We start from the raw sequence: 68,861 nt of genomic DNA on the forward strand, positions 1-68,861 counted from the left end.
ATGAAGAAGCCAATATATATGACTTATGTCAGGGATTCTGAACCTTTCAATTATTAAATTCATTACAGTCTCCCAACAGAAAGGTTCAATCTTTATTGTACATGAAAATCTTGTAGGAAACATATTTAAAATACTATTTTCTATACCTTATACTCAGATATTTTTATCTGTGATTTGGTGTGGAGAACCAGAAATCTGCATTTTATTTAAAATATATTAGTTTTCTTGATTAGATACATGAACATAATGAAAAATATCTATCTAGAATAATCTCATGATTACTTCTGTCCCATCAGCCTAGTTTACTCTGCCACTCTTTCAAATTATTATTATTATGAATTTCTTAACTCTATCCAGAAAGTTTGTCCTAAGGTAACAATTCATTTTAAACACAACCCTTTTTTCCTACTATTATATGTATTGGATGTTTTGAATTGTACCATATTGATTGCCTTCCTTTTCCTATATGGATATATTGTCATTTCCTTTTCCTGTGTTTTCCATGGGGTTAAAATGCTGGAGAGCTCTCCTTATGGGGTGCACTCCTTGTGCATGGGGCTCCCCTATGTGGGGGACACCCCTTTGTGGCACAGCACTCCTTGCACACATCAGCACTGCATGTGGGCCAGCTCCACATGGGTCACGGAGGCCCGGTGTTTGAACCATGGACCTCCCATGTGGTAGGTGGAAGCCCTATCCATTGGGCCAAGTCCACTTCCCTGATTGAGTTATGATTAGGGCATTGAGTCCCCACACTTTGGTGGTTGAGGACTCACAGATAAAAGGTGTGGCAAAGAACAGAGTTGAGAATTTCTGATGTTGGAGTTTAATGCTGAAGACTTAAGCTGAAGTCCCAGGAAGTTAGCATGCAGAGAAAAGAGAAGTCAGCACCAGGAAGAAAGGAACCTTGAGCCCAGAGAAAAGCCCCAGGAATGTAGGAACCCAGGAAGCCTGAACCCTCACAGACATCAGCAGCCATCTTGCTCCAATTAGACTTTGGTGAGGGAAGTAATTTATGCTTTATATCCTGGTATCTGTAAGCTTCTACCCAAAATAAATACCCTATAAAAACCAACCAATTTCTGGTATTTTGCATCAGCACCCCTTTGGCTGGCTAATACATTTTCCAAGGGCAGAAAAAACACTTAGAATGAGCCTGCCAGCCTGTGGGTACAGGAGTCCTCTATTTGTGTGACTCCCACCATTGTGCCCTGACATGCTCAGTGCAGGGCATGGATGAGGTCAGGGCACTGCTTGATCCTCTGGGCTTGCTGTAGGCCCAGGTGGGGCACAGTGAGGCCAGAGCACAGGGGCTGGTCTCCTTTGCCTGACATCAGCCAAAGGACTGATTAACGCACAGGACAATTAGCACTTTCTGTTTATACAAAGAGCAAAGCTCGAGAGCCTTGTTGTATAGATAGAGCCTTGCTGGTCTCCCCCATGACGCCCAATAACAGTCTTCCCTGTTGACATCTGGACAGTGTCAGGACAGCTTCCTTGAAGACCCCAACACAGCCTCCTCTGCTGTCCTTTCAGAGATAAACCCCTTAGAAACAGTCCCATGCAGTCCCTCTCCAGACCTATTCATTTCTATTTCAGCCCTCTGTGTTTTTCAACTTGCTGAACCCAGCCAACCACTCCAGTGGAACAACTCTCCTATGGGTATTCCAATTACATTCAAATTCTCACATGAAAGGCCACTTTCTTTATCATTCTTGAACTTTCCTTCCTGATTTTCTGTAGTGTTAACAGATTTGATTATGTTCTTCCCCTTCTGCTATCTTGGCTTCACCATATTTACCTCTTGGGGCTCCCTGCTAATTTTCTTTCATACATCTCAGTGTCCTCTTCCTCTGTTAACCATTTACATGTTGATCTTCCACAAGGTTCAGTCTTCTCACTTTCCTTCTCAATTCACCATAGTCTATTTCAGTGACCACATCCAAACCTATTGTTTCAAGCACGATGCCAAGGGCTCTTAACTTTTCATATCTAGCCCAGATCTCTCTCCCGAGTCCCAGATGTGAGCTTCTCACTTGTTTTTCATAGATCCCTCAAACTAAGGCTGTTACCCCACAGTTCTACACCCTTTTCTTTTTCAGTATGAATGTCACCACCCCTCCCTAATTCTCTAAGCCAGAAACTGGAAAATTTCCTATATATCTCCCACTCTATCATTCTGAAATACAATTACTCTGAAGATGTGTCAATACTACTTCCTAAATATATCTTCTCAATTCCACCCTGCCTCCCCATTTCTCATTGTAGACTTAGTCCAGTATTTCATCACTGATAGCCTGGATTATTGTCACAAGCTTCCAAATAATTTCTCCACTTCTGGTCCAGCCTCCCTCAACTTTATCTTCTACATTGTGGCTAGCACATGTGTAAAAATGCAAAAATATTTCTTATCTAAAACCATTCAATTATTTATATAGTTTGCATAATAAAATTCAAGTTCATCCAGCATTTTAGAATGGAAACCTCCAAACTGGCCACCACCCACCTCTACGACTCATCTGCAAACCACCCAACAGAATTATCTTACACTAAAGGTCAGCATATTCTAAACAGTGTTCCAAGGAGCACTTCTTTCAGATATTAATAAAATTCTGGTCTAATAAGTTTGTGAACATGGGGAAATGGACTTAAACACCGTGATGGGCAGGGAGTTAAACTACAATGTAAACTATAATACACTCTTAGTGGCAATGCTCCAAAATATGTTCATCAATTGTAACAAACATCTATGAATTGTAACAAATATACCAATTGTAACAAATATATGGAGGATGTTGCTAATGTGGGAAAATGTTGAGATTGGGGCATATGGGAATCCCCTCTATATTTTTTGTAACATGTAGTCTAAGTATCTTTTTTAAAAAATTTAAAAGTATATTTAAAAAATAGACACTAAAATGGGCATTGGGCATATTCAAATAAGGAACAGAGAAGATAAAGTTTGAGTACTGAACTCCTGTTTTTCATTGAATAGCTATTAACATCTCAATGCATTCAGTTTGGGGTATGTTACTGAAGGCATTTGGGAAAACCTAAAGTTTCAACAATATGCTCTACTCTCTTACATCTTCACCTCTGCCTGGTGAGCCATCCATTCAGGCATTCATTTGCTCATACATTCCAAGACAATCATTGGAAATCAATTAGTATATGCTGTACTTTCAGGGGGAGAACATGTTCTTGGTGAGCCAAACTTTATAAATATATGATTAAAACAATCAGGATGAGTGCTCTGAATTTTGGAGCATAGTGCAAGGACCTGAATTTGGGAGATCAGTAGACATCAAGCTTTCCCCCTCCTCCTTGACAGGGGTATCCCTCAGATAGGTGTCAATTTTTTTTGCTCTAGGTATTAAATGGAATCTTAGGTGTTAAATGAGCATATATTTACTGGTGTCATATCTTTCCCTTATGTTGATCCTTTCATTGTTACAAAATCTCCCTGTCTGTAGAGGTATAGGTAAAGTATATGTACATGTCATGAAAGTTAAGTTCGTATCAAATGAAATAGGATTTTATATATTTAGGATGTTAAATTTTGACCCCATGGAAAACAGAGGAAAAAGAAATGACAATATATCCATATAGGAAAACGAAGGCAATCAATGTGGTACAATTCAAAACATCCAATACATATAATAGTAGGATAAAAGGCTTGTTTAAAATGAATTGTTGTTTCCTTAGGAAAAACTTTCTGGATAGAGTTAAGAAATTCATAATAATAATAATTTGAAAGAGTGGCAGAGTAAACTAGGCTGAAGGGACAGAAGTCATCATGAGATTATTCTAGACAGATACTTTTTATTATGTTCATGTACCTAATCAAGAAAACTAATGTATTTTAATTAAATGCAGATTTCTGGTCCTCCACCCCAAACCACGGATAAAAATATCCAGGTATAAGTTACAGAAAATAGTATTTTAAATATGTTCCCTACAAGATTTTCATGCACAATAAAGATTAACCCTTTCTGTCGGGAGACTGTAATGAAATCAATAATTGAAAGGTTCAGAATCCCTCATATAAGTCATATATATTGGCTTCTTCAAGTTTCCACTGACCACCAAAATATTACATACGTGGACCAAAGCTTAACCTCCTGGGGCCCTGCTATTGTTTGCCAGGGAGCCAGCAGGGGACTAAAGAGATCCAGGACTGAGGAGATCTGACAATCTCACTCTCTTCCTCTACTGACCAGGACTGGTTGTTGAGGACAGAGAAGGGAATGGAATTACTGCCTACCTGGGATGAGGGAGAGGACTACCAGCACAGCCTGAGGAACTGCCTTTGAGAAAGTTTAGGATTCTCTATCACAGTGATCTGGTCTGATGGATGCAAACACACTCTGAGCAGACATCAAACTGAAGGCCTGACAATGAGTGCCATCTGCTGGTGGACCAAAGAAAAGCATGTGGGAACACAGACATAAATAAGCAAGCTACTTTACTGGAAGTGTAGTTGGTGCTGGGGTTTAAGATATATCTAGGGGATTTGAATCTCTGGACTGACAATATGATAGCCAGGCCCTGAGCCTCAACAGACTTCAACTCCTACACTCTGATTTATTGGACTTACCCCACTCAGCTAACATGGAGTTGAAGAATGTCAACCACCACACCATGGAGCCTAGAGTGCCTACAACTGAAAGCAGGAGGATTGCATCCAGTATCCATGTGGAATCTGAGCCTCCTCTTGACATAGAGGTGCAATGGACACAACCAATCCAAGGTCCACAGAGAAAAGGCGGCATTGGTGTGGGGAAAGTGGCCATGGTGGCTGATGGGTATGGGGAATGGGAGGAAGAGATGAGATGTGGAGGCATTTTTGGGACTTGGAGTTGTCCTGGGTGGTGCTTCAGGGACAATTACCAGACATTGTAAATCCTCCCAGGGCCCACTGGATGGAACGTGGGAGAGTATGGGCTATGTTGTGGACCATTGACCATGAGGTGCAGAGATGCCCAGAGATGTACTTACCAAATGCAATGGATGTGTCATGATGATGGGAATGAGTGTTGCTGGGGGGGGGAGTGATGGGGTGGGGGTGGTGGGGTTGAGTGGGACCTCATATTTTTTAATGTAATATTTTTACAAAATGAATAACATTAAAAAAATAAATAAATAAAATAAAATAAAAAGAAGGGAAAAAAAAAAAAAAAGAGAGAGGCATTTTCTGGTCTTTACAGTCTCCCTCCCCAAGGCCCTGGGAAGCAGGTCTGCAACACATTACTCTGCTCAGGGCCCAGATCTGAACAACTAACAGGGACAATCCTAAAGACCCAGAACAAGTTGAATCAAGAATCAAGAACACCAGTAAGAGCCTTCTGCCACTAAATCCCTATGAAAGGAAAGTGAGCATCTGAGTAAACTCATCATCCAAATCAGATGCCTAGACATCAGCAAAAGTTACAAGTCATTCTAAGAAAATAGAAGAAATGACCAAGAAAAGGAATATACCAAAGTCCCCAGAAGAGACACAGGATTTCAGACAACTAACCAAGGAGATGCACACAAATTCCCAAAATCAAATTAATGAATTGAAAGATGATATGGATAAAAAGATAAAAGATATTAAGAAGACACCAAGTGAGCACAAAAAAGAATTTGGAAGCCTGAATAGAAAAGTAAAGAACTCATTGGAATGAAAGACACAATAGTGAGATAAAAAAAACTAATTAGAGGGGAGCAGTTGTAGCTCAAGTGGTTGAGGATGTACTTCCCATGTATAAGGTCTCAGGTTTGATCCCTGGCACCTTCTAAAAGCAAACAAATGAAAAAATGAACTCTCACTGCAGAGCAGATGTAGCTCAGTGGTTGGGCATCTGCTTACAATGCACAAGGTCCTGGGTTCAATTGCCAGTACCTCCTAAAGAGGAAACAAACAAACAAACAAAAACAACAAAAAACATTAGAGGCATACAACAGCAAGTTTGAAATGATAGAAGAAACAAGAAGTGATCCAGAAGATAGAATGGCAGAAATGGAAGTGAGAAAAGAACAGAAAGAGAAAGAATGTAAAAAATGGAGCAAGGGTTCATTGAGTTGAGTGGTAACAGAAAACACAACAACATGCATATCATGGGAGTTCCAGAAGGAGAAGAGAAGTGAAAAGGGACAGAAAGAGTATCTGAGGAAATAAAAGCTGAAAATTTCCCAACCCTCATGAAAGAAATGACCTTGCATGTCCAGGAAGCACAGTGTACCCCAATCAGAATAAATGTGAATAGACCTACTCCCATAAGTCTATTCACATTCATAGTAGGTCTAATAGGACTACTCCAAATGTCAAACATCAAAGACAAAGAAAATTCTGAGAGCAGCAATGGAGAAGCAAACTATCACATACAATGGATGCCCAGAAAGATTTAGTATGGATTTCTCCTCAGAACTTGGAGGAGAGAAGACAGTGGTATGATATAATTAGGATATTAAAAGAGAAAAACTGCTAGCTGAGAATTCTTTATCAAGCAAATTGGTCTTCAAATATGAAGGTGAGTTTAAAATACAAACAAAACAGAAATTAAGAGAATTCATAAAAGTGATTCCATTTTATAGGAAATATTAAAGGAAGCCTTACAACTGACAGAAAAAGACAGGAGACAGGGGCTTGAAAGAGATTATAGAAGAAAGAATAGCAGAACAGATAACCAAAAGAGAGAAAATACAGACAGAAATAAGACATGACATATGAAAACCAAAGAGTAAAGTGATAGAAGTAAATAATGCATTTACCGTAATATCATTGAATGTGAATGGATACAGGCTGACAGAATGGATGAAAAAACATGAGCCATCCATGTGCTGCCTACAAGAGACTCACCTTAGATCCAGGATAAAAACTGCCCAAAAGTGAAATCTTTGAAAAAGATACTCCATGCTAACAGTAACCAAAAATGATCATGTCCTCTACACAAGTAATAGAAAAAACTTGCAAACTTTGAGGAGTGATTCTGCAGGTCTTTGGGATTTGAGGTTCTATGACAATAGAAAAGAAACCACTGCCTCTTGTGGTTTAGAAAAGCCTGAGAGAAGAGAGAGAAGAGGCAGGAGGAGGAGGGGGAGGAGGAGGAACTGGAGGGAAGAGGGGGGTAATGGGACATAAAGAATGGCAGGGAAGGTTCTTGTGGTCAGAGTGATGTGGGCTATGAGTGGGAGGCTCTTTGTCTCTTCAGAGATAACCTAAACTATCTGTGACTTGTGGGTGTGGGATGATAAAAGGCTGCAGTCCCATTGCAAGGACTCCAGTCCCAGGAAACAGTTTAAAAATGCAAGGTCTATAAACTTTAAGTATTCAGGGGAAATGCAAACAAAATATGCTAAAAGCTTACCTAGAATACCTAAGGTCCATGCTAAAATCTTACCTAAGATGTGGAAGATATATATGCTAATTCAAGCCTATTGAGAACTGAAACAAAAGGACCATTTGGCCTTTCCTCTCTGTATAAAAAGTACTCAAAAATCTCATTCTGGGCTTGGGATTGAAACAGAAAGCTCCGGATCAAACCTCTCTCAAATTCTACAACAAGAGAGGACCCTGCAAAGGCACTAATAGAAGAGGGGAAGCTTAAGTGAGCTAGGAGAAAAACCCTCTGACCAGGTTCTGTACTAGAACAGAAAAGAAAAATGCTTTAATTGGTTCTAGTAATGAAGACTAGCGAGAGACTTGCTCAATTGCAAAATTCCTTTTTCTTCCTAATTCACTCTTGAGTATGTGATGTGGGCTATGGATGGGAGGCTCTTTGTCTCTTCAGAGATAACCTAACCTGTCTGCAGTCCTGCCCTTGGTGACCACTGGTCACCTTGGTCATGGCAATGACTCCAGTCCCAGGAAATAGTTTAACAATGCAAGGTCTATAAACTTTAAGTATTCAGGGGAAATGCAAACCAAATATGCTAAAAGCTTATCTAGAATGTCTGAAGTCCATGCTAAAAGCTTACCTAAACTGTGGAAGATATATATGCTAATTCAAGCCTATTGAGAACTGAAACAAAAGGACCATTTAACCTTTCCTCTCTGTATAAAAGAAACTTGAAAGTTTTCTGGGCCTGGGTTTGCAACAGGAAGTTACCAAGTCCAGCCGGCCTTCAATAAACCATTTTTCCTTCTCAAAATCCTTCCTGAGTGCTGGCCTCTCTATACACAAATAATCAAACCTCTCTCAAATTCTACTGATATAGCCTGTGCATTAAATCAAAATTATTTCCAAGAGTACCTAGTCTCCAAGATGGCCAGATAAGTAATATAGGCCCTACAGTCTTTGAATGTTCAGAAGGGATGTGAGACTGAGTGTGTATTCAGGGCTGCCTCCAGACAATGTGGAGCTATGCTAATCCAAACTGGCTTGGATGTGGAGAATATGTAACTCACCTAGAGGAAATAACCTATCTGATACTAAGATCAAACACTGAAGAACCTAACCAAAGGTCTGTTTACCATCACTGTTAGTCTTCCTAATCCTATATTCTCTGTATAAAAGGGTCTGGAAAAGGCTGTTCGGGGCTCGGTTTTTATTAGGACAAGAGTCCCCCGAGCCCGGCCAGTCGAAATAAACCAACTTCCTTCTCAGTATTCTCATGTCCTGGCCTTCAAAACCATGCATACCCGAATTTCTCCACTACATTTCAACATATGTCTGTGTTGATGATACTTTTTTAACTTAATACCCTAGCTTTTAGCCATTTTTAGAACTAGAGAATCTATTCCTTGAACAGGAACCAGTCAGGATTTTTGTGGCTCTTTTGCAATGTAGGCACACCTTGTCCTTTTGGATGGCATGGAACTCTACCATCAGCAGGTGACAACTCAGAACTGTGCAGGTAAGAGATATAGTAGAAAGAAAGTGTTCCTTTCAAGCACCAAAGAACATTATAATTATGACCATTTCTTTTTCCTCCACTTCACATCTGTATTTTTTTTGTTAGGTGAAATTAACATAACATAAAATTAACAATTTTAACAGTACATTCTGTGGCATTTAGTATATTCACTATGTTGTGCATTGAATTTATCTAGTTTCAGAACATTTTTATCCACTCCAAAGGAACCCTCATAGATCCAAAGGGAGTTACTCCACCTTCCCCACTCCCCTCAACCCCTCCCAGCCATTAATCATCTTTCTGTCTCTCTGTATTTGCATATTATGGTGGGGGTGGAGTATGGGAACCTCATATTTTTTAATGTAACTTTTTTGTGATCAATGTAGCTTTAAAAAAAGGGCAATTAAATAAAATTTTTAAAAAATGTTTCCATTTACTTGATAGTTTTTTGACATTACAGGAATAATCTGTTTGGAGTTATTACACAAGTCCTAAAAGATGAATTACTGACAGTTTGCCCCGAGTATTGCTCTAAAATATTCCAAGTGTTGATTCACTTATAACCATAGCATTTCATAGGTCTTAATTTCCCTTGAAGATTTTCCACTTTAAAAATCCTGTGTATCTTGAGAAACTACAATTCTGCCCATTTTAACTATTTTTATCATCTTGGGTTCTAGAATCATGACCTGTTAGTTGAAAAGGAGCCAGTCACCTTCTGTTTACAATGAGACTCCCGGGTCCCCCCCACCCAGCGCACCTCCTGCTGCCCTTGATTGCGCTGCACCCAGAGCTTCAGTCTTTTGTGATGTAGAAGAATGTTTATCTCACAACAGGGGGGCCGGCAGCTCTTCCTGGGAGGCGGGCCCCATTCCTGGCCAGGGGGATCCAAGGGGCTGCCAGGCCTCAGCCAGGTCTCGGGGGTGGGGAGATGCTTGGCCCAGGAGAACACAGGTAGGGGCCCCGAAGGCGGGTGGTACAGGAGAGCCGAGGGGCGCGAGGGCGCGCGGGCCCGCCTGGCAGGGGCGTGACCGGGCACTCAGCCCCGCCCCCTCGGGCCCCACCCCCTCAGGTCCCACCCCCTCAGGCCCCACCCGGCGTGCGGCGCGGCGGCGGCCCTTTGAAGCTCCGGGTGTTCGGAGTCGTCGGACGCGCTGACCTGGTGCTCCAGCAGGGCCGAGGCCCCGCGCGCGCGGGGCTCTGCCTGTGCGGGGCTCCGCGTGTGCGGGGCGTGTCTGGCCCGCTAGCAGGCGAGCAGTGAGCGCTGGCCCGGAACCCTCAGGCGGAGTGCGCGGCCCCTCCTCAGACGCCCGCCTGCGCCCGGCTCGGAGCCCGGTACTGGCGGCGGCGGGGCGGGTGGGTGGGGAGAACCCGCGGGCCTGTGGGCGCGGCAGGGCGCGGGGCTGCGGGGGACTCCGGCAGCGCAGAAAAGCGGCCGAGCGGCTATCCCCGCGCTGCGCTGTGGGAGCGCCCAGCCGTGCGGCTGCCGAAGCTCCTGCTCGCTTGACGGTTGTGCGCGGCACCCCCGCCGGTCCTGCCCTCTCTGTGCGGTTTGGGACCGGGAGGTTGGGGGCTGCCTTCGCCGGGCCCTGGGCAGCAGGGGGCTTGGGGCCTGCTTCAGTCTTTGGCATTTTTCCAGACGCGGATAACTTGTTTATTCGGTGAAAGTTATTTGAATGAAATTACCTAGTTAGAGCTGCAGAGCTATTTACGATGTACCACCTTCTCTTATCCAAGCCCCGTTTGATAGGCATTTGTATTTTTTTCCCCAGTTTTGGCGGCCATGAACTTGCTGTGGGAATCATGGTACAGCAATTTGTCTTGGATAGATATCTCGGAGTGGAACTAGCAACAATGATGTAAGTTTATATTTTTAAGAAACTGACAAAATGTTTCCCAAAGTGGCAGCACCATTTGGCATTCTCACTAGAAATATATAAGGACTCTAGGTTTTCCATATCTTCTTTAACAGTTGGTATTATCTTTCTTGATTTTAGCCATTTTACTATGTCTTTATGATAAGTCATAGCAGGTTTTAATTTGTATTTCCCTAGTGATGAAAAGAATTGAATGTTTCTTCTCTGGTGAAAGTGTTATTTACATATTTTCCCATTTTTAAGTGCTATTTGTCAATTTTTTAAAAAAAATCATTTTATTGGTACGTATCAAGGAAGCATACAGTTCATCCAAAGTGCGCAATCATTGGTATTCGGCAGCATCACATAGTTGTGCATTCATCACCTCTATCATTATTAGAGCATTTTCATAATTTCAATAATAATAAATAAGAAAATCCATCACTTCTCCATCTGTGCCTCCCCTACTCTTCACAACTCCCATTTTTGAATATTCTTGCACAAATACTTTTTCCCCTTTATAAATTGATTTATATTTACATTTTATATAAATGAAATCATACAGTGTGTTATACAGTATATTTAATTCATAGTAATGCTGTATTTACTGTATTTGTCCTTTGTGTCTGGCTTCACTCAACATAATGTCCTCCAGGTTCATCCACATTGTCAAATGTTTTATGACTCCCTTTCTTCTTACAGCTGCATTATATTCCATCATGGGAATATACCACTGTTTGTTTATCCATTCCTCAGTTGATGAACAACTGGGTTCTTTCCAGCTTTTGACAGTTGTGAGTAGCACTGCCATGAACATAGGTGTCCAGATGTCTGTTTGTATCTTTCAGTTCTGGGTGTAGACCCAATAGTGATATTGCTGGGTCACTGGCAAATCTGTATTCACCTTCTTTAGGAACTGCCCAGCAGTCCTCCACAGTGGCTGTACCATTCTGCATTCCCACCAATAGGGAATAAGTGTTCCTATCTCTCCACATCCTCTCCAACATTTGTAGTTCTCTGACTTTAATAGTGGCCATTCTGATAGATGTGAAATGATATTTCTTAGTTGTGATTGGCATTTCACTAATTTTTACTCATGTTGGACATTTTTTCATGTGTTTTCTTGCCATTTGTATTTCTTCCTTGGACAAATGTCTACTCATGTCTTTTGCCCATTTTTTAATTGAGTCTTTTTTTATTATTGAGTGGTAACATTTCTTTATATATTATAGCTATTAAACCCTTATTGGACATATGATTTCCAAGCATTTCCTTATGCCGAGGCAGCTGCCTTTTTACCCTTTTGACAAAGCCCTGTGAGGTGCACACGTGTTTAATTTTGAGGAGGTCCCATTTATCCATTTTTTCTTTTGTTTCATGTGCTTTGTCCAAGAAACCACCATGTAGCACAAGGTCCTTAAGATGTTTCCCTATATTTTTTTCAGGTAGTTTTATGATCCTTCCTTTTATATTTAGGTCTCTGATCCATTTTGAGTTGATTCTTGTATAGGATGTAAGATAGGGGTCCTATTCCATTCTTTTGGTTATAGATATCCAGGTCTCCCAGCACCATTTTTTGAAGAGACTTTTTTCCCATTAACATGGACTTGGTAGATGTGTCAAACGCTAGTTGACCATCGAGGTGAGGGTTTATTTCTGGATTCTAAATTCTATTTCACTGATCAATGAGTTTTTCTATATGCCAGCACCATGCTGTTTTTACCTCTGTAGCTTTGTAATATGTTTTAAGATCTGGCAGTGAAATTCCCACCATGTTGCCCTTTCTTAGGATGCTTTTGGTTATTTAGGTGCACTTTCCCTTCCAAATGAATTTGGTAATTGCCTTTTCTTTCTTTTCTTTCTTTTTTTTTTTACAGATTTATTTATTTATTTAATTCTCCCCCTCCCCCGGTTGTCTGTTCTCTGTGTCTATTTGCTGCATCTTGTTTCTTTGTCTGCTTCTGTTGTCGTCAGCTGCAGGAAAAGTGTGGGCGGCGCCATTCCTGGGCAGGCTGCACTGTCTTTCATGCTGGGCGGCTTCTCCTTAGGGGCGCACTCCTTGTGCGTGGGGCTCCCCTATGTGGGGGACACCCCTGTGTGGCAGGGCACTTCTTGTGTGCATGAGCACTGCGCATGGACCAGCTCCACATGGGTCAAGGAGGCCCGGGATTTGAACCATGGACCCCCCATGTGGTAGACGAATGCCCTAACCACTGGGCCAAGTCCTTTTCCCTGCCTTTTCTATTTCTGTAGAGTAGGCTGTTGAAATTTTGATTGGTATTATATTGAGCCTATAAATCAGTTTAGGTTGGATTGACATCTTCATGATATTTAATCTTTCAGTACGTGAACACGGAATGTCATTCCATTTGTTTAGGTCATTTTAAATTTCTTTTACCACTGTTTTGTAGTTTTCTGCATATAGGTCCTGTACTTCTTTGATTAAGTTGACCCCTACATATTTGAGTCTTTTTCTTGCTTATTGTAAATGGAATTTTTCCCTGATTTCTCCTCAGATTGTGCAGTACTAGTGTACAAAAAACACTGATTTCTGCATGTGGCTCTTGTATTCTGCCACTTTGCTGAACTCATTTATTAGCTCAGGTAGCTTCATTGTAGTCATTTCAGAATTTTCTAAATATAGGATGATGTCATCTGCTAATAGTGCAAGTTTTACTTCCTCTTTTCTTATTTGTATGCCTTTAATTTTTTTTCTTCTCTAAAGTAATTAGAGTAATTAGCTAGAGTAGCTAGAACTTGTAGTACAATGTTGAATAACAGTGGTGATAGTGCACATCCTTGTCTTCTTCCTGATCTTCGATGGAAAGCTTTCAGCATTTCCCCACCAAGTACAATGTTGGCTGTGGGTTTTTTACATATCCTTTTACCATATTGTGACATTTTCCTTCCAATCATATCTTTTGAAGTGTTTTTTTTATCAAGAAAGAATGCTGGATTTTGTCAAATGCCTTTTCTGTGATGATCATGTGTTTTTTTCCCCTTCAATTTGTTAATGTGGTGTACTATGTTGACTGATTTTCTTATGTTGAGCTAGCCTTGCCTAGCAGGAATAAATCCCACTTGGTCGCGATGTGTAAGTCTTTGATAATGTTGCTGGATTCAATTTGTCAACATTTTGTTGAGAATTTTTGTATCTCTATTTCATTAGAAAGATTGGTCTGTACTTTTCTTTCCTTATACTGTCTTTATCTGGCTTTGGTATTAGGGTGATGTTGGCTTCATAAAAAGAGTTGGGTAATTTTCCCTCCTCTTCATCATTTTGGAAGAATTTAAACTGAATTGGTGTTAATTCTTTTTGAAATACTTGGTAAAATTAATCTCTGAAGTCATCTGGTCCTGAGCTTTTCTTTGTTGTGAGGTGTTTGATGATGGATTCAGTCTCTTTAAATGTGATTTGTTTGTTAAGTTCTTGAATTTCTTATAGTGTCAGTGTAGGTTGTTGGTGCATTTCTAGGAATTTGCCCATTTCTAGGTTGTCTAGATTGTTGGCATACAATTTCTCAGAATATCTTCTTTTGATTCTTTTTATTTTTGTGGGGTCAGTCATTACTTCCCTCCTTTCATTTCTGATTTTTTTTTTTTGCCTCCTTTTTCTCCTTTGTTAATCTTGCTAGCAATTTGTCAATTTTACTGATCTTCTCAAAGAACCAGCTTTTGGTTTTGATTTTCTCTTTGTTGTTGTTTTTCTCAATTTCATTTATTTCTGCTCTAATCTTTATTACTTCTTTCCTTCTGCTTGCTTTGAGGATTGGTTTGCTGTTCTTTTTCTGATTTCTGTAGGTATTCAGTTAAGTGTGAGTTTAGCTCTTCTTTTTTAATATAGGTGTTTAGCACCATAAATTTCCCTCTCAAGACTGGCTTTGCTGTATCCCATAAGCTTTGGTAATTTGTGTTCTCATTTTCATTTTTCTCAATATATTTCCTGATTTCACTTGGAATTTCTTTTTTGATCCACTGATCATTTAAGAGTATGTTGTTTAGAGTCCACACAGTTGTGAAGTTGCCTTTTTCTTGTCTATTATTGATTTCCAGTTTTATTCCATTATGATCTAGGAAGGTGCTTTGTATAATTTCAGTCTTTTCACATTTATTGAGACATGCATTGTGTCCTGCATGTGGTGTATCCTGGTGAAGGATGCATTGGCATGTGTGAAGAATGTATAACCTGCTGCATTTGGATGCAGCATTCTGTGTGTCTTTTAGGTCTAACTCATTTATTATTCTTTAAGGTCTCTGTTTCCTTGTTGATCTTCTGTCCAGTTGTTCTGTCTCATGATGTGAGTGGTGTATTAGAGTCTCCAGTGATTATTGTAGAGATGCCTGTTTCTCCCTTTGGTTTGGTCAGAGTTTGTCCTACATATTTTGGGGCACCCTGGTTAGGTGCATAAATATATCTTCCTGGAGGGTTGCTCTTTTTATTAATATATAATGGCCTTCTCTGTCTCATAACTTCTTTTCACTTAAAGTTTGTTTTGTCCAATAATAGTATAGCGATCCCTGCTCTTTTTTGGTTTCTATTTACATGGAGTATCTTTTTTCAACCTTTTACTTTCAGCTGGTTTGTATCCATGAGTCTAAGGTGGGTCTCTTGTAAGCAGTGTGTGGATGGCTCTTGTGTTTATTATCCATTCTGTCAATCTATATCTTTTGTTTGGTGCATTTACTTCATTCACAATCAATGATACTACTGTAAATGCATTATTTCCAACATTTTATTCTTTGGTATTCATGTTGATATCATATTTTGGTCTTATCTTTTTACTCTTGGTTATCCTTTCTGCTATTCTTTTGTCTCTACTCTGCTCCAGGCCTCTCTCTTCTGTTTTTTTCTTTCAGGCTCTATGGCTTCCTTATTATTTCCTGCAATTTTGATTCTTTTTTACAAACTCTCTTAGTTTCTGTTTGTGGATATTTTATACTCACCTACATATTTGGAGGACAGTTTTGCTGGGTGCAGAATTTTTGGCTGGCAGTTTTTCTCTTTCAATCTCCTAATTGCATCATACCACTGTCTTCTCGCCACCATGGTTTCTGATGAGAAATCCACACTATTACTGGGCATCCCTTGTATGTGATGATTTGCTTCCCTTAATGCTCTCAGAATTTTCTCTTTATCTTTGACATTTGACATTCTGAATAATATATGCTTTGGAGTATATCTATTGGGGTTTATTCAGATTAGGATAAGGTGGGCTTCTTGGACATGCAGGGTCATTTCTTTTGTAAGCATTGGGAAATTTTAACTATTCCCTTAAATACTCTTTCTAGTCCTTTTCCCTTCTATTCTCCTTCTGGAACTCCCATGACATGTATGTTGTTGTGTTTTTTCTTGTCATTCATCTCCCTGAGGCTCTGCTCAATTTTTTTTCCATTTTTTCCCTCCCTCTATTCTTTTCTCTCTTCAATTTCAGCTGTTTTCTGTCTTTGGTATCACTTATTCTTTCTTTTATCCTTTCAAGTCTGCTTGAAATTGTTGTAAACCTTTAATGTTGTTTTTGATTTCACCTATTGCATCTTTCATTCCCATGAGCTCTGTTGCTTTCTCTTCCACATTTCAAGTTCTCTTTGTGCTTGCTGAACATCTTCTTGAATGACATTCATCTCTTCAACCATATTGTCTTTTAACTCATGAATTTAATTTTGGAAATTGGTACACATCTCGTTAATTAGTTCTCTCAAATCCTGCATCTCTTCTGGGACTTTGATATATTCCTTTTCCTGGGCTATGCCTTCCATTTTCTTATTCTGGCTCATAAATTTTTGCTGATGTCTAGGCACCTGATTAGTATGTAGTTTACTCAGATGCTCAATTTCTTTGTCTTTTATTGGGATTTAGTGTCAGGAGGCTGTGTGTTACTGTTGCTCTTTGATTCTTGATTCAACCTGGATCATTAGGCTTGTCCTTGTTAGTTGCTCAAAAGTGTGCTCTGCACCCAGTAATGTTTTGCAGACCTACTTCCTAGGGCCTTGGGAGGCAAGCTATAAAGGTCAGAAAATGCCTCATTTATTTTTAGTTTTCTCATATGTACTACCAAGTTCTGCCAGCAGATGACATTCTTTGGCAGCCCTCAGTTCGATGCCTGTTTAATGTGTTTTTACTGTAACACAGCCTGGATCAATGTGAGAAGATCCTGCCTGGAGGCTAAAATCCTTGTAATTTGGACTTTCTTATAAAAAAGTCTCTAGCCTTCTCTGGCATCACCCTCCCATTTCCTGGGTAAGAAATAATTCTACTCCCTTCTGCATCTTCAACAATCAGTCCCTGTTCATTGAGGAGATTGAGAGGGTCAGATTTCTTTACTCCCTTGCAGCATCCTAAGGCAAACAATGGCAAGGCCTCTCTGACCTGGAAGGGCCCATGGGACACAACAGACCAAATTTGTGGGTCCAAAGATGAGTCAGCCTTAGATTGTGTCCCTCTCTCTCCTGTTTCCTGGGAAGGTACATCCTCAACAATCAACCCCGGCTATAAGAGAGGGAGATTGAGAATGTTGGATTTCTCCACCTCTGTTTAGTAGCCCAAGGTAGACAACAGTGTAATCCCAGTCAGCCTGGAAAAGCTGGTGGGACACAGCAGACCCGAATTGTGGGTCAGAAGCTCTCAGCCTTAGGCTGTGTCCCCTTCTTTCACCTTTCCCAGGATGGTAGATCCCTGGATACCCCTTTGTAGTCAGCTCAGAGGCCTTTGTATCCTTTTTTAAATTTAATTTTAAAAGATCCTTAGATTACATAAATTGTTACATTGAAAAATATAAGACATTCCCATATGCCCCACTCCCTATACCTCCCACTGTTCCCAACATTAACAACTTCTAGCATTAGTGTGCTACATTCATTACAACTGATGAACAGATTTTGAAGCATTGCAACTAAGCATGGATTATAGTTTACCTTGTAGTTTACACTCTCTTGCATTCAATTCTGTAGGTTATGGCAGAATATATAATGGCCTGAGTATTAGTCAAAGGTGTACTGATGTAAAATGCCAGAAATTGGTTGTTTTTTTTTAGAAAGGGTATTTATTTGGGGTAGGAGCTTACAGATACCAGGCCATAAAGCATAAGTTACTTCCCTCACCAAAGTCTGTTTTCACATGTTGGAGTAAGAGGCTGCCTACATCTGCAAGGGTTCAGGCTTCCTGGGTTTCCTCCCTTCTGCAGTCTTGCTTCTCTGTGAGTTCAGGGTTCCTTGCTTCCTAGGACTCCCGCTTCAGCATCAAATTCCAACATAAAAACTCCTACATTAAGAACCTATAGGGAAACGGACTTTGGCCCAGTGGTTAGGGCATCCGTCTACCATATGGGAGGTCCGCGGTTCAAACCCCGGGCCGCCTTGACCCATGTGGAGCTGGCCCATGCACAGTGCTGATGCGTGCAAGGAGTGCCGTGCCACGCAAGGGTGTCCCCCGCGTGGGGGAGCCCCACGCGCAAGGAGTGCGCCCATGAGGAAAGCCGCCCAGTGTGAAAAGAAAGAAGCAGCCTGCCCAGGAATGGCGCCGCCCACACTTCCCATGCTGCTGACGACAACAGAAGCGGACAAAGAAACAAGACGCAGCAAATAGACACCAAGAACAGACAACCAGGGGAGGGGGGGAAATTAAATAAATAAATACATCTTTAAAAAAAAACAAAAACAAAAAAAACCTCTAACTCTGTCCTTTGCCATGCCTTTTTTCTGCCCACCAAAGGGTTGGGACTCAATGCCCTTCTGGCACAAGTGATTAACATAATTACCTAATCAGGTAAACCTATAAATCCAATATAATCTCATATGCCCAGAGGAAAAGATCATTTTACAAACATAATCCAATACTTCTTTTTGGAATTCATCAATAATACCAGACTGCTACAGCCTGTATCTGTCATTGCAATGTCAGGTCTATTCTAAGTCCTGAAAATGCCCCCATATTATACCTCTTTTTCCCTCTCCATGACTTCAGCACCTCCAGTGGCCATTGTCTCCACATTGGTGATAGATTTTCCATTGATATAACCACAATAAGTCTATAGTGGAATACCAGTAAGTCCACACTCCTGAGGATTCTGGAATAGTGATGCCTACTCTACCAGAAAGGGGACTTTGATCCCCTTTGGCTGATAAATGGGACTTTCTTGCTTGCAGTTGTAGACTTTCTCAGTTCCTTGGTGTGATGGTTGTCCATCCTCACCTCCTTGTTAGTTGACCTAGATGAGTCCAATGAACTGGAGAGTAGGTGTTACAACTCCACTGAGGTTCAGGGCCCAGCTGGCACAGGGACATTTCAGAGATTCAAGTCTTTTGGATGTACACCTACCAATTCCAGCATCAACTATAGTTTCAAATAAAAGAGATAGAAGAGGCATGTGTAGAGAAGTCATATTTGAGTCCAGCTCTGTCACACTCAGGAGCACAAACTCCGAAGTAGGGCCCAATGGCCAGGCTTCAATCTCCAGAGCTATCTGCCCTGACTGTATAAGCTGGGTGTCTCTGGATCCCTCAGATGTCCCACTATTTGTGGTAGTATCTGCTTTGGCAGCCTATGAGATCCTGTGGAGACTTTATAAGGATAACTCTCTGATGGCCTCCTGGCTTACTTTGAAGTCTGTTAGCCATATAAACTCATGTATCTTTACCTTTTCCCCCTTTAGTTCAGTGTCTTTTTCCAGTTGCATCATCCTCTGGTGCTTGGTAGTAATCCCTCAGTGTCAGGGAGGCTCATTCCTGGGAGCCATGTCCCACATTGGGGGGGAAGGTAATGCATTTATATGCTGAGTTTGACTTAGGGAGAGGCCATATTTGAGTAACATGGAGGTTCTCAGGAAGTAGCTCTTCAGTACCCTACATCACTATGCTAACTTGCAAATTTAAGAGCAAAAAGTGCATAAGCATAGTCATCTATCTCAAGTGTATATCAGTGGACCATCCTTTTTCACTAGTCATTACTCCTTGGAGGATTGCTGCTGTAGCATTAGAGAATGTGGCAGAGCTCCCAAGGATAGGAATTCGGTATTCTTTCAGTTGTTGTGTGAATCTCTACCCACTGTGGCAATGCCCCATGAACATTGGAACATATTTATATACCTTATATATATCCCCACATGAACTTCCTTCCATGTATCTATCCCCCATCATGTACTCCCCACACCAATGATCCTCCTCTATCATAGTTGTAACCCTTCTGTAATCTAGAAGTTCTTCAAAAATGAAGCTAAGAATATTTTCAAATTTGCTTAATAGGAAAATGAAATAATAACAAAAGGCTTAAACATAAGAAAAAATACATGATAATTTAAGAAAACTAAAACTAAAATAAGGTTAAAAAGGGGTATTTAAAAATGAAAAATAGTAAAAGAATTGTTTTTTAAGTTTTGCCTTTCATCACTGTAATATATGTTGTGCTATATGTACAGTTGCATTTTCTTCCATTACTTCCCCAGTATTTTATTTTTTCATTTTGTCTACAAAGAAGTTTTAGGTCACAGTGAAGTCACATACAGAATGGAGGGGACTCTCATATACCCAACATCCTCCCCTTTTTCCCTTTCTTCGTTAATAATCTTTTTACATGAGGATGGCATATATGTTACAACTGATGTACAAGTATTAAAACATAGCTTCAAACTATGGTCAGTGGTTTCTATTATGGTTTACATTTTACACCATTCACTTTTATAAATTTTTGATGAAATTTAACATGGCCTGTATCCATCATTGCAAGATCATGCAGAATTCTTCCTTTGCCCCCTAAATACTCACTCTTCTGTTGATCCCATTCTTTCTCTCTCCCCCCACAGGACCCACTGTGACCACCAGGCTTCACTCCTTGAAGAACAAAATTTGTAGATATTTGCAACAGTGCTGCTGGCTTGACACAGTAGTCTGTCCTCTCCTGTTAGGAACCACCCATACTCTCCAGAGACACCCTCCCCTGTGTTTGAGAACATATCAAGACTCCCCTGTATGGGAGCTTAACTCCTTTTCACTCATTATGTGGTTCCCCCTCCACTGATCCAACACACTATGACAAAATCATCACTTGCACCTTCTTTAGAAGACTGCCCCAGGTGTGCCCTCTCCCAAATGTATTTCCATCCAGCACCCTAAACCAGTAGCCCTTCCTTGTCATATTGCCAAAACAATTTTCTCAGCATTGTAGTTTCAACCACATACCTGCCAATGTTCACCTGCTACCTCCCCCCTCAACTCTTTCCCCATTTCCATGAACCATTCAACCCATCCTCCCTACCCTAGACCCATCAAGCTTGCACCACCCAACCCAATAATATCCTTACACCCCTGTCATATCCCTTCACTGCACAACTACTCATACTTTATCATAGATTGCACCCCTGTGGGCATTGGCTTACAACCTTCTCCCTTTCTATTTCCTGTAAACCTGTCTTCCAGACTCTAGCTCCCTGTGTTGGCTCAATTAGCTTAATTCTTATCAAAGAAGTCATTCAATATTTGTCCTTCAATACCTGGCTTGCTTCATTTAACATAAGACCCTTCAGATTCATTCATGTTATCCCATGTGTTGTACTGTATTCCTTCTTACAGTTGGTAGTGTTCCATTGTATGTATCTACTGAATTTTGATTATCCATTCATCTCTTAATGGGCATTTGGGTTGATTCCAGTTTTGGAAATAGTGAATAATGGTGCTATGAACATTGTTGTGTATAATCGGTTCTTGTCCTTGTTATCAGTTCTGGGTATATACCCAGCAGTGGAATTGATGGGTCATATGGCAGAATTATAGTTAGTTTTTTGAGGAAACCCCAAACTGTCATCCACAATGGCTGGGCTGTTCTACATTCCCACCAGCAGTGGATGAAGGTGTCCATTACTCCACATCCTCTCCAGCACCTTAGTCCTCTGATTTTTTAATGTCCACCAGTCTAATGGAAGTAAGATGGTATCTTGTTGTAGTTTTGATGTGCATTTCCCTAATAGCTAGTGATGTTGAGCATGTTTTCATATGCTTTTTAGCCTTTTGTCTTCCTTCTTTGGAGAAGTGTCTGTTCAAATCACTTGTCCATTTTTTAAATGGATTGTTTGTCTTTTTATTTTGAGATATTTCTTCACATATGGTGGACATTAGGCTCCTATCAGATATTTGGTGTTTCCAAATATTTTCTACCATTGCTGAGGCTGTCTTTTCACTTTCTTCACGCACTCCTTTCAAGTGCAAAAGGTTTTAATTTTGAGGAGGTCCCATTTATCTATTTTTTTCTTTTGCTTCTCATGCTTTGGGATTGAAGTTCATGAAGACATTTGCTATTACAAAGTCCTATAGAAGCTTCCCTACTTATCTTCCAAGGTCTTTATGGTTTTGGCTCTTATAATTAGATCTTTGACCCATCTTTAGTTTTCATATAAGGTGTGAGATGGTGTTCCTCTAATTCTTTGGTTATTTATGTCCAGTCTCCAAGCACCATTTATTGAAGAGGCCATTCTTTCCCAGCCGAGTGGATTTGGTGGCCTTGTTGAATATCAAATGACTGTATATGTGATGATCTATATCAGAACTCTCAGTTCAGTTCCATTGGCTAGTATGTGTATTCTTGTGAGAGTACCATGCAGTTTTGACCACTCTAGCTCTGTAGTATGCTTTAAAGTCAGGTAGTGTGATTGCTCCAATTTTGTTTTACTTTTTCAATATGTCTTTGAATACTTGGGGACTCTTGCCCTTCCAAATAAGTTTCATAGTCTTTCCAAGTCATTAAAAAATGCTGTGTTGATTTTTATTGGGATTGCATTAAATTTGTAGATTAGTTTGGGTAGGATAGACATCTAATGATATTTAGTCTTCTTATGCATGAGCAGGGAATATTCTTCCATTTATTTAAGTCTTCTTTGATTTCCTGTAACAGTGCTTTGTAGTTTTCTGCATATAAGTCATTTACTTCTTCAGTTAAACTGTTCCTAGGTATTTGGTTTTTTTTTAGTTTCTATTGTAAATGGTATTTTTTTCTTGATTTCCTCATCAGATTGCTCATTATTGGTATACAAGAATGCTACTGATTTTTTTTTTTGCATTGTTCTTATATCCTGTGACTTTACTGAACTATAAGTTCTAGAAGCTTTGTTTCAGAGGGCATTCTATGTATAGGATCATGTTGTCTGTAAATAAACTTGTACTTCTTCCTTTCCAATTTTGAGGCTTTTTGCATCTTTTTCTGGCTGCAGTGCTCATGCAAGCACTTTGAACACAATGTTACACAGGAGCGGTAACAGTGGGCATCCTTGTCTTGTGTCCAGTCTTAGAGCAAAAGCTCTTAGGATTTCACCATTTTATATGATTTAGCTGTTGGTTTTTCATATATACCTTATGTTCTGTTGAGGAAGTTTCCTTCTATTCCTGTCTTTTGGAGTGTTTTAATCAGGAAAGGGTGTGTTTTGTCAAATGCTTTTACTGCATCTGTAGAGATTATCATGTGTTTCTATTCCTTTGATCTCTTTATGAGGTGTATTTTATTGATTGATTTTCTTATGTTTAACACTCTTTGCATACCCAGGATGAAACTCACTTAGTCATGGTGTGAAATTTGCTTGATATGTTTTGAATATGATTAGCAAGTATTTTGTTGAGGATTTTAGCATCTAGGTTCATTAGATTGGCCTGTAATTTTCCTTTCTTGTAGCATCTTTGTTTGGGTTTGGTTTTAGGTTAGTGTTCACATCATAGAATGAGTTAGGCAATGTTCCTTCTACTTCAGTTTTTTGGAAGAGTTTGAGCAGGATTGGTGTTAGTTCTTTCTGGAATGTTTCATAGAATTCACATGTGAAACAGGTCTGGGCTCTTGGTTCGGAGGTTTTTGTTGACTGTATCTGCTTACTTCTGATTGGTCTGTTGAGTTCATCTTTCTTCTTTCATCAACATAGGCTGCTTGTGTGTTTCTAGGAGTTTGCCCATTCTAAATTATTCTTGTTGGCATACAGTTTATCTAAGTATCCTCTTATGATAAACTTGATTTCTGTGGGGTCAGTGGTGATATCCTTTTCCTCATTCCTTATTTTTTGTATTTGCATCTTCTTTTTTTTTCCTTGTTAGTGTAGCTAAGGGTTTATCAATTTTATTGATCTCCAAGAACCAGCTTTTGGTTTTATTTTTTCTAGTCCTTTCTTATTTTAAATTTCATTTAGTTCTGCACTAATCTTTGTTATTTCCTTCTTTCTACTTCCTTTGGGGTTAGTTGTTGTTCTTCTGGTTCCTCCAGATGTGCAGTTAAGTCTTTGATTTTAGCACTTTCTTCTTTTTTAATATCAGCATTTATAGCCGTGAGTTTTCCTCTCAGTACAGTTTTTGCTGCATCCCAGAGGTTATGCAATGTTGCTGTGTTATTTTTTTATTCATTTTAAGGTAGTTACCGATTTCTTTGCAATTTTCTCCTTGACCCACTGTTTGTCTAAGAGTGTACTGTTTAACTCCCATATCTTTGTGCCTAATCTGCTTCTCAGCCCCTTGCTGATTTCCAGCTTCTGTGCATTTTAGTCACATAAATTACTTCGTGTAATTTCAGTCTTTCTGAATTCATTGAGAGGTGTTCTGTTGCCTAGCATGTGGTCTGTTCTTGAGAATGATCCATGTGCACTCAAGAATAATATATATCCCACTGTATTTGAGTGTAATGTTATGTATATGTCTATTAGGTCCAGATCCTCTAATGTATTATTCAGGGTCTTTACTTCTTTATTGATTCTCATTGAGATGTTCTGTCTAAGGTGATATTGGTGTATTAAAGTCCCCCAGAGTAATTGTAGAGGCATGCATTTCCCCACTTAGTTTTTTTCCTTGTTTGCCTATGTATTTTGAGGTGCCCTGCTTCGGTGCATAAGTGTTCATGATTGTTCTTTTTTTTTCCTTAAAGATTTATTTATTTTTATTTCTCTCCCCTTCCCCCCCCCACTCTGGTTGTCTGTTCTCTGTGTCTATTTTGCTGCATCTTTTTTGTCCACTTGTGTTGTTAGCGACATGGGAATCTGTGCTTCTTTTTGTTGCCTCATCTTGTGTCAGCTGTCCATGCATGCAATGCATTCTTGGGCAGGCTGCACTTCCTTTCATACTGGGTGGCACTCCTTACAGGGTGCACTCCTTGCATGTGGGGCTCTCCTATGCAGGGGACACCCATGTGTGGCACAGCACTCCTTGGCACATCAGCACTGCCCATGGGCCAGCTCCACAGAGGTCAAGGAAGCCCGGGGTTTGAACCATTCTTTTTCAAAAGAGATGAGCAGTACCCACTTCCATCAACACCCATTTTCTGGATTAGTGCATCTACAAATTTTTAATCTGCTCAGTGAGCGAAAGGAAAACATGAGAATGATATCTCTCCAAGTAGAGAATATCAATAAAGGGCTAGAAAGTATAAATTTAGTGGAAATAGAAATTCTGGAGTTGAAATGTAGAATGATATGAGAACTCTAGAGGTGGTCAACAACAGGTGTTTCCCTGACTAAAGAACTAAACAACTCCCTCAGCATCCTGGAGTGTGCACCTTCCTATTTCAGTCCTTCCTCTCCCAGATCATGTGCACTCCAAGAGCAGTGAGACCTTCTAATTTTCTTATTAATTTTACTGGTCACTACTGATGTTGAGTGAATTTTCATACCCTTGCTCATGCTTAACTCACTGCAGATCCTGAGATTTAGGGTATAAAGAGGAGGGGACTTGGTCAATTATTGTGTTTTCAGAGACCTCTACTTCCTTCTGAGAACCAAAAACTTCACCCAGCCTGAATGAAAATATGGCAATGGAGACACAGCTCTGTACTCAGAGATATTCCACATCCTGGCCTCTGTGTCCCTATGAAATTTACAGAAAAATATTGCCCTCCATTAACAGGGAGAATTAAGACTCAAATTTCTGTGAACCCCAGTATCCCTCAGAGAATCCCACATATTCCTACCCAAGTCAACCAGATCTCAATGAAAGCCCTCCTCATATTATACAAATTAGTCTATCCTAGTCTCACAAGGAAGAAAGGTGATTGTTTTCTCTATTAAAGACACTTACTGAAGCCATTTAAATTAGAGAATCGGTTTTTCCATTTCTGTAAACAAAAATGGCACTGGGATTTTTGTAACTATTGTATTGAATCTGTAGCTCCCTATGTTAAGTATTGATATTATAATAATATAATCTTATCATCATTGAACAATGGATGTCTTGCCATATGTTTAGGTCTTCTTTAGTTTCATTCAGTTTGTTTGCTAGTGTTCATGTGTTTTATCCTTTCATTAAATTCATTCTTAGCTATTTTATTTGTTAGCGGCTGATTGAGTGGACTTATTTTTTGTTGTGCTGTATAAACAAAACTGACTTTTGTGCATTTATCTCATACTATGCAAGTTTGCTTTATGCCTTTATTGTTGCATTAGTATTGTTGTGACTTCTTTGGAATTATGTATTTAAAGGGATATGTCATCTATAGGGATAGCTTTCCTTCTTCCATTCCAGTATGGATGACTTTATTTCTTTTTCTTACCCAATTGCTCTGGCTAGAACTTATAGTACAATGCTAAAAGCAGTGATGAAAGTGAGTTAACTTATCTTGTTCATGAACTCTTGGGAAAGAGTTTCAGTATTTCACTCTTGAGTGTGATGTTAGCTGTGGATTTTTAAAATGCAGCTGTGAACAGAGTAGAATAACTTCCACAAATGACCATCCACGTAGTGAGCAGCAGAAAGCCCCCAGATTATAGGTATCCTGTGAGTGCATTTGTGAAATCCTGAAATGTGAGTTAATTGTTGGATACCTACATTTTTATGATTTTGAAGAACTTAATTCTCCTTAATGTCCATATGTTCAATGTTTAATAGTAAGATCATGATAGACTATGCCTGAAATATGTTGATGTGTTCTTAAATTTTTAAAATTCAATAAACCCTATTAAATGAATTTTTCTTTCTAGAGGTTATTTATAAAACAGTTATTTAACTAGAGTAAGAACAAATAATAACCAGAATCCTTGAGGACCATGTGTGTGCCTGGTGATAGGTGTAAAGCCATATGGTTGTAATATTGTAGTCCAGATAGAAATGACCCTGAACCTATTGGATTATGAATCTAAAGCAATAAAAATGTTTCAAAATTTGCAGAATATGAATCATGATTGCTAACACCAAATATGTATGAAAATAGGTTGATTTAAAACTAAATAGAAAATTAGTAACTGTAGTCATAAAGTATAAGAAACTACAACTAAGGATTGTAGGAATATGATGCATTAGATATACAAAAACAAGATAATTCAGAAATGAAATATAGTATAACGTATTGAAATAACATATACATATTACTTTTGAATATATATAGACTTTCATAGATCATTGATTTTGAAAATCTGTAGACATGTATAGAGAATGACTAGATTTTGGCAACATGGAAATATTTCTCCAGAGAGGAGTACATGTAAAAGGAACATTCAGTGGTCAGATGGAGAAAGAAAATAGACCAAAAAAGTTGTGGGAGAGGTAATGAATTGAGTGAAGACCCTTTTGGAAGAGTGGTGGAAGTACAGAATTTGAAAATATCAGGAAGAAAGCATCCATACTTTAAAACATTTCATAAAACATGTAGAAAGAGAAACAGATCTGTATTGTTGGAAAGCTATTTTCAGTCTCAATTCTCTCTATAAAATTTTTTTAATCATATGAAAACCAAGAGAAAAAACAGTTATTTTCAAGTATCAAAGTAATATATGGAGGAAAGGAGTAAGTGCAGAGTAATCCACAACAAATGAATGAAAGCTCTTTGTCATGATCTATATTATGTACTGAAATATGCTTTCTGAAAAGTAGATAACAGGCATTAAGAAAATGAAATACATGATAAGATATAAATTTTTAAAATTCAAAAAGTGAATGAGAAGAAATAAGAAAAATGGAAATACAGTTCAAAATTGAAGTATAATCTCTAAGAAATAGGGTGACAAGATAATGCTTAAGTAGATAAAGTGAAAAGCTGAAAGGGCTGAAATATTAAATGGAGAATGTTCAAGATTAAAGAAGAGCACTCAGAAGTTGAGGAATGGTTCAGATGATCCACTAGCTGAGCACTGGGTGCCTGAAGCAGGAAGTGGGTGGGGCCATCCCCAGTCCAGAGGCCTTGGGTGGGGCCTGCACCTGGGCAGTGCGGGAAGCTGCCCTGGCCCTCCCTCCCATGATGCTCAGCTCCAGGCTGCAGGCCTTGGAAGGTGGTGTTTGTTTGTTTGTTTGTTTGTTTTTTGCTTGTCTCCCTCCTTTGTTGTGTCACTTTGCTGAATCCGCTCTCTGCAGCATGTGCGGGCCAGGCAGCAATCGGCAGCCTGTGGGTGAGCCTGCCTTCACAAGGAGGCCCTGGAGATGGGCCACAGCCACTTCCCTGGTGTAGGAGAAATAAAAGCGCCCAAGAGCACCCTGTGCACAGCTGACAAGGCATAGCTTATCAGTTGCCAATATGCTGTCTCTAAGGCAACCACACAGCTAAACAAAATAACCACTGACCACAAGGTCAGACAGAATGGCAACCAGGCCCTGTCCAGCTACACCATGTCTTCTTCCTCCTCTCTGAGCCCTTTTCCCTTTGTTTGATACCCACCAATCAGGCAGTATGGCATGAAAAAGCTCAGACTACATGATCAACCTAACCGTCCCCCATAGCTTACCCCTCTCCTTGTTTGGGCATATATTCACCCCTGCCAATCTAATACCACCTAGCCCCCCTTCCCTATTGCCCTGAACTATAAATAGCTGTTTCTATGTTATAAAGTTAGACTTGGTCCAGAACCCTGTCTCTGGAGTGTGCATAGTCTCCGTATCCATCCTCAACTCCCCCGGGGCCAACTAGTTTGAGCCCACCGGCCTGAGGGACACCTCAGTCTGGTGAAAACCGGTAGCAGTTGTCACCCTGTGACACCCTGGATTGTTTTTTCATGGTTGAATTTTGAGAATTTTGGAAATTCTTTTAATTTATTCTAGAATACCTGTGTGGTTTTTTTGTTTGTTTTTTTCTTGGTATTAAGCCCAGAGGTTGAACCCATGACCTTATAAGTGGGAAGCCAGTGCTCTACTACCAAGCCACATGGGATCCCCTAAAAATTTTTTGTTTGCTTGTTTTTTGTTTTTGTTTATTTTAGCAAGTACTTAGATCTGAACCCAGAACCTCTCTTGTGGGAAGCAAGTGCTCAACTGCTTGAGCCATAGCCGCTCCCAATATTGTAGATACCTATCCAGATATCAGTTTCAGATAGTCTAGGTATGTGTTCTTTCCTTGTCATAGTTAAGTTTGCAAATATTAGTCCCTGTCTGTAGTTTGCCTTTATAGTTTCTTTTTTGCAGATCTGTAGTTTTAAAATTTTGGTGAAGAGCCGTGTATCATTTTTATTTTTTATGGATTTCATTCAGTGCACCCTCTCTTCAGAATCTGTTTCCATGTTTTCAAATATCAAATAGTTTTGATGATACCCCAGTCTTTCTCTTGCCTAACATCACAACTCCATTGATACCTCTGCTTAAATGTCACAATTTTTAAAAGCATTTTGTTTTCTTTATTTTTAAAGGTGCTTTAGATGCCATAGATATTCCATCAAAAATATAGTGGAATCCCATATACCCTACTCCCTCCCCCTAACACAGTTTTCCCCATGAACATCATCCTTCATTAGTGTGGTCCATTTGTTTCATGGGATGAGCACATATTGAAGCATTGCTGTTAAGCATGGTCTATAGTTTGCATGATGTTTCACACTTTGCACAGCACATTTTTATATGTTTTGAGAAAATGTATAATGACTTGTCTCTGTTATTGCAGTATGCAAAATTATTCCAGTGTTTGAAAAATGCCCCGCATTATACCTATTCTTCCCTCTCCCTCTCCTCAGAACCTCTGTGTCCACTGCCTTTATTTTTATCAATGTTACAAGTTCTTACATTATTAGAATAATAATAGTCTACTTTCATGCATAGTTGCATTCCTCCTGTTTGTTCATTCCTCTGTCTTTTGGAGTTGGGATTGTGTCACTTTCTTACCCCACAGTAATCCAGCAACAGCTACTTCAAATATGTGTAAAACCCAACCACCTGGTTTCCCTAACTGCTGCTGCTCTGTCTAATCCACCATATCACTTGCCTGGACTATTGTGGTAGCTCCCTAACTGGTCTGCCTTTGACCTGCTTGCCACTGTGGTCCATTCTTACCTAGCAGCCAGAACGATCCTGTTAAAACCTCAGGCAAGTCTTGGCCCTTTTCTTTACTGAAACCCCCATGCATTCCCAGCTTACAGTAAAAAGCAAGAGTATTACACTGGACTACAAGAACCTCCACAATGTGTGCCCCAAATTTTAAAAGCAGTTTTTTTGAGATATAGTTACATACCATATAATCTATCCAAAGTGTACTTTAGTATAATTATGGATGTGTGCATTCCTCACCACAATCAAGTTTAGGATATTTTCATCTCTCCTAGAAGGAAAGCCCTATACTCCTTAGAAGTCACCTCCCAGTCCCTCTGCCATTCCCCAGCCCTACATAACCACTAATTTCATTCCATCTCTATAGACTTATCTTTATGTATATATTAATGAAATCATAGAATATGTGGTACTTTGTGTCTAGTTTCTTTCACTTAGCTTAATGCTTTTTAAAATTACTGCAATTTTTTTTTAAATGAGGGAAGTTGTATGTTTACAGAAAATTCATGTAAAAAATTAATGTTCCTGTGTATACCTCTATTGTTGACTCTGCATTAGTGTGTCAGCTTTGTGAGGATTGATGAATGAATATAATGTATTACTGATAACTATAATCCTTAATTTACATTAGGTGTATTTTTTCCATCTACCTTCCTGTTATTAACCATGTTTAATAGTGCCATACATTTGTTGTAATTCATGAAAGAACAATCTTATATTTGTACTATTAACCTCAGTCCATCATCCATAACAGTTTTCACTTAGTTAAACAATCCCATCTTTAGGCTTCTAGCTTTCCTCCTACTAATGTACAAGATCATAAACAAATTCTCTCAACCACATTCACAAACATATAATTCACAGTAACGTCCTGCCATCACCACTATCCATTCCCAAACATTTACAATCAACCTAAACAGAAATTCTGCACAATTTAAATATCAGCGCTCCATTCTCTACCCCCATTCTATCCCTTGGTAACATATTCTAGATTCTAATTCTGTGAGTTTGGTTCTTATCCTTAGTTCATATCAATGAGGTCATACAATATTTGTCCTTTTGTGTCTGGTTTATTTTACCAAACTTAATGTCCTGATGGTTCATCCATGTTGATGCATGTATCAGGACTTCATTCTTTCTTACAGCTGAATAATATTCCATCATATGTATTTACCACATTTTGTTTATTCATCTTCTGGTAGTTATTTGACTTCCACATTTTCTTTATTGTGCTCTGAACATTGGCATACAAATACCTGTCTGAGTCCTTGCTTTCAATCCTTTTGGATATATATGCAGAAGTGGGATTGCCAGTTCATATGGTAATTTTAGGTTAATTTTGAGTTACTGCCAAGCTGTTTTCCACAGCCAGTGCATTATTTTATATTCCTACCAACAGTGTACAAGGTTTCCTATTTATGTGCATCCTTACCAGTACTTGCTATTTCCAATTAAAAAAATAATAGCCTTTTGAATGGGTGTGAAGGATAGCTCATCATGCTTTTGATGTGCCTTTCCCTAATGGCTAGTGGACTTGAGCACATTTTCATATGCTTATTTACCATTTGTATATCTTCTTTGTAGAAATGTCTATTTAAATACTTTGCCCAATTTTAATGGGCTTATTTGCCATGCCCACCTCCCTTGGAGGTCATGCAGTGATCAAGCTCTGTCTTCCTTCTCCACTTGTCACTAACTATTTCCTTGATGTGGAAATAACCCCTCGCCACTTGGCTGCTTTCTCCTCCTCTTTTGATCCCCAGCTCCAGTCTTGTCTTTTCTGACTTTGGTAACTTTTTTTTTTTTTGAGGTACCAGGACTGGGCATTGAACCTGGGACCTTGTATGTGGGAAGATGGCACTGAACCACTGAGCCACATAGGCTCCTTTGAGTTGGTTTATTCATTTCTTTCCTTGTTTGTTTTTAGAAGGCACCAGGAACCAAACCTTAGACATCCTATGTGGGCAGCAGGTTGAACTTCATCAACTCACAGCATCTTTCTTACCTGCTCTGTTATCCTACCACTGACCACTCTTCTTCAAGTTGTATTTGCTGATTCTTTATCTCTTGTTCCCTGGACTGTAAGTCACTCCCATAAGGTTTAATTAATCTCTCCTTGCCCTGTGCCTAGCACAGGGTCACCTAAACTGTCACCATGCACTCACTGTTTATTTAATAGAGTATAAAAAGTGGAGACAGTGGCTCTTTCCACCATCTCTATGATGTCTCTCCTGGCTGGGGAGGTGGTTTCAGACCATAATATTTGCAGCCCTTGGATGTAGTTGAAGCTCAACCATGGGCTTTGAGGGCAGCCCAATTTGGATGGAATTGTGACTCTTGTGAAGTCATTTCCACAGTGGTTTAGCCTAAAGTCAGACTTCCCTGTACTTACATCCTGACATGTACTTGGTGGGTCACTTCAGGAGAAGTACTTTGAGATCTTTGTACCTATCCCTCATCTGTAAAATGGTGATTTAAAAAAATACCTAATTTTTACTTTGTTTTATAATTGAAATCTAATTTTAGCTTGCCTGACTCCCCAGATAGTCTCCTTCCACTGCTGTTACCCAGAAAGGAGAGTGATGGACTCAGTGGGTCCCATGATTTAAAAAAAATTTTTTTTTAATTTATTAAAGTATACCACTCATACATACACATACATAAACAATAAGTGTATAATAATAGTTGTGAATTTACAAAACAAACATATATAGCATCATACAGGACTCTCATACCTCACCCTACCACCAATACCTTGAATTGTTGTTAAACATTTTTAACTAATGATTAAAGAGCATTGTCACAATATTACTACTAACCAAAATATTTTCCCCCAACCCACCCTATTATTATCTTTATATCATTTATATATGATCATTCATAATAAGTATGGTAAAAATTCTGAACTTAGAAAGCAAACATGTATAACATCATGCAGGGGTCCCATATACCATCACCAACACCTTGCATTTTTGTGAGATGTTTCTTACAAATTATGAAAGATTTTTGTCAAAATCTTATTGTCCTTATCTTACATTTGGTGTATTTTTCCTGCAACCCACCCTATTATTATTTTTAAGTATATTTTTATGGCAGAAGTTGTAAACTTACAAAACAATCATGCACATGTACAGAATTCCCAAACAACACCCCTCTATCTGAACATTTGTTACAGACCAGATAATATCATCTGATTGTTACCATGACCATAGTGTACATTTGGCACACATTTTCCATACTGCCCCATTATCAACACAGTACATCTTTGGCATAGAAGCAAGAATATTATATCATCAATGCTAACAAGAGTCCATAGCTCCTTCCAGTTGTATTTTTCCCATGCTTCTCCACATTCCCACCACCTTACAGTAGTGATGTACATTTGCTTTAGCTAACAAAGACACTCTTGCATCCATACCATCAAACACAATTCTCATCCACCTCTTGGTTTACTGTGCTATTCAGTTCCTAGATTATTCTTTAGCATTTTGTCACTTGGCATTTCATATCTAGAATACCATTTTCAGCCACATCCCCAATTATTAACTAGTTTTACTCACTATATGTTACCATCTACTCTATACATTTCCACACTTTTACAGCAAAACTAATTAAAACTTCTACATACATTAACCATCAGTAGTTCATCTCAGTCCTCCTCTTATCTTCTTTAAGAATCCACCACGTACCACCAAGTCTTGAAGATACTTTCCTACAATTTCTTTAGAAGTTTTATGGTTCTTGCTTTTATTTTTAAGTTTTTGCCCATTTTGAGTTAATTTTTGGATAAGATGTGAGATAGGGGTCCTCTTTCCTTCTTTTGGCTATGGATATCCAGTTCTTTCAGCACTATTTGTTGAATGGACTATTGTGCCTGAGCTGTGTAGGTTTGACAGGCTAGTCAAAAATGGCTTGACCATACCTGTGAGGGTCTGTTTCGGGACCATCAAATTGATTCCATTGATCTATGTGTCTGTCTTTATGGCAGTACCATGCTTTTTTTAAACCACTATACCTAGGAAATATGATTTAAAGTCTGGAGGTGAGAGTTCACTTTTTCTTTTTAAGATGTTTCTGGCTATTCAGGATCCCTTAACCCTTCCAAATAAATTTTATAATTGTGTTTTCAATTAAAAAAAATTCTGGTAGAATTTTCATCAGACTTGCATTGAATCTGTATATCAATTTGAGTAGAATTGACATCTTAATGTTATTTAGTCTTCCAATGCATGAGCATGGAATAGTCTTCCAGTTATTTAGAACTTTAAAAAAAATTTTTTTTAACATTGAGTTGCAGTTTTATGAATACAAGTACCTTACATCATTGGTTAAGCTTATTCTTGACTGTTTGAGTTTTATCTGCCATATTTTATTTTCACCATTCTTTTCCACTTTTACTTTTATTGATATAATCTTAATTTCTAGATTCTCTTCCAGGCCTCTCTCTCCTGTCTTTTCTTGTCAGGGTCTAGCACACCCTTTAGTATTTCCTGAAAATCTTGCCTCTTAGTCAGAAATTCTCTGTTTCTCTTTGCCTGTGAATATTCTAATTTCACCCTCAGTCTTGCTGGATATAAGATCCTTGGCTGGAAGTTTTTCTCTTGTAGTATCTTAAATATATCAGGCCACTGTCTTATTGCCTTCCTGGTTTCTGAAGAGAAATCAGCCCTTAATCTTATTGGGTATCCCTGATATTATGCATTGCTTTTCTCTTGTTTTCAGAATTCTCTTTGTCTTTGGCATCTGATATTCTGGTTAGTATGTGTCTCAGAGTTGATTTATTCAGAATTTTTTTGGATGGGAGTACATTGTGCTTCTTGGACATGGATATCTATGTCCTTCAATAGGGTTGGGAAATTTTCTACCATTATTTCTTCAAATATTCCTTTTCCCTTCTCTTCTCTTCTGGGTCACCCATGACATGTATGTTTGCACATCTTTTCCTGTCATTTAGTTTCCTGATTCCTTGTTCATTTTTTCCCATTCTTTATCTGTTCTTTTGTATGTTCACTTTCAGAGGCCATTTCTTCCAGCTCACCAATCCTTCCTTTCTTCTGCCTTCTCAAATCTGCTATTATATGATTCCAGTGTTTTTAAATTTCATTTATTGCACCTTTCATTCTGAGATCTGCTAAGTTGCTATGTATGCTTTCAAATTCTTCTTTGTTCTCCTTCAATGTCTTCTTAATATCCTTAATCTCTTTAGCCATCTCAGTGGATTTATTAATGAGATTTGTTTGAACTTCTATAATTAGTTGTCTCAACTCCTTTCTGTGATCTGGTGGGTTATCTTGTTCCTTTAACTGAGTCATATCTTCCTATTTCTTGGTGTGGATTATAATTTTTGTTGGTGTCTTGGCATCCAGAGTAGTAAAGTATTTATTCTGGGTGTAGTTTTTCTCTTTAGTTTATGGCTTTCTGCCTTTTCTCCTTTGCTGGTTGTGCAGTAGGAGCCAAGGATGTCATTGGTTCTCTAAGCTGTGGAGGCTTAAGCTGCTCTCATTACTCAGGGACTGATGAAGCTTCTTTCAACTTTCTCCTTTGCCAGGGGTAGGGACAGAATCACAGCTGTGTGGAATAATTCAAGACATGCAGACCTAGACCATAGTTGCCCAGAGAGATTGATGAAGCTTCACACCCCTTTCAATCCTGCCTGGGTCAGGGATGGAGCTGCAGGCGTGGGCAGCAATCTATGCATTGCAGGTCCAAGATGGCCACAGTTGTCCTGGTAGACTTCTGATTATTCAGTCCGTGTCAGATAAAGGTTCCTCCAGTTACCTGTATAGGCTGGTGCAGGACCCACTAGGTTCCTCCCTGCGAGAGGTGGGGCTAAAGCCTAGGATAGGACTGCTGCCTGATCTGGATGAAAGAAACTGGTCCCTATGGTCACCATGATTTTTGGTCAGCTGGCTTCCCCTGCTGGGGGCAGAGTTAAAATGGTGGCCACCAGTCTCTTTCTGACTTGGACAGGTTCATACTTTAGCTGTTCTTAGGGTTAGACTCTAACAAGCTGAATTTACTAATGAGTAGCTGAAATCAGTGGCCAACCATCTCTTCCTCCCCTGTTTTTGGGAAAATGGAGCTTCCATTTCCAGCCACAGGATAGCTCTTGGGGTGGCTTGTGCTGCTATAGTAGGATATTCAGTGGTGTCTGCAACTTGGTTGGTAATTTCTGAAGAGGCTAATGCAGGTCTCCCAACTTCCTCCCTGCTGGAGATGAGGCTGGGTCCTATGCTAGAGCTGCAGTCTGATCTGGATGGAAAGGGGCTGGTCCCTACTAGCCCTGGGATTTTTATTCTGTGCTGCTTCCCCTTGATGGCAGCTCCCAACCTCTTTCTGACTTAGTCAGGTTCAAACTTTAGCTGTTCTTAGGATTATATACTGTAGCCCTCTGAATTTACTCATCAGTAGCTGAAGTTGATGCCCAACTACCTTTTCCCTCCCCATTTTTGGGAAGTGTAGCTTTCAATTCCAATCATGGAATAGCTCCTGAGGTACATTGTGCCACCAGTGGAGGATGGGCACCGGCCTCCGGGGTGTAATGTGCTCTACTTAAAAGTCTTCTCTGTACATGGGCAGACTCCTCCTTCCATTCCTTCAGGATGTTGCAGGATGCTCTTCTGGTTCCCTGGGCCCCTAAACAGGTACTTAGCTAGCTCCAGATAGCTCATGGTGTTTACTAACTGTCCTGTAGCAGGAGCTGACTCTAGGAGCTCCTCACTCTGCCACCATCTTGCTGGTTGTCCGGTCCTATGCTTTTTTTTTTTTTTTTAAGGCAAATTGTCCAAGAATATTTCATATCTTAGGCATATGCATTTCACTGTTTACAGAGCAGAGGTGAATTTTCATCTCTTGTTCACTCTGGTCCTAGTGCCTTGATGCCAGGCCCACACTCTCTAGGTGAGCTGTGATTTGTCTAAACCTTAATTAAAAGCAAAAAAATTACCAGCTTCAAAACACTGGGTGTATCACTTGTGTTTTATTGTATGTACAAGTGATGATGCAGCCCGTTCCATAGTCAGAGTCCCCTTCCCTGGGCCCACTGTCTTGGGCCTCCACCTGTGTCTCCCCCTCTTCAGGGGAGGAGAAGGGGCCTCTTCACCTTCTGCTCCCCATCTACCATTCCCTTCCCCAGGTCATTTTTACCCTGGGCACCCCATCTATCCTTTCCTTGGATCCACTATATATTGGACTCCCAGACCTTAAAGTCCAAACACATTTTTAATATTTATGTGTCAGGCTTCATACTCAGGTTTCATTTATTTTGCTGCTTTCCCCACCCCGTTACCTGGGACATCAGAAACTTCAAAGAGTTAAGCCTGGCTTCATCCCTCTCCAATTGTGCCAGTCAATGGCTTCTCTGTAGTTGATTTACAGATCAGAGATATATTATGGAAAAGAAAAAGAATCAGGTTTTATTTATAAAACATCTGGAAGCCTGAAAAGGAAGATGGGCAGGGCAGGAGGCACCTGTGGCAGCAGTGGGCTCAGCCAGCTCTATGTCTGGAGCAGACAGGCCAAGGCCTCCTCTCCTGCCTGAGTAATCTGGCTGCTGGGATCCTACTAGATGACAACCGAAACCCCCAACTTCAGGAACAAACCTGCAGGGAATGCAGAGGAAATGGAAACCTTTATCTTTGGGGCTCCAGCTGGCTCTAGAAGTGAAGAGAACAGGGGTTGATTTGTGTGACACATTTAAACTTGGCAACCTCAGATCCAGCCTGTGGACAAGGCTTTTTTTTATTTTTAATTTTATTTATTTCTGCCCCCCCTCCATTTTTGCTCTCTGTGTCCATTTGTTGTGTGTCCTTCTGTGTCTGCTTGTATTCTCATTAGGCAGCTCTGGGAACCAATTCTGGGACCTTCCAGAGTGTGAGAGGGTTGATCATTTTCTTGTGCCACCTCAGCTCCCGGATTTGCTTTATCTCTTATTGTATCTCCTCTATATCTCTTTTTGTTGCATCGTCTTGCTGCGCCAGCTCTCCATGTGGGCCAGCACTCCTGCATGGTGCAGCTCCCCTGTGTGGGGCAGCACTCCACATGTGCCAGCTTGCCACATGGGCCAATTTGCCTTCACCAGGGGGCCCTGGGCATCAAACCCTGGACCTCCTGTGTGGTAGATGGGAGCCCAGTTGCTTGAGCCCCATCTGCTTCCTAAGGCTGCTTGAGGTTCCACTCCTCACACCAGTATTCTCCTTTTAGACCCTGAGATGGTGGAGCCCCACCTAGAGAGAAGTGAATGGGCTGAGGGCCTACATTTCTGTCTCATGCAAAGCCCTGCCTCGTGATGACAGAACCCTGAAGACAAGGCTGCTCCTGGTGGATTGGTGGGAATAAAGGTTGGGATGGATGTGCATGTAAATCCAGTATGGCTCTGAGAGGTGCTGGGCCTCCACCAGAAGAAGTAAGGGGACCCTGCTGGGGCAGGCCCCTGGGTGTCAGGCAGCTAGTAGGGGCATTAATGCCTCCAAACACAGGGTTCCTCTCAGGGGCGCCAGCTGCCACAATGGCTATAGGGGTGCTCTGGCCCCAAGCCCCAGGGCTTCAGGCCCAAGCTTACCCCATAGTAGTTTGTGGTGTGGGGCCCCACTCGTTTCTGCTCTTACACTTAGTGCTTGAATGCTTTAGCACAGATTTGTGACCTTCACTTGGTTCCCAGAGCTCTTACATCCTACTGAAACCCCCGACCTGGAGCTGGCTGGGGGGTGCTGCCAAATGTTGAGCATCACTGCCTCATGTTGGGATTGAAATTTGTCACAGCACAGGGCCTGTTGGTGGCAGCTGCAAAGCCAGAGGCATTGGCTGTGCCAGAGGACAATATGGGGGGATGGACCCACAGGCCCACTGGAGCCTGGCATGGGTGCCCAAGGTGGAACTTGTGGGTATCAACCCCCCAAAGCTAACTGGTGCTACTCATGGGTATCTGGCCTTGAGGAGAGGTTGAGGTGGGAGCTGCCAGGTTCACAAACTGGAAAGAATGGTCAGTGCTGATGACTCCATGAGGCTGCCCACCAGGAACTTAGGGTGAAAGGGGTCTTTACACTTTGGGGTGGGGTTGCAGGACCCAAATGTGGGTCGGCTGGGGGTGCCTGGGGCTGAGGCAGTGCTGCCACTTGTGTTTTCTGAAGGGCTTGATCAGATGGGAAGAAGGCACTGGAGCCAGCAGTTGGCCCACAGAGGAGTAGTGGGGGAAGGGATGTGTATTCATCAGGGTGACCCCAAGGTTGGAAGATGGTAGGAAACCAAGCCTACAGATATGCTGGTTGACTTGTGGAATTCTTTTTTTTTTTAAATTTATTGAAGTATATCACTTATACACAAAATATATAAACAATAAGTGTATAGTAATAGTTGTGAAAACACTATTGCAAAACAAACATATATAACATCATATGGGGCTCTCATACTTCACTCTGTCATCAGTGCCTAGCATTGTTGTGAATCATTTATAACTAATGAATAAAGAGCATCATCAAAATATTACTACTAACCAAAGTATCTTACATTTGGTGTATTTTTCCCCTAACCCACTCTTTTATTTTTTATATGATTTATACATTTACAGGCATAAACAATGTATATAGTAAAAGTTGTGAACTTACAAAACAAACATGCATAACATCATACAGGGGTCCCATACATTAACCCAACACTAACACCTTGCATTGTTATGAGACATTTGTTCAAATTATGAAAGAATATTGTCAAAATCTCACTAACTACAGTCCTTATCTTTCATTTGGTATGTTATTCCTCCAACATACCCTATTATTACTTTTTACATTTTTTTATGACAAAGTTGTAAGCTTACAAAACAATCATACACATGTGCAGAATTCCCTTATAACAATACACCACACTGTGGTGGCACATTTGTTACAAATTATGTGATGATATCATCAGATTATTACCAGGTCCATAGCTTACATTTGGCACACTTTTTCCATAAACAGTACATCCTAGGCATACATGCATAAATGGTACATTATTACTGTTAACCACAGTCCATAGGTCATTCCAGTTGTATATTTTTTATGCTTCTCCAAATTCCCACCACCCTGCATTATGTATATCTGCAGATGTGTATCTTCTCTAGTTCACAAAGGACACTCTTGCATCTGTACCATCAACCACAATTTTCATCCACCTCCGGGTTTACTGTGTTATTCATTCCCTAGAATATTCTCTAGCTTCCTGTGAATTGACATATACATCCCTAGACTACACTTTTCAGCCACATTCCCATTTATACACCAACTGTAACTCACTATAATATATTACCATCAACTCTCTGTATTTCCACCCTTTTACAGTAGGGTTAATTAAAACTTTTATGTACATTAAACATCAGTAGTCCATCTCAGCACTGCTCTTAGCTCCTTTAAGAATCGGAGGGTGGAGGAAGGATGTGAGCCGATGTCTGCAGGGGTGGAATTTAAGACGAGATGGTGGTAAGTATGAACACAAAGAAGAGATAAAATGGGGGCAAGGGGTTGCCTTTGGTTGGGGCTTTGCGGGTTTGAGGGTGACTGGGGATGGGCGGATGGGTAATATTGCCCAAAAGTGGGGGGAGGGAGAGGTAGCATACGAACACAGGAGAGTGTCAGGTGTTGGTGAAGAGTAAAATGCCAAGAAAATCATATCAAAATATAATAAAGTGGGTTACCTGTTTAGAATGCTCGGAGGGGAGGGTCTGATGCAGGATGGGCTCCTGGGGAATGTCTAAATGCTCATTCTGCCAGAGTGGGTGATACCATGGGGTAGAAACCCAAGTAGTGAGAGTGGGGGTGGACCCACATCCTGGGGAGGACTAATGCCATCAAATAGAGGGAACTGTATCCCTCAAGAGAAAGGGTGGCTCCCAGGGCATTGGGGCAGTCGAGCAAGTTAGGCCCTGAACACTATTCCATCTATCTCTGGAAGTGGCTCCTCGGGAAATGGAGGTTGGCTGTCACTGTGGGCACCAAGGTGGAAGGGAAAATGGACGTTAAATGTGTGGAACCAAGGTAAAGGGGGGGTAAGAGAGGAGTTTCGTAAGAGTACACAAGGATGGATATAAAACATGTAATATTACACCATAACATATAGGAGATGACAGACTGATAATGTAAACCATAATGTAAAACATAGAATAACTAAGAATTTAAAAAACTGTGTATCCTAAAGTATGCACCACAATGTAAGCACAGATGTCACCTTGTTTGAAAGCTATTGTCTCAGACTCTGTACATCATGTTAAGTATATATGATGTGAATAGGGTGTAAGAGTATCACTGTGGAAGGGAAAAGGTTTTGTGGTGGATGTATGGGAGTGCTGTATATTATATATCTGCATTGCTGTGGTCTAGGGCTCCTGTGAAGAGAAGTTCAATAATTAGGGGAAAAAGAAAAAAGAAAAAGATAGGATGTAGAATTTTTTCCAAGTCAACACGTATTCTATATCTAACCTTTAAACCCATCGCTATATGCCATTTCCTAGTAAGGGACCCTGACATTATATTGGGCTTCAAATTTCAGGGAGTTCTGGATCACAGAGTGGTTCAACAATGGCAATGGAGGAATACTGGTATAGGATACCATTGACAGGTGATATATGGCTGACAGGGAGCTGTACAGAACATATGTCCAGGGTGCATGGTAATGTTTGGATATACTCATAGTGGCAACAATTAAAAACCACAGCAGGGGGGGTACTGGGTTCCTGGCCAGTGGTGCTCTGTCGTGGTCCCTAGGGGAGCAGCGACAGTCTCCCAGGTGCAGCGGTGGGGACCGGGAGGGAATGAGGGTTCAACAGTGAGCCCCTGATGCTAATGACTATGCTTGTGAGCTGATAAGCCCAAAATAAGAACAACGCCTAGAGCAGCATTGTGCCTGGGAATTTCCTCCTGTCAGCCTTCATGTTACTCAAATGTGGCCAGTCTCGAAGCCAAACTCAGCATGTAAATGCAATGCCTTCCCCACAGTGTGGGACATGACACCCGGGGATGAGCCTCCCTGGCACCGAGGGACCTCTATCAACTACCAACTGATGATGCAACTGGAAAATGACCTCATACGGAAGGTTCAATGCAGATCAGCAGAATATCCCTGTCTACATAAAATAACATGACTTTAAAATGCTGTTTGACCTAATGTAAGGGGAAAATAGGAGAAATGAGTTTATATGGCTATGAGTCTCTAAAAAAGAGTCTGGAGGCTGTCAGAAGGATTCCCCTTATGCACAACTGAGCAGAGTCTGAGAGACAGATAAAGCAGATACAACCCCCAGGTATTGGTTCCTTTGAGGGCTAAAGAGACCCATGGGAGTTATGGTCATGGCAGATGGGGTTAACTACCAGGTCAGATGGCCCCTCTTTGGAACTGGTGTTTATGTGTGATGAATCAGGACTTAGATGGGATCTCTCTTCATAAGACTTTCATGCTAATGTCCTGGAGTTGCAGTTAGTGTTGGGGTTTAAGATATATTTAGGGGATTTGAATCTCTGGACTGACAATGTGATAGCCAGGTCCTGAGCCTCAACAGACTCTAGCACCTACAATCTGATTTATTGGACTCACCACACTCAGCTAAGATGGAGTTGAAGAAGGACAACCACCACACCATGGAGCCTAGAGTGATTACAACTGAAAGTGGGAGGATTGCATCCAGCATCCATGTGGAATCTGAGCCTCCTCTTGACATAGAGGTGCAATGGACACAACCAATGTCCACATAGAAAAGGTGGCATTGGGATTGGGAAAAGTGGACATGGTGGCTGATGGGTATGGGGAAAGGCAGGAAGAGATGAGAGGTGGAGGCGTCTTTGGGACATGGAGCTGCCCTGGATGGTGCTTCAGGGGCAATCACCAGACATTGTAAATCCTCACAGGGCCCACTGGATGGAATGGGGGCGAGTATGGGCCATGATGTGGACCATTGACCATGAGGTGCAGAGGTGCCCAAAGATGTACTTACCAAATGCAATGGATGTGTCATGATGATGGGAATGAGTGTTGCTGGGGGATGAGAGGTGGGGTGGGGGTGGTGGGGTTGAATGGGACCTCATATATATATATTTTTAATGTAATATTATTACAAAGTCAATAAAAAAAAGAAAGTACATCACAGGATTAATTAGTAGAGCTAACATATAGGTAAGACAGTGGTTTGTTTTTTGTTTTTCTTTTTTTGGTGTAATGAGAATACTCTAATATTGATTGAAGTGATGAATGCATAACTCTGTGATTATACCAAATGCCATTGATTGTACATTTTAGATAAATGGTATTGTTTATGAACAAACAAAGTAATAGGGTGGTTTGAGAGGATGAAAAACACTTCATCTTAAGATTTATTCAATAAATATTCATTGACCTATAAGGACAAAAAAAAAAAAAAAAAAGAATCCACCACCTGCAGCTGTGCTCCAAAATGTGTTCACCCAGTGTGATGAGTGTGCCACAATGATGGGGGAGGTTGTTGGTGTGGGAGGAGTGGGGTAGGGGGTGTGGGGAGTACAATTTTTAGTGTAACATTTTTTGTGATGTATATATCTTCAAAAAATACAATTTACAAAAATGATGGGGTTGGGGCATGGGGAGTGGATTATATGAGAACCTCTGATGTTTTTTAATGTAACGTTCTTTGTGCTCTATTAACTTTAATTTTAAAAAAGTATTAAAAAAAAAAAAAAGAATCCACCACCAACCACCAGGTTTTGAAGATATTTTCCTACATCTTCTTTTAAAAGCCTTATGGTTCTTGAATTTATATTTAAGTTTTTGTTCCATTTTGAGTTAATTTTTGTATAAGTTGTCAGGTAGGGATACTTTTTCCTTCATTTAACTATGGATATCCAGTTCTCCCAGCACCATTTGTTGAATGGACTGTCTGCCTGCCCTGGATGGGTTTGGCAGGCTAGTCAGAAATCTCTTGACCTTAGATGTGAGGGTCTGTTTCTGAAACCATCAATTTAGTTCTATCGGTCTCTGAGTCTGTCTTTATGCCAATACCATGCTGTTTTTAACCACTGTAGCTAGGTAATATAGTTTAAAGTCCAGAAGTGAGAGTCCTCCCACTTTGCTTTTCTATTTTAAGATGTTTCTGGCTTTTCAGGACCCCTTACCCTTCCAAATAAATTTCCATTTATTTTTAAAATGCTGGTGGAATTTTTATCAGGAATGCACTGAATCTTTATATCAATTTGAGTAGAATTGACATCTTAGTGACATGTAGTGTTCCAATTAATGAGAATGGAATGTTCTTCCAAATATATAGGTCTTTTTTAAATTTCTTTTAGCAATGAGGTGTGGTTTTCTGAATACAAGTGCTTTAGAATGTTGGTTAAGTTTATTTGTAAGTGTTGGGGTTTTATCTGTCATATTTTATTTTTACCACTGTTTTTAGATTTTCAGTTACTTTGACTGATATAATCTTCATTTTTAGACTCTCTTCCAAACCTCTCTTTCCTGTTTTTTCTTTACAGGCTATAACACACCCTAACCTTTACTGCAAAGCTGGTCTCTTGGTTATAAGTTCTCTCCTTTTCTTTTTATCTGTGAATATTGTAAACTCACCCTCAATTTTTAAAGACAATCTTGCCAGGTGTAAGATTCTTCTCTGGCAGTTTTTCTCCTGCAGTATCTTAAATATATAATACCACTGTCTTCTTGCCTCCATGGTTTCTGATGAGAAATTGGCATTTAATCTTATTGGGTATCCCTTATATATTTTGTGTTGCTCTTCTCTTGCTGCTCTCAGAATTCTTTCTTCATCTTTGGCATTTGACATTCTGATTAATATGTATCTGAGTTGGTCTATTTGGATTTATTCATATGGGAGTTTCATATGGGATTTCATATTCATATGGGATTTATTCATATGGGAGATTTATTCATATGTTGTGCTTCTTGAATGTGGATATCCATGTCCTTCAATAGGGTTGGTTAATTTTCTACCATTATTTCTTCAAATATTCCTTCTGCCTTTTTTCTCTTCTCTTCTCTTCTTCTTCTGGGACACCCATGTCACTGTTTGCATATCTCTTCCTATCATTTAGTTCCTTGAGACCTTGTTCAATTTTTTCCATTCTTTTCTTCATCTGTTCTTTTGTCTGTTTTATTTCAAAGGCCATTTCTTCAAGCTCACCAATCCTTCTGTCTCCTGAAATCTGTTATTATATGATTCATGTGTGTTTTTAAATTCATTTATTGTTCCTTTCATTCTGATAAGATCTTCTCTTTTTCTATGTATTCTTTCAAATTCTTCTTTGTGCTCATCCAATGTCTTCTTAATATCCTTAATCTTTTTAGCCATCTCATTGAATTTGTTAAGATTTGTTTGAACATCTATGATTAGTTGTCTCACCTCCTTTATGTCATCTGGAGGCCTATTTTGTTCCTTCAACTGGGCTGTGTCTTTCTGTTCCTTGGTGTGGATTGTAGTTTTTTTGTTGGTGTTTCCACATCTGACTTGTTAGAAGTATTTATTCTGGATGCATTCTTTCTCTTTAGTCTAGGGCTTCCTGCCCTTTCTCCCTTGTTGATTGTGCAGTAGGAGCCAAGGATATAGTTGGTGCTGTGAGCTGTGGAGGCTCAGGCTGCCCTCATTTCCCCAGGGACTGATGAAGCTTCTCCCAACTTTCTCCTTTGCCAGGTGTTGGGACAAATCCACAGCTGTGTGTAATAATCCAAGTTTTGCAGGCCTCAATTGTGGTCACCCAGAGTGGCTGATTAAGCTTCAAGTCCTTTTCTCCCCTGCCTAGGGGAGATGGAACTGCAGGTGTGGGCAATAATCTATGCCATGCATGTCCAACATGACTGTAGTTGCCCCAGTAGAGTTCCCACTATTCAGTCTCCTCACTGAATGTACCTGCAGTTACCTGGAGAGGGTGGTGCAGGCTCCATCTGCTTGCTCTCTGCTAGAGGTGGGGCTGAAGCCTGGGCTAGGCCTGCAGGCTAATCTGGGTGAAAAAAGCTGGTCTCTACCAGCACTTTGATTTTCAGGTAGCCCAGCTTCATCTCATGCTCGGGGCAAAGTCAAGTGATATCTACTGTCCTCTTTCTGACTTGGATAGGTGAAAACTTTAGCTGTTTTTAGGGTTGTACTTCAGCCTGCTGAATTTACTAATTAGTAGATGAAATTGGTGACCAAGCATCTCTTCCTTCCCTGTTTTTGGGAAATAGAGTTTCCAATTCCAGCCACAGAAGAGCTCCTTAGATGGCTTGCACCACCAGTGTAGGAGATAACTGGCATCAATTGTGTGGCCTGTATTTTTCCAGAGAGGCTGGCAAAGTTCCCTCCAACTTTCTCCATGCTGGAGGCAGGGCTGGGGCTTGGGCTAGAGCTGCAATCTGATCTGGATGGAAAGAAGTTGGTCCCTACCAGCACTGGGATGTTCAGTCCATCTGCCTCCCTTGTGCCTGGGGTGGGGTTAACATGGTGGATACCAAAATCTTCTGACTTGGATAGGTTCAAATTTTAGCCATTCTGAGGATTATACTTTCACCTGCCGAAATTACTAATCAATAGCTGAAGCTGGTGTCCAGTCTTATCTTCCTGCCCATTTTTGGGAAATGGAGCTTCCAATTCCACCTGCGGAATACCTCCTGAGGTAGCTTGTGCCTCCAGTGGAGGATGGGCACTGGCCTCCAGGGCATGGTGTGCTCTACTTTTGAATCTTTTCTGCAGATGGGCAGTCTCCTTCCTTCCATTCTTTCAAGGATGCTGCAGGATACTCTTCTGGCTTCCTGGAGTCCCCAAACAGGTGCTTTAGATAGTGTTGTGTGATTACTAACTGCCCTGTAGCAGGAACTGACTCTAGGAACTCCTTACTCTGCCACCATCTTGTTAGTTTTCCTTGAATTTTGGATATTTTATATATAGGTCTAAAGTTTCCTTTTACATTTTTGTTATTTATGTTTCTTTGTTGAGAACTATCTTTTCTTTCATTCCAGGAGGATTTACCTTTCTCATTGAGCAGAGACTGCTTTGTCAGATAATTCCTTCTCTGGTTCATTTGGGACTGTATTGGCTGATTGTTTTTTCCCCTGGAGAATAGATGAGATTTTTCTTGTTCTTTCTACATTATGTTGTATAATTTGGGATGATATCTTGGTTGTGTGTGCTTATTATATAGTTAGAGACTTCTGAAAGATTGTTTTGACTAGTTGGTCTACATTATGTTGTATAATTTGGGATGATATCTTGGTTGTGTGTGCTTATTATATAGTTAGAGACTTCTGAAAGATTGTTTCGACTAGTTGGTGCCTTGCTATTCCATATGAATTTGAGGATCTTTTTCCATTCCTAAAAAAAGTTTGTGGAGATTTTGATAGGTATTGTATTTAATCTGTAGATTACTTCAGATAGTACTAATATTGTAACAATATTAAATCTGAAAAAAAGGACATATATCTTGTCATTTATTTAGGTCATCATTAATTAAAATTAATTAGGTCAGATTTAATTAAGTGCTTTGGAGTTTTCAGTGTATGAGCCATTCATCTCTTTATTTAAATTCATTATCAGGTATTTTATTATTTTATTCTTTTAGAGTCTATAGTGAATGAAATTTTATGTAAGACAGTTTTTATTTTTTCAAATATACTTAGATTACAGAAAATGTTACACAAAAAATAGAAAGGATTTCTAAATGCCCCATTCCAAACACCTCCCACCCTTCCCCACATTAACAACTTCTTTCATTAATGTGGTACATTCATTGCAATTGAACACATTTGGAGCATTGCCATGAAGCATGGATTATAGTTTATATTCTTTATACTCACTTTCACTCAATTCTTTAGGATATATAGTGGCCTGTATCTGTTTTTGCAGTGTCATTAAAGACAGTTCCATGTTCCAAAAATGCCCCCATATTACACCTCTTTTTCCCTTTCTCTGCCTTCAGCACCTCCAGCAGCCACTGTCTCCACATCAATGATATAATTTCTTCCATTGCTGGAATACCAATAAGTCTATGGTAGAATAGCAGTAAGTCCACTCTCATCCATATTTTATTCCCCAATCCTAAGGATTCTGGGATGGGGATACCTACTCCACCTCTAATTGAGAGGAGGCTTCAGTCCTATATGGCTGATGGATGGGACTCTCTTGCTTGCAGTTGTAGACTCTTGTTTCCTTGGTATGGTGGTTGTCCATCCTCGCCTCCTTGTTAGTTACCCTGGGTGATGCCAATGAACTGCAGAGTAGGTGTTGCAGCTACTGGAATTGATGTTTAATGCCCATTTCAGATTGTTCTTTCCTGGTATGGAAAAACAAAACTGATTTTTTTTTTAGTGTTTATCTTATACCCTGTAACTTTTCTGAATTTATTTCCTGTAGTAGATTTCTTGTGCATTCTTTGGGATCTTCAATATGAAGGATCATACCATCTGAGAATAGTGGTAGTTTTTTATTTCTGAATTGAATGCCTTTCTCTTTTTTTGCCTAATAACCCTGGCTAGAACTTCCAGTTTAATTTTGAATAGAAGTGGTAACAGTGGGCATCCTTGTCTTGTTCTTGATCTCAGGCTTCATTCTTTCATTGCAAGCTTTCATTCTCATGTTGACTATGATGTTAGCTGTGAGTTTTTTGTATTTACTTGTTATGGTTGTTACCTTTCATTTCTGTTTTTCTGAGCGATTTTATTATGAAATCATGGTAGCTTTCATCAGAAGCCTTCTCAGTGCTATTGAAGTGATCATAGGTTTTTCCCTCCTTTGTTTTAATGTGGTGTTACTACAGTGAGTGATTTTCTTAGGTTGACCCACCACTGCATTCTGGGGATATGTCACCCTTGGCCATGGGGTATAATCCTTATAATATATGTAGTTTGATTTGATTTGCCAGTGTTTTGTTGGGAGTTTTTGCTTCTATATTCATATGGAAGTTATTCTTTGTCTTTTGATGTGTCTATCTGGTTTGGTATTAGAACAATAGTAGCCTTAGTTTTTTGGAAGAGTTTGGGAAGGATTGGTGTTAATTCTTGTTTGAATGTTTGTTACAATTCTCCCTGAAGTCATCTGGACTTTGACCTTTCCTTGATGGGAGGTTTTTGATTATTTATTCAATCTCTTTGCTTTCATATGTCTGTTAAGATCTTTTATATCTTCTTGTGTCAAGGCAGGTTATTTTTATATTTTAGGAATTTGTTCATATCTTCTCGGTTATCTAGTTTGTTGATATATGAATGTTCATAGTATTCTCTTATAACCCTTTAAATTCTGCCAGGTGACTGTTAATGTTCCCACTTTCATTCCTTAAATAGTTATTTGCATCTTCTCTCATTTCTCTTTGCTTGTCTGGATAAAGGTTTGTCAATTTTATTAATCTTTTCAAAGAACCAAAGTTTGGTTTCATTGATCCTCTCATTTGTTTTTCTATTTTTTATCTCACTTGTCTCCACTCTATAATCTTTATTATTTCCTTCCTCCTACTAATGTTAGGTTTGGTTTTCTCTTCTTTCCTCAACATATGAAATTAGGTTATTGATTCTTCCTTAATATAAGAATTTATAGTTATTTTTCCTAGTGAGTACTGTCTTGCTCCTTTCCATAGTTTTTTGCACATTAAAAAAAAAATTTCTCTAAGAATTTTCTGATTTTCTTTGTAGGTGGATTTCAGAAAATTAGCCCATTAGTTATTTAAAAATGGGTCATATATTTTCCACTTAATCGTATAATTCCAGTTTTCTTTCTATTGATTTTTATATAAATCCATTGGGGTAGGAGAGGATTTTTTGTGATTTCTATCTTTTAATTTTTGTTGTCTTGTGCCTAGCCTGGAAAATGATCCATGGACACTTTAGAAGAATGAGTATTCTATTGTTGTTGAGTGGTGTTCTATATATATTAGGTGCAGTTTGTTTTTAATATTGTTCACATCCTCATTTTCTGTTCTGAAACTCTGTCTTAATGATTGACTCATTCTTTTTTTTTAAGATTTATTTAATTTCTTTCCCCTTCCCCTCAGTTGTCTGCTCTCTGTGTCCATTAGCTGTGTGTTCTTTTGTGTCTGCTTGCATTCTTGTCAGGTGGCACTGGGAATTTGTGTCTCTTGGTTGCATCATATTGCTGTGTCAGGTCTCCCTTGTGTGTGGTGGCACTCCTGGGTGGGCTGTGTTTTTCATGTGGGGTGACTCTCCTTGAGGGGTGCACTCCTTGTGCATGGGGCACCCCTACACTGGGGGCACCCATGCATGGCATAGCACTCCTCGCACATGGCAGTACTGTGCATGGGCCAGCTCACCACATGGGCCTCAAGGCCCTGGTTATGGAACTCTGGACTTCCTATATGGTAGGCAGACATTCTATCAGTTAAGGCACATCCACTTCCCTGATTCATTCTCTCTCTCTTTTTTTAAGATTTATTTATTTATTTATTTATTTCTCTCCCCTTGCCCCCCCCCCCCGGGTTGTCTGTTCTGTGTCTATTTGCTGCATCTTCTTTGTCCGTTTCTGTTGTTCTCAGCGGCATGGGAATCTGTGTCTCTTTTGTTGAGTTATCTTGTGCCAGCTCTCCATGTTGACGGTGCCATTCTTTTTTTTTTTTTTTTTTTAATTTTTAATTTTTTTATTTTTTATTGACTTTGTAATAATATTACATTAAAAATATATATGTGAGGTCCCATTCAACCCCACCCCCCCAACGGTGCCATTCTTAGGCAGGCTGCACTTTGTTTCACACTAGGCGGCTCTCCTTATGGGGCACACTCTTTCCGTATGGGGCTCCCCTGCGTGGCACGGCACTCCTTGTGCACATCAGCACTGCACATGGGCCAACTCCACACAGGTCAAGGAGGTCTGGGGTTTGAACCGTGGACCTCCCATGTGGTAGACAGACACTCTAACCACTGGGCCAAGTCTGCTTCCTGTTGATTCATTCTTGAAAGTGGTGCTTTGAAGTCTCCAACTATTACTGTATAACTATTTTGTCTTTCAGTTTTGCCAATGTTGTTTCATGTATTTTGTGGCTCTGTGTATATATGTTGTCTATTGCTATACCTTCTGGTGGATTGACCCTTTTCTTAATATATAGTGTCCTCCATTTTCTTTTGTTGTAGTTTTGGACTACAAGGCTATTTTATTCTGCTAGTAGTTTAGCCACCCCTGCTCTCTTCTAGTTACTCTTAGTATGTAACATTTTTTTCTTTTAAAAATTTCCAAACTATTTGTTTCTTTGGATCTAAAGTGAGTGTCTTGAAAATAACATAGGTGTTTGAAGTATTTTTTACAATACATTCTGCCAATATGTGTATTTCGATTGGTGAGTTTAATCTACTTCTTTATTTTTTAAAAGATACTTAGATTACATAAATTATGTATAAAAAACATAGGGGATTTCTGTATGCTCCCCTCCATATACCTCCCCCATTTTCCAACATTAACGTCCTCCATCAGTGTGGTACATTCATTACAGTTGATGAACATATTTTGGAGCATTGCCTCTAATCATGGATTATAGTTAACATTGTAATTTATATTCTCTCCCACACATTTTATAGGTTATGGGAAGATATATAATGGCCTGTATCTGTCATTGCAATGTCATTCAGGGCAATTCCCAAGTCCCAAGAATGCACCCATTTTACATCTGTTTTTCCCTCTACTTTCCCTCAGAACCTCTAATGGCCACTGACTGCCTTCACATCAATGATATAAATCTTCCATTGCTAGAATCACAATAAGTCTGTAGTAGGATACCAGTAAGTCTACTTTAGTCCATAGTTCATTCCCCCAGTGCTGAGGATTCTGGGATGGATGCCCATTCCACCTCTAATTGAGAGGGGGCTTTCCTCCCATAGAGCAAGATGCATGAGAATATCTTGCTTACAACTGTAGACTCTTTATGTTTCTTGGGACCATTGTTGTGTCATCAACCTATCATTATTGTGCCATCATTTTCTAGTTAGTTGTACTGGGTGAGTCCAATGAACTGTTGAGATTCAAAGCCCAGCTGTGACATGGACAGTCCAAAGACTGAAGTCTCTTGGGTGTACACCTTATAATCTATTTATTTTGAAGCAAGTACTTTGAAAATCAGGATTCATTTAGGCATTTTAAATTCATTTTTTATACATCTTATACTTTTTCCCTTCATTTTCTCCATTCCTGCCTTCTTTTGTGTATAGTTGATCTTTTGTAGTGAAACAGTTTTTTCCCATTCTTATTTCTTTTTCTGAAATTTTTTAGATATTTTATTTGTAGGGTTATGTTGGAGTTTATATTTAACATCACAAATTGATGATAACCGTCTTTGAATTGACTTGAACTTACCTTCAGTTTCAACAGTAATAAGAAACTAAAGGGAAGCAGATTTGGCCCAATGGTTAGGGCATCTGCCTACCACATCTGAGGTCCAAGGTTCAAACCCAGGGCCTCCTGACCCATGTAGTGAGCTGGCCTACATGCAGTGCTGATGCATGCAAGGAGTGCCCTGCCACGCAGGGGTGTCCCCAGCATAGGGGAACCCCACAGGCAAGGAATGCATGCAATATGGAGAGCCACCCAGCATGAAAAAAGTGCAGTCTGCCCAAGAATGGTACCACACACATAGAGAGCTGACTCAGCAAGATGACACACACACAAAAAAACACAGATTCCTGTGCTGCTGATAACAACAGAAGCAGACAAAGAAAAACACACAGCAAACAGACACAGAGAACAGACAACAGGGGGGAGGAAGAGAAATAAATTTTAAAAAATCTAAAAAAAAACCCAATAATCATATGCAGAATGGAAACAACAGGGTACAATAGAGGCAGAGAGAACAAAGACCTATATTTAAGAGTGGGAAAAATATGGAACCAGGAAATACCCAGAATTAAACTGCCATATTTTTGAGCATTTTACAGAAACTACAGGAGAGACAGCTCTGTGAGGTTGGGAAAGCTATTCTGAATCATAATACTGCCTACAAATTCAAGGGGGAAAATCATATAAATTGACCAATAGAAAAAATACTCATGTCAATCGACATACAAAGGTAATAGAGGGCAAAAAAAGGAATAAATGCAGAGTAACAGCATAGAATGAAATGAAAAATCTTCATTTCGGTGTCCTTTATGTTGTAGTTTTTCAAAAAAACATGGCATAAGTCATTAAGAAAATAAAGGAAGGTATTAAAAGACATCAGATAAGAAATAAAAAATGAAGGGACAGAAATGTGGAAAGAAGATGGAAAAGAAGAAGGAAAAATCACTTCAAAATGTAATGCAAGCTAGAAGAAACACAGTGAATGATAATGCCTTATAAGAAATAGAAATTGATGAAGAGAAAAAATATTCAAGAGAAATAAAAATTTGTTTAAAGATTTGAGAAAAAGTGTCAAAAGCTAATGATAGGTACAGAAGAGCCAGTATGTTAATAACTGGAGTGCATGAAAAGACAAAACCAAAGCAGAGACCTGAAACAAATTTTCTTTTTTTTTTTTTAAGATTTATTTATTTATTTAATTTCCCCCCCTCCCCTGGTTGTCTGTTCTTGGTGTCTATTTGCTGCGTCTTGTTTCTTTGTCCACTTCTGTTGTCGTCAGCGGCATGGGAAGTGTGGGTGGTGCCATTCCTGGGCAGGCTGCTCTTTCTTTTCACGCTGGGCAGCTTTCCTCACGGGCGCACTCCTTGCGCGTGGGGCTCCCCCACGCGGGGGACACCCTTGCGTGGCACGGCACTCCTTGCGCACATCAGCACTGCACATGGCCAGCTCCACACGGGTCAAGGAGGCCCGGGGTTTGAACCGCAGACCTCCCATATGGTAGACGGATGCCCTAACCACTGGGCCAAAGTCCGTTTCCCATAAGATGTCATTTTTGTCTGTAAATAGAAGGAATGCTTTGAAGTTTCTTATTGAAAGTACATACTGAGCACTGAATAAGAATGAATATAATGACAATATATAGTGTAGTAGAATTGATGGGCTTTGCAGAAAAAGAAAAATCATTTGTGCGTTTAGCACAATAGATAGAAAGAAAATTAGATCCCCATCAAGGTTTTTGAAGACAGTGCATTGTGTCAGAAGAAAATGGAGCCATTAATTTTATACCCAACTGCGGCGGCTTGCTCGGTCGGTAGAGGTGGAGTCTGGCTGCGGACGAGGGGTCGGTCCAGCTTTGGATGAGGGGTCGGTCCCGCTTGGGACGAGGGGTCGGTCCGGCAGCAGACAAGGGGTCGGTCTCACAGGGGTTGCGCGGTTCGGCTGATGGGGTCACCCGGCAAAGCCGGCGACGAAGGGGCCGCCCGGAGAAGCAGGCGATAAACTGGGGACAAGGGAGGCCAGGCCCTTGTCGGGGGCTCTCAGGACTGGAGGGCGCACGGCAGAAGAACTACCGCGGAGACAAGGTAAACACGCAAGTCCACTTTACTGAGGGAGAGGCAACAGTTTTATAGGGGCTGGGGAAGGCTGATTGGTCGAAGCCACGCCCTGTTCTGATTGGTTGCCGGCGAAATGTCAGTGGGCGGTACTGGACGGGGGAGGGGTGGTGGTTAGGGATTGGCTGTCGCTGTTGCTGGGGGAAGGGGCAGGGTTTAGGGATTGGTGGCTGCTGTTGCTGGGGTGGAGGGCAGACTTGAGTTTCCCGCCCACGCCTGGCTGTTGCTGCTGTTGGGGGAGGGGAAAAGGGTAGACTGGATTTCTCCGCCCACGCCTGGCTGTTGCTGCTGTCAGGGGGAGGGGAAAAGGGCAGACTGGAATTTTCTGCCCTGCGCCTGCGCAGGGAGAAGGAAGAAGAAGGGTGCCGCCCCACAAGGCATCGGGTGGCGCCATCTGGGAGGAGGGGCAGCCGTGGAAGCATGGCTGCCGAAAAGGGGAGACCCGAGGTCACTCTGCGCCCATGCCAAGCTTCCTTCAGGGGTGGCGGTGGGCCCAACCAACCACCCTATTATGGGGGCAGTGGAATTAGGCCTACCGCGGCCGCTCCCCTCGCCAGGCCAGCAAACCACACTTCAGCCCGAGGGGTGACCGCACCCAACAAAATTAATTTGCAAGTATAAAAGACAGGAAGTCCAAGTTATACTGTTAGACCCTGGGTAATATTGTTCCCACATTCCCTTCCAGCTGAGTGAACAAAGTTCAGTAAAGGTATGTTTAGAAAAACATTGACCTGAGGACAGATGCTTAATTAAGTATTACATTTACAGTTGTTCCACTATGACTAAATGAGGGTTGTATGAGAGTGTCTTTGGTGAAAGCTACTAGGGAAACAGACATAGGATAATTCAGGAAGTTCTAACTCTCTTTAGAGTGCTTGATAAATATTAAGAAAACTTGTAGGAGATAAATATTGTTTAATATAATAATACCTAACATTAAAAGTAAAGTCTCTAAACCTCACTTTAAATCTGTCAAACTAAAAACCAGACTTTCACTAAATCAGCTGATTAGAGAATGGGTATAAGGGGTTGAGTACTGAGGTTTCTCCATTTCATGGAATTATGCCTTTCAGTCTGCAAACACCAGCTCCTCTGAGGCTCTGGCAAAGACCTTCAGTTCATGCATGGTCTTTGTAGCTGTTGATACTAGGATCTGGAACACAAACACAAGTTCTAGAATCTGGAAAGGCACAGATTAATGGAAGAGGAAGCTGTATACAGTGACCCTACATGCACCTACAGCTCTCTTGCCCAAATTAAGGAGCCATTGGATGGATGGCCAAGCAACTAAAGGGCTTTTATGGAAAGCGTTTCTGTCCCCTGGGTAGAAGTTGTCAGGGCATCTTTACCTCCTGTGCCTATTTTTACCAGCTAGTTCCCAGCTCCACTTGCATGTTCACATAAAAAGTTAATTGCAGTTACCTAGTGTTCCCCTCAGTTTTGCTGAATTTCCTGAAATGCCAAAAAGAAAGCTAGAAAAGCAGTGGATTCCATATACACTTACTTCCCTTCCCTTCTTCTGACCTGCTCCACATTTCCTCTTCTTTCTCTTCAACACTTCATTCTTCCCAAGTCTCTTCTCTTGAACCAGTGCAGAATAATTTTTGGAACCAGACTTGCTCTGGAACAGTGTTGACAGCTGGGGGAAGGAAGAAAACATTTGTGCCTGTTGGAATGACCCAGTGCAGGAAAACTATGGCCTGAGGAAACTTCACAGGGAGGGGCATTGGTAGAGTCTGGGGGACAAGGCTGACCTGTCTCACTGGAGCTGTGGGTTCTGAGAAGAGCAGGGAGCCCTGGGCCCTGTGGTCCAGAGATTCTGTGGTGGGTCTGGTTCATTCCAGGAAACCATGTCAGCAGGAGTGTGAGAGCCAGTGTGTGGAACAAGCCAGGCAATAGCCCCTTCACACAAGTCCTCCAGAAAGCCTGCCAGGCCTTGGGAAGTATTGAGGGGCAGCTGGACAGCAATCCCTCTCAACTGAGAACAAGTTCAGGTTTTATTCCTAATCCTTGAATTTTGGATCTGGGTGTAGAGTGGAGGCTAGAAGTGTGTTCAAGGATATGCATCCCACTGTCCCTCTCCAGGACACACACTCACACCCCCTCCCCTGCCCCCACATTCACAAGCACACCACTCAGACTTGCACATAGACAGTCCCCAGTCCCTGTACACAGAGTCCATGCCATCTAAGGGAACATTGATGCTTGTAAGACCTAGTTCTTTACCTGGAAACTCTCTTTTCTTTAGCCATACCCCAATCTTCATTTCTTCTGGGATATGGAAACAGAATGACTCTCCAGACAAAGCCAGCAAGAATGCTCTGATTTTCTTATGCAGATATTTCCTCAAACATGAGTGCTTCCAAAATATGTGCTGTTTTTGCTTCTGCTTAGTGTCATTCCCAATTACAGAAATGAAAACTCCATAGTGGATCATGCTGTGTAGTGTTTGCTCAGGTACTTTGTTCCCTTGGTGCTTTAGAAGAACAGATGGGAAACTGTGGTCAAGTCGAAGACCCCATAAGCAAGTGGAGGGACATCTGTGGTAGGGCACATGCTTTGCTTGAACATAAATCTCTCAAGTCCGTTTTGCTTTGTGATTATAAAATTCTTAATCAGTGGAGGGAAAAATTTTGCTGAGGTAAAGACCCCAACCACATAGTTTATAATCTGCTGCCTTTTGTGGATGCTCTTTTAAAGAAGGGGTCAGTTTGAAGAGGACCGCACTCGACACTTGCCTCTCCTAGGAAATTGTATGTATGAAATATATTATACGTAATTAGATAACCTTATCTGAAGTCAATGGAAAGAGAAAGAAACAAAAAGGGTAACATTTATATCTTAGACAAAGAATAGTGACCTCACCTCAGCATTAGTTGGGCTACCTCATCTTCTTGGTTTTTGGGAAGCTCCACTATCATTTATTCCTTGGGAGCTTGGATGACACAGAGTATCTGTGAGCACACTAATTGTTTAACCATGAATTACTCAAGTAGTATTCTAGCCTTGGGCAGGAGGGTAGAGTGGAGTTTGTGGATTAACAAGTACCGTATGAGCTGCTGCTGGGCCATCCTTCTTACTGTAAGAAGAATAGCAAAGACAATAGAAGAAAAGAATTGTAGTTAATGGCAATCTAAAATAACTTGTAATAATCAGCCTACAAATGGTTCTAAAATTCAGTGACAGGTTTCCATGGTGCCTCCCATTTGTTCTGTATTCACCTAAATTTCCAAAATTGGCAGTGTCTTCTTGACATCTTCCAGATCATTTCAATCTCCATGTATCCACAAATGCTGACCCTGCAGATATTGTATGTTCTATAGGAATTTCCCTAATGAATAATGACTTTGAATATCTTTTCATGTGCTTATTGGTACTTGATATATCTTCTGGAGAATTATCTATTCAAGTCCTTTGCCCATTTTTAATTGTTTTTTTTTTCTTTTTGTTGTTGAGTTGTAGGTGTTCTTTTATACATACTGGCTATTTAAACCCATACTAGAAATAAGATTTGCAACTTTTCTGTAGGTTCTTTACACTTTCTTGATAATGTTCTTTGACTGACAAAACTTTTGACTTCTGATGAAGTTCACTTCTGTTTTTTTGTCATTGTTGCATGTATAATTCTGTACCTCAGTTTTTCCACCTGAGGAGGAGGAGAATATATCAACCATTACATTTGTCTATGAATGACTTAATATATATCAAGTATGTACTGTAGATGCTTGGGAAGGTTAATTAAAGGTCCAATGTCTTGCCTGAGATCTCACAACTTAATGTGACTCAGAGCTGGATTCACACCTGGGAGTGGAAACTCCAAGGTCAGTGCCCTATCTATGAAACACAGCTGCTTTGCCAATAAATGACTACTTTATTTTAATCCTTTCTTAAATTTAAGTGTCTGTCAGAAATGGTGTAGTGGGTTTTGGGCCAGTGCCCTTATGGGCAAAATTGATGATAAGGTGGAAGGGTGTATCTATCTGTGCAGTGGCTGGGCATGATGGTGGTGCAGTGAGGCTATTGGGATGGGTGGTGCTGGTCTGCGAGGGGGTAGGGTGGGGGTGGGTTGCACTGTCCATGGAACTGGGGCAAGGGTTGGGGGAGGGAACAGATGAGCTCTGGGGATTAGTGTTGTAGTGAATGGGTGTGACAGTGGTGCAGTGAGGCTCTTGGGTTCAGTGGTGCTGGTTTGTGAGGGGTTGGGGAGGGGAAGGTAAGGTGGGTTGGACTGTACAGGGAACTGGGAGGAGGGTTGGGGGAGGGAGCAGGTGAACACTGGGGATTTGTGGGTATGTGGTTGAAATGACAACATTGAGAATGTTATTTTGGCAAATATGGAAGGGAGAGTTATTGGTTTAGGGTTTTGGATGTGGGGAGCATGCAGGACATGGTACACCTGAGGCAGGCCTCTAGGGAGTGTGTGAGTGTTCATCCCATCATAGTATGTGTTATCAGAGGGTGGAGACCCACATAATGAGAGGGAAGTTGTGGTCTCCTGGGGAGTCAGTCCTGCTGTGTTCTCAGAGTGGCAGGAGTCTCTTAAGATTATAGGCAGTGCCTTAAATGGGAGGACAGGCCAGTGTATGAAGCACTCAGTGTTGTTGTAAGTAACTATGAATCTCGTTCTTATGGAATGAAGCACGATGCTTGCCCAGATCCCAAGGGGAGGCAAGAGAGAAATAAAATAGGTGGAACTTGGGGCATTTTTGGGGTGATGGAATTGTTCCACATGGTCTTACAGTGATGCATACAGGCCTTGTTAAATGTCATCAAAATTTATAAAAGTGTAGGGTCCAAATTATAAACCATAATGTAAATCATTGACCATGGTTAGTAGCAATGCTTCAATATTTGTACATCAATTGTAACAAATGTACCATCCACATGTAAAATGTTATTGATGGGGGAAACAGGAAAAGGGGGAAGATATTGGGTATATGGGAAAACCTATCTTCTGTACATGGCTTTTTTTTTTTAATAACCTAAAGCTTCTCTGAAGGTACAGTGAAGAAAATAAGACTCTGGGGAATAAATGGAAGAAAATGTCACTGCACATACAAGACAACAGATCTTATAGTGATGAAAGGCACAATGAAAATTTTTTATTTTTAATTTTTTTTTCAATTTTTTTCAATTTTTATTTTTTAACCTATCATTTCATTTTCTTATTCTGTTTGGTTATTTCATTGGCTTCATTTTTTGAATAAATGTTGGATCTAAGAAGGGTTCCAACTGTGGCAGGGGAGGATCAATGGTGTGGGCTGTCAATGATGGGCGATTCATGGGAAGAGGTTCACCTGGGGCATATATGTAAGGCATGTGGTCAAATGTTCATGGGGCATTGTCACAGTGGGTGAAGATTCACACAATAACCAGAACATTAAATTTCCAGTTCTGCCATATTCCTTAATGGGACAGCAAGAACCCCCTGAGTATACAGGCAGTGACTAGTAAAAGAGGATGGGCCATTGATGGACCCTTGATATTGATGACTGTGCTTTTGAACCTTTACTTTTGAAATTGAAACCTAGCTTAGTGTTATAGGCTGCCTAAGAGTTACCTCCTGAGAGCGTCCTTGTTGCTTAAGTGTGGCCTCTTAGCCAAATTCAGCATATAAATACACTATCTTCCCCCTGGCATGGGACATAATGCCCAGGGATGAGGCTCCCGTGCACCGAGGGATTACCACCAAGCACCAAGTAGCAATGCAACTGGACATTGATCGAAAGGAGGAAAGAGTAAAGACAAATGAGTTTATATGGTTAAGAGACTTCAAAGTGAATGGGGAGGTCATGCTAGAGGTTACATTTATGCACATCCTAGCAGGATCTGATTGACTGCCATAGTAAATAATTGCCTCAAATAGCTAGGTTCCCGAGGGCTCTGCAGACAGCCAGACACTATAGGCTGGGTCGACGTTTGAGGAGTTTGGCACCCCGCCATTGGGTCCTACTTTGGAATTTATGCTCCCCAGTGTGACAGAGTTGGACTCAGTTGTGGTTTCCAAACACATGGATCTTCTGCCCATTGTATTTGAGCCTATAGTTAGTAATAGAACTGATAGGTTTATGTCCACAAGACTTAAAGTTTTGGGATTTCTATGTGCCAGTGGACTCCGAAGCTCAAGAGATTTGCAACACCTACTCTCCAGTTCATTGAACTTACCAAGGACATCTGACAAGGAGATGAGAATGGACAACAGCCATTCCAAAGAACAGAGTCTGCAACTTCAAGAAGATAGTCTCATCTGCCTGCCCCTTGGGATCTAAGCCTTCTCTCAGAGACAGACTGGGCATCACCTTTCCAGAATCCTTGCAATTGGGGAATGAATGATGGACTACAGTAGACTGACTGTTATTCTGTTACAGACTTATTGTGATTCTAGTAATGGGAGAACATTTATCATTGATGAGGAAGCAGTGGCCCCCAGAGGTTCTGAGGGGAGGGAGAGGGTATAGGTATAATAAGGGGGCATTTTCAGGACATTGGAATTGTGCTCAATGATGTTGCAGTGTCAGGTGCAGGCCTTTATATATCTTGTCATACTTAAAAAATTGTATGGGAGAGAATTTAAACTATAATGTAAAGTATAATCCCCACTTAGTGTCAGTGCTCCAGTAGGTGGTCACCAATTGTAACAGATGTACCACACTAGTGAGGGATGTGGTTAAAGTGGGAAAGTGTGGGAAGGGAAGGGAGTGGGTCATTTGGGAATTGGGAAAGGGAAAGGTTTTCCTGAGCCCTTTAACCTTCCCAGCCCCCTGGGCCTTCCCTTAGCCAGAGCTCTGAGTGAAGGGCTAGGTGTGGCAGATTAAAAGAATCATCTAGGCTGTAGAACTAAAAATCAGTTTGTCCTCTGGTTCCCCAATTTAAAACTTTTAATGCCTTAAGGTAAAGGCGGTTAATAATCCTGTTATCCCAGAGCCAGATAAAGTAGATACAACCCCAGGTATTAGTTCTTTTGAGGGCTACAGAGACCCACAGTTTCTATGGTCATGGTAGACGAAGTTCAGTGCCATCTCAGTTGCCCTACTTTAGAGTTTGGGTTTTTGTATGACAGGGCTGGACATAGATGTGATCTTTGTCCACAAGTCTCTTCTGGCTTTGTCCACAGCCCTTAGGAGCACCAGGGACTGGGGCCTGATCAACCAGGCAGCTGCGCCTCGGCGAGAAGGCCTATCTGCTTTGGTTTGGAAATCTGGACAGTATCCCTGCGGCATCGCCCGCTATGGTAGCTTGGAACGGCAATCAGTAGGAAAACCACCTGGTTGCGTGGCGTGCTGTGGCAGAGGGAAATGTGCTGAAGATGATGGGTTCTCCCTTTTTTTCCCCCAAAAACGGATGGGTACGACTCGAGTCACTGCCCAGACCACCCATACGTCCGCTTTGGACGGTCACGATGGCCGCTTAGAATCTACCCGGTCCATGGAACACCTGGACCTGTAAGCCCACTTGACCGCAGCGCCTGCCTCAAGTGAGCAGAAATGATTTCCACGCAAGTGTCTCACCACCCAATAGGTAAGCAGTTTCGTTTTGCGTCCCGCGGCCCCAGAGCCGAGAGAAACGCTCGTTGGTCGGTACGGTCCCAAAAAGGAGGGCGAGAGGAGGAAGGGCAGGCTCCTTGCTCAGAGTCGTCGGGGTGCTCTGGGGCCCCTCTCGTCCCAGAAAAGAAAGGCAGAGAAAGAGAGGTCATTGACAAGGGAGAGGGCAGACCCTGGGCCTGTCCTCTCCGGGAGACAGGCCTCTGCAGGCCTGGCCGGGAGCCCAGGCCGAAGCCCGCAGGCCACCGGTGGGAAAGGCCGGGGTTCCCCTGACATAAGGTGGAGGTGACGGCGATGGGAGACAGCATGTCTGTGACCATGGCCGTGGGAGAGACCTGCAGGGCAACGCCGGCTGGCCCTAGCTAGGCCCCCCCGCTGGAGGAGGCCTCGGGGACTTTGGTTGGCGAGGAAACCCCCTCTTCAGACGGGTCTGGCAGCCTGGCCCGACCCAGACCCTTGGCCTGGGCCAGGTGAGCTATGGCATGGAGAGGGGGGCTCTCCCAGCAGCCCCAGAGCTGGCCCACGGGTCCCTTCCCCCACAGCCCCTTCTGCAAGGGGCCCTGCCCCTCCCCCTGCCTTAGAACTCAGCCCTCTGGCCCCCAGCAAGCGTCAGGAAGGAACTATTCCTATCCAACAGTGGCCCCTAGCGGTGGAAGTTTTGGCTCTGACTTTGGGCACCGGAGCCGCTCTCTTGTTCCTGGAGCTTCTTCTGTCTCTTGGCTTTTCACCAGACACACAGGAGGGAACAACTGTCCAGGACAGCATAGCAGAGCTTCTCTCCTAGCCCAGCCCCCACCCGGCAGGCTCCACCCACGTCGGCGACCCCTTCCGTCGCGTCCCCGTGGCCTCCTGCTGGCATTCGGTGTATACATTTTGGAACCCCGCTTCCCCCGGCGCTGGAGGTTTTCCTGGCAGTGGACGCGCTCCCCGAAGTGCATCGGGTGGGTTTCGGCGGGATGCCTATTGGCCGCCTCTGTCCCGGCACTGCCACTGGGGACAACTCCCGAGTGCAGAAAACGCCTCCCCTCCCCCCCAATCCATCGCAACCGCCTTCCCACTCCCGGGCTTGGGCACCTCCCGCCAGTGGCCACCGTCTCCAGAGCAACCAGGAGGGGCGGGGTCGGGGCCAGTCTGCCGGGGGCGGGGTGAGTGGCGCTGGGCGTGGGCGGCCCAGCGGGCCGGGGCGCCTGCGCTTTGCTCCCGGCTTTGCGGGCCTCAGAGAGCGGTGTGCGGCGGCGCGGGAGGCCTAGCGCTTGCCCCTCCCCCTCCCCCACCCCCAGCCCGGGCGCCGTCTGGGCGCCCCGAAAGGAGGGGGTCAGGCGGAGGCAGCGGATGGAGCGAGAGGGGGCTTAGATCCCACAGGGCTGTTGGATGCGGCTCTCCCGCTGGCAGGTGTCGGCACTTTGGCTTCCCTCCGCGGGTGACGACCACGTTCTCCTCCCTCTCAGCTGACCTGGGCCGGTCCAACGAACCTGAGCGCAGGTGGTGCACCTGCGCTGGGGCTCAGGTCCCAGCTGGCACGGGGCCTGTCCAGAGACACGCAGAAGCCTGTCTCCTGAGCGTGCACGCACCCAGTGCCAGGCTCAGCCGCAGCCAAAGTGACGGAAGAAGAGGCATGTGTAGGGAGGCCCCCCTGCAACCGACTCCCCCCACCCACCCCGTACCCCGTGCAAGAGCACGGATTCCCAAGTAGAGCCCACTGGCAGGCCACTGAGGCCCGGAGCCACCTGCCGTCAGCAGCGTAGTCCTGGGTGTCCCCGCAGCCCTCAGGAGCACCAGGGCCTGGGGCTTGATCGACCAGGCAGCTGCGCCTCGGCGAGAAGGCCTATCTGCTTTGGTTTGGAAATCTGGACAGTATCCCTGCGGCATCGCCCGCTATGGTAGCTTGGAACGGCAATCAGTAGGAAAACCACCTGGTTGCGTGGCGTGCTGTGGCAGAGGGAAATGTGCTGAAGATGATGGGTTCTCCCTTTTTTTCCCCCAAAAACGGATGGGTACGACTCGAGTCACTGCCCAGACCACCCATACGTCCGCTTTGGACGGTCACGATGGCCGCTTAGAATCTACCCGGTCCATGGAACACCTGGACCTGTAAGCCCACTTGACCGCAGCGCCTGCCTCAAGTGAGCAGAAATGATTTCCACGCAAGTGTCTCACCACCCAATAGGTAAGCAGTTTCGTTTTGCGTCCCGCGGCCCCAGAGCCGAGAGAAACGCTCGTTGGTCGGTACGGTCCCAAAAAGGAGGGCGAGAGGAGGAAGGGCAGGCTCCTTGCTCAGAGTCGTCGGGGTGCTCTGGGGCCCCTCTCGTCCCAGAAAAGAAAGGCAGAGAAAGAGAGGTCATTGACAAGGGAGAGGGCAGACCCTGGGCCTGTCCTCTCCGGGAGACAGGCCTCTGCAGGCCTGGCCGGGAGCCCAGGCCGAAGCCCGCAGGCCACCGGTGGGAAAGGCCGGGGTTCCCCTGACATAAGGTGGAGGTGACGGCGATGGGAGACAGCATGTCTGTGACCATGGCCGTGGGAGAGACCTGCAGGGCAACGCCGGCCGGCCCTAGCTAGGCCCCCCCGCTGGAGGAGGAGGCCTCGGGGACTTTGGTTGGCGAGGAAACCCCCTCTTCAGACGAGTCTGGCAGCCTGGCCCGACCCAGACCCTTGGCCTGGGCCAGGTGAGCTATGGCATGGAGAGGGGGGCTCTCCCAGCAGCCCCAGAGCTGGCCCACGGGTCCCTTCCCCCACAGCCCCTTCTGCAAGGGGCCCTGCCCCTCCCCCTGCCTTAGAACTCAGCCCTCTGGCCCCCAGCAAGCGTCAGGAAGGAACTATTCCTATCCAACAGTGGCCCCTAGCGGTGGAAGTTTTGGCTCTGACTTTGGGCACCGGAGCCGCTCTCTTGTTCCTGGAGCTTCTTCTGTCTCTTGGCTTTTCACCAGACACACAGGAGGGAACAACTGTCCAGGACAGCATAGCAGAGCTTCTCTCCTAGCCCAGCCCCCACCCGGCAGGCTCCACCCACGTCGGCGACCCCTTCCGTGGCGTCCCCGTGGCCTCCTGCTGGCATTCGGTGTATACATTTTGGAACCCCGCTTCCCCCGGCGCTGGAGGTTTTCCTGGCAGTGGACGCGTTCCCCGAAGTGCATCGGGTGGGTTTCGGCGGGATGCCTATTGGCCGCCTCTGTCCCGGCACTGCCACTGGGGACAACTCCCGAGTGCAGAAAACGCCTCCCCTCCCCCCCAATCCATCGCAACCGCCTTCCCACTCCCGGGCTTGGGCACCTCCCGCCAGTGGCCACCGTCTCCAGAGCAACCAGGAGGGGCGGGGTCGGGGCGAGTCTGCCGGGGGCGGGGTGAGTGGCGCTGGGCGTGGGCGGCCCAGCGGGCCGGGGCGCCTGCGCTTTGCTCCCGGCTTTGCGGGCCTCAGAGAGCGGTGTGCGGCGGCGCGGGAGGCCTAGCGCTTGCCCCTCCCCCTCCCCCACCCCCAGCCCGGGCGCCGTCTGGGCGCCCCGAAAGGAGGGGGTCAGGCGGAGGCAGCGGATGGAGCGAGAGGGGGCTTAGATCCCACAGGGCTGTTGGATGCGGCTCTCCCGCTGGCAGGTGTCGGCACTTTGGCTTCCCTCCGCGGGTGACGACCACGTTCTCCTCCCTCTCAGCTGACCTGGGCCGGTCCAACGAACCTGAGCGCAGGTGGTGCACCTGCGCTGGGGCTCAGGTCCCAGCTGGCACGGGGCCTGTCCAGAGACACGCAGAAGCCTGTCTCCTGAGCGTGCACGCACCCAGTGCCAGGCTCAGCCGCAGCCAAAGTGACGGAAGAAGAGGCATGTGTAGGGAGGCCCCCCTGCAACCGACTCCCCCCACCCACCCCGTACCCCGTGCAAGAGCACGGATTCCCAAGTAGAGCCCACTGGCAGGCCACTGAGGCCCGGAGCCACCTGCCGTCAGCAGCGTAGTCCTGGGTGTCCCCGCAGCCCTCAGGAGCACCAGGGCCTGGGGCTTGATCGACCAGGCAGCTGCACCTCGGCGAGAAGGCCTATCTGCTTTGGTTTGGAAATCTGGACAGTATCCCTGCGGCATCGCCCGCTATGGTAGCTTGGAACGGCAATCAGTAGGAAAACCACCTGGTTGCGTGGCGTGCTGTGGCAGAGGGAAATGTGCTGAAGATGATGGGTTCTCCCTTTTTTTCCCCCAAAAACGGATGGGTACGACTCGAGTCACTGCCCAGACCACCCATACGTCCGCTTTGGACGGTCACGATGGCCGCTTAGAATCTACCCGGTCCATGGAACACCTGGACCTGTAAGCCCACTTGACCGCAGCGCCTGCCTCAAGTGAGCAGAAATGATTTCCACGCAAGTGTCTCACCACCCAATAGGTAAGCAGTTTCGTTTTGCGTCCCGCGGCCCCAGAGCCGAGAGAAACGCTCGTTGGTCGGTACGGTCCCAAAAAGGAGGGCGAGAGGAGGAAGGGCAGGCTCCTTGCTCAGAGTCGTCGGGGTGCTCTGGGGCCCCTCTCGTCCCAGAAAAGAAAGGCAGAGAAAGAGAGGTCATTGACAAGGGAGAGGGCAGACCCTGGGCCTGTCCTCTCCGGGAGACAGGCCTCTGCAGGCCTGGCCGGGAGCCCAGGCCGAAGCCCGCAGGCCACCGGTGGGAAAGGCCGGGGTTCCCCTGACATAAGGTGGAGGTGACGGCGATGGGAGACAGCATGTCTGTGACCATGGCCGTGGGAGAGACCTGCAGGGCAACGCCGGCCGGCCCTAGCTAGGCCCCCCCGCTGGAGGAGGAGGCCTCGGGGACTTTGGTTGGCGAGGAAACCCCCTCTTCAGACGGGTCTGGCAGCCTGGCCCGACCCAGACCCTTGGCCTGGGCCAGGTGAGCTATGGCATGGAGAGGGGGGCTCTCCCAGCAGCCCCAGAGCTGGCCCACGGGTCCCTTCCCCCACAGCCCCTTCTGCAAGGGGCCCTGCCCCTCCCCCTGCCTTAGAACTCAGCCCTCTGGCCCCCAGCAAGCGTCAGGAAGGAACTATTCCTATCCAACAGTGGCCCCTAGCGGTGGAAGTTTTGGCTCTGACTTTGGGCCCCGGAGCCGCTCTCTTGTTCCTGGAGCTTCTTCTGTCTCTTGGCTTTTCACCAGACACACAGGAGGGAACAACTGTCCAGGACAGCATAGCAGAGCTTCTCTCCTAGCCCAGCCCCCACCCGGCAGGCTCCACCCACGTCGGCGACCCCTTCCGTGGCGTCCCCGTGGCCTCCTGCTGGCATTCGGTGTATACATTTTGGAACCCCGCTTCCCCCGGCGCTGGAGGTTTTCCTGGCAGTGGACGCGCTCCCCGAAGTGCATCGGGTGGGTTTCGGCGGGATGCCTATTGGCCGCCTCTGTCCCGGCACTGCCACTGGGGACAACTCCCGAGTGCAGAAAACGCCTCCCCTCCCCCCCAATCCATCGCAACCGCCTTCCCACTCCCGGGCTTGGGCACCTCCCGCCAGTGGCCACCGTCTCCAGAGCAACCAGGAGGGGCGGGGTCGGGGCGAGTCTGCCGGGGGCGGGGTGAGTGGCGCTGGGCGTGGGCGGCCCAGCGGGCCGGGGCGCCTGCGCTTTGCTCCCGGCTTTGCGGGCCTCAGAGAGCGGTGTGCGGCGGCGCGGGAGGCCTAGCGCTTGCCCCTCCCCCTCCCCCACCCCCAGCCCGGGCGCCGTCTGGGCGCCCCGAAAGGAGGGGGTCAGGCGGAGGCAGCGGATGGAGCGAGAGGGGGCTTAGATCCCACAGGGCTGTTGGATGCGGCTCTCCCGCTGGCAGGTGTCGGCACTTTTGCTTCCCTCCGCGGGTGACGACCACGTTCTCCTCCCTCTCAGCTGACCTGGGCCGGTCCAACGAACCTGAGCGCAGGTGGTGCACCTGCGCTGGGGCTCAGGTCCCAGCTGGCACGGGGCCTGTCCAGAGACATGCAGAAGCCTGTCTCCTGAGCGTGCACGCACCCAGTGCCAGGCTCAGCCGCAGCCAAAGTGACGGAAGAAGAGGCATGTGTAGGGAGGCCCCCCTGCAACCGACTCCCCCCACCCACCCCGTACCCCGTGCAAGAGCACGGATTCCCAAGTAGAGCCCACTGGCAGGCCACTGAGGCCCGGAGCCACCTGCCGTCAGCAGCGTAGTCCTGGGTGTCCCCGCAGCCCTCAGGAGCACCAGGGCCTGGGGCTTGATCGACCAGGCAGCTGCGCCTCGGCGAGAAGGCCTATCTGCTTTGGTTTGGAAATCTGGACAGTATCCCTGCGGCATCGCCCGCTATGGTAGCTTGGAACGGCAATCAGTAGGAAAACCACCTGGTTGCGTGGCGTGCTGTGGCAGAGGGAAATGTGCTGAAGATGATGGGTTCTCCCTTTTTTTCCCCCAAAAACGGATGGGTACGACTCGAGTCACTGCCCAGACCACCCATACGTCCGCTTTGGACGGTCACGATGGCCGCTTAGAATCTACCCGGTCCATGGAACACCTGGACCTGTAAGCCCACTTGACCGCAGCGCCTGCCTCAAGTGAGCAGAAATGATTTCCACGCAAGTGTCTCACCACCCAATAGGTAAGCAGTTTCGTTTTGCGTCCCGCGGCCCCAGAGCCGAGAGAAACGCTCGTTGGTCGGTACGGTCCCAAAAAGGAGGGCGAGAGGAGGAAGGGCAGGCTCCTTGCTCAGAGTCGTCGGGGTGCTCTGGGGCCCCTCTCGTCCCAGAAAAGAAAGGCAGAGAAAGAGAGGTCATTGACAAGGGAGAGGGCAGACCCTGGGCCTGTCCTCTCCGGGAGACAGGCCTCTGCAGGCCTGGCCGGGAGCCCAGGCCGAAGCCCGCAGGCCACCGGTGGGAAAGGCCGGGGTTCCCCTGACATAAGGTGGAGGTGACGGCGATGGGAGACAGCATGTCTGTGACCATGGCCGTGGGAGAGACCTGCAGGGCAACGCCGGCCGGCCCTAGCTAGGCCCCCCCGCTGGAGGAGGAGGCCTCGGGGACTTTGGTTGGCGAGGAAACCCCCTCTTCAGACGGGTCTGGCAGCCTGGCCCGACCCAGACCCTTGGCCTGGGCCAGGTGAGCTATGGCATGGAGAGGGGGGCTCTCCCAGCAGCCCCAGAGCTGGCCCA

The 68,861-nt window shown here is 43.2% G+C and overlaps 1 long non-coding RNA gene across 2 annotated transcripts; it reads left to right on the plus strand.

Annotated features, from left to right (window-relative positions):
• The first annotated feature begins 10,136 nt into the window (after positions 1 to 10,136).
• LOC131273899 (uncharacterized) lies at positions 10,137 to 60,597 on the plus strand. 2 transcript variants are annotated; one of them, XR_009181058.2, is made up of 3 exons: positions 10,137 to 10,173; positions 10,611 to 10,697; positions 60,328 to 60,597. It is a non-coding gene; the product is annotated as an uncharacterized lncRNA (long non-coding RNA). The 2 variants fall into 2 exon arrangements; XR_011646054.1 differs by lacking the exon at positions 60,328 to 60,597 and adding an exon at positions 38,073 to 38,093.
• The last annotated feature ends 8,264 nt before the right edge of the window (positions 60,598 to 68,861 follow it).

This window comes from Dasypus novemcinctus, chromosome 17 (genome assembly GCF_030445035.2).
Source record: "Dasypus novemcinctus isolate mDasNov1 chromosome 17, mDasNov1.1.hap2, whole genome shotgun sequence".
NCBI classification, from domain to species: Eukaryota; Metazoa; Chordata; class Mammalia; order Cingulata; family Dasypodidae; genus Dasypus; species Dasypus novemcinctus.